Source organism: Primulina tabacum, chromosome 3 (genome assembly GCF_025594145.1).
Source record: "Primulina tabacum isolate GXHZ01 chromosome 3, ASM2559414v2, whole genome shotgun sequence".
In the NCBI taxonomy this organism is placed as follows: domain Eukaryota; kingdom Viridiplantae; phylum Streptophyta; class Magnoliopsida; order Lamiales; family Gesneriaceae; genus Primulina; species Primulina tabacum.
In genome coordinates, this window is record NC_134552.1 from 470,006 (window position 1) to 530,953 (window position 60,948).

At 35.6% G+C, this 60,948-nt stretch overlaps 4 protein-coding genes and 1 long non-coding RNA gene across 5 annotated transcripts; 2 read left to right on the top strand and 3 right to left on the bottom strand.

Annotated features, from left to right (window-relative positions):
- Positions 1–6,382: 6,382 nt before the first annotated feature.
- On the bottom strand, positions 6,383–9,344 carry LOC142539192 (high affinity nitrate transporter 2.4-like). The gene is made up of 3 exons (XM_075644470.1): positions 8,483–9,344; positions 7,653–7,768; positions 6,383–7,230 (listed from the first exon to the last, which is right to left on the bottom strand). The coding sequence occupies exons 1-3, from the start codon at positions 9,251–9,253 to the stop codon at positions 6,558–6,560; spliced, it is 1,560 nt and encodes a 519-aa protein (XP_075500585.1). The 5' UTR covers positions 9,254–9,344; the 3' UTR covers positions 6,383–6,557.
- Positions 9,345–30,283: 20,939 nt separating this feature from the next.
- Positions 30,284–44,181, bottom strand: LOC142538786 (uncharacterized). The gene is made up of 3 exons (XR_012818735.1): positions 44,027–44,181; positions 30,422–30,717; positions 30,284–30,337 (listed from the first exon to the last, which is right to left on the bottom strand). It is a non-coding gene; the product is annotated as an uncharacterized LOC142538786 (long non-coding RNA).
- A 4,301-nt stretch (positions 44,182–48,482) lies between these two features.
- On the top strand, positions 48,483–53,942 carry LOC142539193 (dolichol kinase EVAN). Its single transcript, XM_075644471.1, is given in 15 exon segments — positions 48,483–48,705; positions 48,707–48,834; positions 49,147–49,259; positions 49,755–49,946; positions 50,092–50,196; positions 50,301–50,371; positions 50,482–50,535; positions 50,658–50,872; positions 51,235–51,424; positions 51,509–51,574; positions 52,355–52,443; positions 52,545–52,659; positions 53,213–53,264; positions 53,347–53,447; positions 53,512–53,942. Coding segments are annotated over 15 exon segments (1,671 nt in total). The 5' UTR covers positions 48,483–48,639; the 3' UTR covers positions 53,626–53,942.
- A 1,152-nt stretch (positions 53,943–55,094) lies between these two features.
- Positions 55,095–58,880, bottom strand: LOC142539194 (ABC transporter F family member 1-like). Its single transcript, XM_075644472.1, has 6 exons — positions 58,742–58,880; positions 58,441–58,659; positions 57,520–57,593; positions 57,219–57,429; positions 56,899–57,133; positions 55,095–56,490 (listed from the first exon to the last, which is right to left on the bottom strand). The coding sequence occupies exons 2-6, from the start codon at positions 58,657–58,659 to the stop codon at positions 55,433–55,435; spliced, it is 1,797 nt and encodes a 598-aa protein (XP_075500587.1). The 5' UTR covers positions 58,742–58,880; the 3' UTR covers positions 55,095–55,432.
- Positions 58,881–59,003: 123 nt separating this feature from the next.
- On the top strand, positions 59,004–60,722 carry LOC142539195 (uncharacterized). The gene has a single exon (XM_075644473.1). It carries the CDS (start codon positions 59,849–59,851, stop codon positions 60,275–60,277), a length of 429 nt encoding a protein of 142 aa, XP_075500588.1. The 5' UTR covers positions 59,004–59,848; the 3' UTR covers positions 60,278–60,722.
- Positions 60,723–60,948: the final 226 nt, after the last annotated feature.

Here is a 60,948-nt window from a genome sequence, read left to right on the forward strand (position 1 = left end):
CTGGGCCTTTCTCCCATAGACGGGCTCTCTCTAGGGCATTCTCCCGTAAATGGGCTCCTTCTGGGGCTTTTTCCCTCGCGATATCCCCAATCACATCATCATAACATCATAATAGTCACAATTATTTCACCTCCTCCAACGTTTCATATTTTTATCACTTAAAAATCATGCATATAAATATCAATTTTCTTTTTAAATCAAGCATGCAACATATCTTTTAGCCTTAATATTTTATCAAAAAATTCCTTAAACATTCAAAATAAGCATTTTATCATATGTTACAGCATCCGCGGCACTGCCATGACGTCTACCCATTTTTCAGTGTAAAATGACTACTTTACCCCTAGACGTAAAATTTCTCGATTTTGACATTTTCTTGCTTTCATTGACTCTAGACCATCCTAAATAATTATTTAATCTTAAATAAATTTTTTGATATTTTTATTTAGCTTAACTTCGAGGCTTTCGATTTAATTTCGTAATTATTAATTCGTGAAACATTTTAATTCCGAATTAATTCAAACTTTAATGTTTTCCTCCCAAATTTTAAACATAGACTTTTATTACCTAGACTACCCTCATGAATCACGGTTTGACCCCCATGGACCATGGTTCGACCCTTTAGCCCTTAAATCCTAAAACCGAACCCTCACCCATTTCCCCTCGAGCCAACTCTCTTTTCCCTCGAGACGCACCCGAGCCAGCCCCTGACCAGCCTTCCTAGGAACCTACTAGACCCACATTGACCCCAAGGACTCAGCCCTAGCTTACGTCAAAGCCACCTGCACAAGACAGAAGATGCGCTAGTTATCTACAACTCGCCTATACACTCCTAGTTCAGCAAGGACCCCTCGCCCGAGCCACTACCCTCACCCTCACCCTCTGGACCAACCATGGACCTCTCTGAGACCTAGCCTAGACCATCCCTGACCACCGTGATCGAGCCACAAACCCCTGCGCATAGCTGTACTCTCGGGCGGCCTTGAGAAGTGTCCTAGCTCGCTTGGACTCTTCCCTAGCCGTCGAGCTTGAGTCTTACACTCACCCAACCACGTCTAGGCCAGCCCTGGTCAAGCCCTGGCCGAGCCATGCAATGGTTTTCCCTTATAACCGAACCTTTGTGCTATCAAGCGATAATTTTTGTTCTAGATTATTCTAGTTTGTGTGCTGCCTTGTCCGCGCATTGTGTAGCCCTTAAACTCAAGTAAAAACATCCCTCTGTGATCCTTTAACATGGCATCCCCTTCACGCAAATATATGTCAAGTTTTGGAACAAGAATCATGAATTAAACACATGTCTATGTATAAAAACGAAAATAAAAGCAAGGCCATCATCTTTTCCATGCAACACAATTCAAACAAGTATTATAGTGTAATAGATGAGAAAAAGGAGATTTATGATGTGTCTTTGCCTAATTTACGCACGACAAATACGTTGAGATACGAAGAATGACGACGAACGGAGGACCCTTGGTTGATTTGCCTTCAAAACCGTGGACTTTCTTAATGATTTCTCGTGTGTGCGTGTGTTTAAGGGGGAGGGGAAAGTCCTTGTAAAATCTAGGGGAAGGGGACGTGAGTTTGAGGGTTTGGGGGGTGGGGGGTGGGGGTGGTTTAGGCTTTTATTTTGATAAATACATAAGTGTGCAAGTTTAGGCCCATTAGTATAATATACTAGACCCATTAACCCAATTAGTGCATATTTAAAATATTTCGTTTAGGAAAGTTCGTGAAAATATTATTCGAGTTTCAAAAAATTCATATTTTCGTTGAAAATCGAATATCGTTAAAAGTTACGACTCGACGTATAAAATCACCTTAAAACACTTTATTTTCAAAAATACCATTTAGTATCAGTCTTATTTTAAATAATTGAAAACAATTATTTAATAAAAATATTTTCCTTTTTTTAGTCATAGGTCTCCATTCCTCGATCGCATCTCGAATAACCTATAAAAATACAGTTTTATGCATTCAAATAATAAAATCATATTTTAACATGTAATCATGCATATTTCAATTAACTCATGTCATTAAGATCATTTAATTGATCATTTTTCATTTTCCTAGATTTGCATGCAGTTGAATTACGTTTTCTTATTTTTGGACCTTATAGATTTATACATAGTTATTAGATAAAATCTGATTTCGAGTATGAATATCCACAGGTGATACTCTTAGTATTAAAAATCGAAAATAATCCAACTTTGAACTGGGTCGAAAATTTACATTATCATACACGTTATTTATTTCAGAAAAAGTTATTATACGCATTATTTATTTTAGAAAAGGTACATTCTTATGCACATTATCTACATAAATAAACCAACTAAAAGTTATTTATTACCCGTTTCCTTTGCTTGATAATAAAAAAATTCTAAGAAATTCGCTTTTGAGTTTTGGTTACAGTAATCGCATATTACATGTTTTAGTATAATAATAAAAATATGTTACAAAATACATGTCCAAATTAAAAAATCGAAACAAAATTTGTATGTCATCTTCATTATTGCATAAAATTGAATCTAAAAATAAAATATTATTCTCAAATTGATTTTTATTAATATAAATAGGCTTTAAATGAGAATTTTTTAAACAGATAATCTTCATTATTGCATAAACCTGAATTTAAAAATAAAATATTATTCTCAAATCGATTTTTATTCATATAAATAGGCTTTAAATGTGAATTTTTGTAAATAGATAAGTGAATTTTGATTTAACATTAATAATAGACAACAATGGCCATATTATATTTTATATTAGGGCTTGAAGAGTATTTTATTACTTTTCTTTTTAAAAAAAAAATTCTAAGGATTTTTTGGGTATAATACCAAATCATCCTCACTTAATCATATTCTTAAAAATCTGTGAGAACCCGAATTTCCAGCAATAGCTAATATTTTGCAGCAGCTAGCAATATTCAGTAGCAATGCAAAAGTTTCAGCAAAAGCTAACAATTGCAGCAGCAACTAATATTTCAGAAGCTGATATTTTTTCACCAGATAGAATCCAGCAGCAGAAGAGTTCAGTAGCATGAGATTGCAACAGACAGCTACTGATTATGCCCATGACTTGTAACTGAATCATTTAACATGGAATAAAGGTTGTTAATGACACATAATGGCAGATTATGGTCATTAATTGAGAGGTTAACAGTCAGAATTTTTGTCTATAAATAACACCCTCAAATTTCTGAATTGGTGTTACACAAATCTTGAGTTATCACTTGAAATTCGAGCTAAGAGAGTGTCTTTTTCGAGCAAAAAAATCCAAGTAGCGAGAGCAAGCGGATTCCAGACTTCAACCGAAACTTTCTAGCAAATTACAGTAAGTGGGCTTATGTATAAATGTCTTGAAACCAGTTTGATAATTTCTGTTTTGAAGCAAAGTATATGTATTTTTTATCTCTGATTTTTGAAGCACTGAAACCTAGTAAACTAATGGTAGGAATATATATTTTGAAACATTCCTGATTACTGAAATTTTGTTTACTGATTACTGGTCGTATCCCTTAGAGGAGAGAACATATAGGGGACTGATATTAGTATAGCCATGAAATTCACAAACGTGCTCAATGCTTGCTTGCTAAATTTAAGTTCTGATTTTTGAAACTTGTTATTCATAAATACCGATTCATGTTCTGAAAGTAAGCGTTTCTGTATATTATTTGTATTACTGTTTATGTTGAAAATGATTTTGAAAACTGTGAGTTACGCCTGTCCCCGCTTATTGAGTGACGACCATATCACTCACCCACCAAACTCATCCCAAATAAGAACAAGGAAGAAATGTTAGAAGAAGAAGAGCAGAATCATTTTTGGGGCTGGTGAAGAAGACTGTTGTCTCTCAGTTCTAATTTATGTTTTTTCGCTGCATCTGTTAAGCATTGTTATGTCTGGTTTTACATTTTCGCTGTAAAACATTAGTTATTTGAGTTTGTATCAGACAATGAAATATTCAATATTATGAATAAAAAGACTGGTTTCTGAATTTTATACTTCTGAGGCTCGTTGCTTTTGAATGTAAATTTGAGAGCAACGCCGGTGTCGACCAACCCCGTCCCTGGGGCAGTGACAAAATCAATCCGGACATTACATATTTTATCACCACATATTACAAATCTTCATATCATTCGAACCAAACATTAGATTTCCCCATGTACAAGTTGGACTATGATGTTGTACCCTCTCGTGTGAAAGTAATTCACATATTATTATTTAGAATTAATTTACAACCATGCAATCAATTTTAACCTAACTTCAAAATATATTTGTACTTATTAATGACCATATTTATGCTAATTATGTGAGAATATTTAGACATGTTGCAAAGGGTGTTCTTCATGTCCATTAAAATTTGTTCCCTACATTTTTTATTTAAAAAAAAAAACAATTTTTAATTTATCCCTATGATTTTTTTTTTGACTCAGCCAAGAACTGAATATTGAAATTATCTTTGTTTGATAATATATTGAACTATGATCAGATAAGTGGGTCGGATATCTATACAAATTTTTGTAATTTGTCTTTCTGCTTATTTTCGGTTGCATGGAGAATATGAGTCAGAGCAAGGAAAATATTTTTTCCGCAAGACAAATTTTCCCATATGTATGTATTATACGGAATGACAATCGTTTCCAAGATACAACAACTCTGATCCAGAAATGAAGCACTACAAGTTCTAGATGTCAGCGAACAATAATATGTCTGAACTTTTAAGATTTGGAGGAAAATAATGCAACGAAATGTACGTAAAAAGTATCTGATGAATGCCTGCAGATGGACTATTTAAAGAGTGAGTCACCTGCTGTGATAAGACAGGGGACACTCCCTTCTGTGATAAGCCATGGGACGTGCGGTTCTGCGCTAAAGGGACAGTCACACGAGATGCACTGGTTCGGACCGAAGGTTGCAAACTTTTGGACTCACTGATACGGAAGGGACACAAAGTTTTCGAAATAAAAATTATTTTTCAAATAAATTTTGTCCAAAAAGATTAATACGATCAAGAAACCTGACCTTAGCGGCCCGGCCCCACGCGTGTGTGTTTCATCGAGACACAATCTATCAGCGTCTTCCCCCTTCCAAAAACTTCTGATGTTCATTGGGGTCCAAACTCTTAGCTAAAACTTGGAGCTAATAAGGAAGAATATTCTCGGCACATATTTCAATTTGAAACAATTCTCACTTCCTTTCTTTCACTGCTTACCATTTATCCAACAATTTTAGTTAAAATTGATCCTTCGAAAATTTTCTACTGATCTACTCAAATATTCGAACCCAAATTTATAAATACTCAAATACGTATAGTTTCATTTTCAACTTTGCAGTATCGATTAAATTACGGGTCCAATAAATTTAATAAAAAGATTATGTTTACAATATGTAATATTGAAACACGAATATGGTGTTTTACGGTTTTCAAAGATATATGTGCGTGCATTTCAAAAAAAAAAAAAAAGATATATGTGTGTGTTGGAATATTTTATCAAGGAATTGAAGAGTTTTCGACGCATAATTTATTTTGAAGGCAAATTCAGTTGTTCAGTAAATAATCGAGTCGAGTTCAATTTTGGATTAAAATCGCTCTTTGTGATTTTCGTCTGTCTTAACTAAATATATTCATTTTTTCGTAATATTTATTAAATAAGCATTTATAATTTTCATCGATTTCTTAGAGTTTATTTTCCCGGAAAGCCAGGGTATTTAATCAAAATTTTAACAACACTGAATTAATTAGAATCGCTATACGAAAATTATTAATTGAGTTATTTGAGTTTTCATATTTTGTGTTTTAATCTTTTCATTTTTTGTTTTGTATTTAGTCACGTTTATCGGAGTGTTGACTTGGTACCGGACATATCAGTAATTTTTCGCCGTCATCATGTGAGCACTTTACAGAAATAAAACTAAAACTACCAAAAAAATAAATATAGAGAACAAAGACCTTACTTTCACAAGCTAGAAGACAAAAATAGAATGGAGAAAAAATGACGACTCATTGGACTAGCAAAAAATATGCTAAACGATGAGCAGATTTATCAAAATAATCGACTCCTATTCTATAATAATAGATTTGTTTTGGTGCAATTCATATCAAGCTGCTTAATAATTTGATCTGACAATTACTTTGAACGAAAATGTTAAGATCATATACTTGGCTCTAATTTCACCACACAAGCTAAAGGAAGATTATTTAAGTTCATATTTATAATTTTCAATAACTTAATTCAGTCGATGTGAATTATACTCAATTTCATAATCTTAATGGTATTTGTTATGTGTTGCATTTGTCTTGTGAAACACCCGCTAACGTCTTGTAAACTTCACGTTAAAAAAAAAAGTATTTGGAGCAACTTAATTCGTTCATTTCGAGCTCGTGCGTGAAACCAAATATTCACTCATTTAGTGCAACTAAATCATTTTCTGTTTGTGATAATTTAATTACATTAATGAATCACATGATTCCATTTTCATTTTCATCCTCCTTTTCTTGAACTTCATAACTACTTCAAAGATTATTCATTCCCCAGATTTCTAGCTAGTCGCATGGAATTAAACACAGTTCCGCGTAGAATTTCCAGGCGGGTCAGCTGCCAATGAAATCTCCTTCCTCTTCCCCCGTTCCGACGCACTATTTTCTGCAAATCTAAGGCTTCCATGATGCAAACCCTTCTCTTTTTCATCCTCATTCCACTCCGACGAATAGTAATACTCCTCGGTGTATTTCCCATTTCTTGAAGATGGAAATAACATACTTCCCCATTGTGGAAAATGGATGAAAGCTATAGGAATAGTGCAAATAACAGCCATGATTCCCATTAAAGAAATACCTTCTGCTGTGGAGAATCTTGTGGTCGAGAAGAAGATCAACTGGTTTAATCCACCCCCGAAGTTCCCTCCAGCTCCAGTGAGGCCCGAGATTAATCCTAGAGATCTTCTTGAAACGAATGGGATGATGCCGTATGTTGCGCCACACGCGGCTTGAGCTCCGATAGACAAGAGAATCATAGATGTTATGGCTATAGGAAGTGAGTCTGCATTTCCAAGACAGATGCAGAAAACTCCTCCTAATGTTTGGACAGTCCATAAGACCCATAGCCTTCCTCTCATGCCGAATTTTACAGCTGCAAGGTCGGAGGCATACCCACCCAACGGGCGGGATGCGAAGTTGGCCATACCGAAGGTGGCGGCTATGATTCCAGCTCTGTGGAGTGAGAGGTTGAATCTGAAAAATTTAGAATGTTCATATATATATGAGAGAATTAAGTTTATGTTTGAAGAAAATTTGTAGCGTGCCTTGTCGATTCCATGACATGACAAATTATGGAGTGACTGACTAGCTAGATTGAAAGACATTTTCATCTTGGAAGGTAGTATTTTAGTTTGGACTCTCAACTCAGGCTTATAGCATGATATAGTTCCTCTCGTCGAGGATCATTGTAGCGAGAGTGACGATCTAAAAAAGGCAGGAGACCATCGAATCAGTGTCGATATGACTCGCTCCAACGAGGAATTTGGAAGAAGTATTGTATTTGATGCCCATTCCAATATGTGGAGCTTGTTATAAATATTAGTTGGAGTCAAAAAATTAAATTATATACACCACAACTAGCTAGTTAGTTAGAAGCAAATTTGATCAATGCATACCTGTCATAGAAATATTCTGCAATGATATTATTCATACATAGCTCAACCCCCATGGAAAAACCGTAGACGAAGAAGAAAACCCATGTCATATAGTTTGCGAGTGCATACTTCAATACCTACAATTGAAATATATATATATATGTACAAGAAATTAAACTAGTTTATTTGCACAAAAAACCAAAGAGTAAACACATCAAACGATGTGGAGACAGTGATACTGGGAAAATGTTTTTTTTATTCATTAACTTGTTCAATTTTGGGTTTTGCTCTTTTAATTTGTCAAAGTTTGATTTTAGTATAAACGTTTAATTTTCGGTTATGTTGATTCAATCGCTGACATGACATCTGACAAGCCAGCAATTTTCGATATCACGTCACTAATTTTCGATTTCATGTCAGTAATTTTCGGTGTTACCTCAGTATTTTCCAATGTCACAACAATAATTTAGACCAAATTAAAAATTAGTGCATCAAAACCAAACTTTAGAAAATTTAGTATACCAAAAAATGAACAAGTCAGTAGACAAAAAAATTATTTTCTCTAGTGATATATAGAAAATTTCTTTCAAAAAAGAGAATATAGAAAAGTCCATTGCTTGCATATTGCTCAATTTTGTCTATCTTCTAAAGACATATATATACGGTTTTAATATATTGCATGTTTACATTGTACACTTATGCGAGCACCGATGATGTGACACTCACTTATTGGATCTCAAGAAACATATCAACATTATACATTCAATAAGTGAATGACACTCAATTGGTACTCAGTGTATACGGTAGATATGCAACATATCAAAATTATATATATATATATATAGGCACACCTTTGAAAACTTGTCCCTGTGCACAGCTCCTCTCTTTTGTAGCTCACTAAGATTCCCATCTGGCAAATCTTGTCCCAAAGTTAAAACCAGAACTCCTACAATAAAATGGAGAAATCCGGGCACCATAAACGCAATCCTCCATGCAGTAAAAGGGGTTACACCAGAAACCTCAATAAAACGGTAAAGAAAAGGCATGACCAATTGAGTCACCCCACCCCCCATATCTCCCCACCCTGCTGCGATCCCGTTCACCAGCCCGATAATCGAGCTATTGAACATGACGCTTGTCCAATGCTGGCACGAAATGAATGTGGCAAGTGAGAATCCGATCATGAATCGGATAATAAGGAAGCCATGAGCTGATGATATGAACACAATAGAGAAAACGATTGGCGCTGTCAACAGGTTCAAGAACGCGCAGCCATATCGTGGGCCTACTAAGTCACAGATTACGCCCATCACGAGCCTGGAGAAGATGCTCCCCGAAACTGAGGCGACTCCTGCATTTCCTATGTCGGAGCGGGTAAGATTTAAGTTGTCGCGTATGATGGGCACGAGAGGTGCGGCGGCGAAGGTGGAAATGAAGCAGGTGAAGAAAGAGATCCATGCTAAGTGGAAAGATCTCATGTGAGGTTGCTCGAACGAGAAGATTCTCAGGGTTTTTGCTTTGTGTTCGGAATCAACTGGTAAAGAGAATTTTAGGGTGTCATCAGACTGGATTGTCGTGGAAACCATAGAGCTTTTGAAAGCACTGCCATTGACATCTGCCATTAATTTCTTCTTGCTTGATCGGAAACAACCACGAGTAGAACTGAAAAATGGGGAAGAAAATTGAACAGTAAACGGTAGACGTGTAATTGGAAGGGGTGTATATGGCGTGCTATTAATAAGGAATATGCAAGTAATTTGACATGAAATTTGTCTGCTTTGTTACTTTTTTTTTAACCCGCGGCCGCAATTATTTAGTGTGTAATTGATAAATTCTCGGATTAACGTAATAATCTGAAAATAAATCAATAAGATAAATTGCACTGGACAACATGCTCGTCCGATAAGGTGTTGACAGAAGGAATTGAACTCCTACCACTAATCAAGCGCTCACATACTTCATCAACTCGAACACTCTATTAAAGATTGGTTTGTTACTTGATTAATTAGTGATGTGAGATGTAATTTAATTTATTTATAAAGGATTATTATGAACTCTTATATTATAAATTATAAATTGAGTTTACCATAGAACGAAAACGAATATAAAATATAAATAGTAGTGACTATTGCGATCAAACTCGCCTGCATGAGCCTTGGACTTGATACAATTACACAAACAAACATAACCATATTATTGTATAAAATTTCCTAGAAAAATAATATAGTTCACCTCATTTTCACATACCATCATATTTTATATTTAATTTTTCCATATCTACAAAATTATTTCTATTATTATGTTATATTATAACATGCTACAACTTGTTTTATAAAAGTAAATGATAAAATTATAATTTTAAAAAATAATTAAACTGACACATTACATTCAATAGATGAGTGTCAACTCATCGATATATATAAATAGTTTTGAAAAGTTGCACTCTCACTATGCACAGTTATGTAAACATCGATTAAGGTGACACTCATCTATTGGATGTAATGAAACATATCAAATTTGTACATCCAATAGTTGAGTGACACTTTATCGGTGTTCACATAAGTATGCATAGTGGTTGTATATCATATCAAAACTATATATATATATATATATATATATATATATATATATATATATATATATATACCCCATTTCATCTCTCATAAATACATTTCTTAAAAGTTATTTTGGAAATGCAAGAAACGTGACCAAGCATACTCCGAATTTTAATGTAAATCATAATATGATTTCGAAAATAAGTAAATTTTACTAAATCAGACAAATCGACAAAAAGAAACAATGTGATTTCTACTATGAATATGAACTTAACATGATATTGTTTTTCCCGGCCGAAAGAAAGAAAATCCAAGAAAACACAACCTCTCCTACTTTACTCCTTATAGATTTCCCCACATACAAGTTGGATATGATGTTGTAGCCTCTCGTGTGAAACTAATTCACATATAATATAAGAATTAATTTATAACCATGCAATCGATTTTAACCTAACTTCCAAATATGTATGTACTTATTAATGACCGCATATATGATAATTATGTGAGAATTTTTAGACATGTTGCAAAGGGTTTTCTTCATGTCCACTAAAATTTTGTTACTTGAATTTTAAAAAAAAAATGAAATTTTAACTTATCGCTATTGTTTTTTTTTTTTTACTCTGCAAAAAACTGAATATTGAAATTATCTTTGTTTGACAATATACTGGATTATCAGATAAGTGGGTTGGATTTATATAAAAAAAAAAATTTAGTTGAAATTTTTCCTTCAAAAACTTTTCTTTATGATCTACTCAAATATTGGAATCCAATCCAAAATTATGAAATTAAGGGAGTGTGATTATTCAATTTTCAATTAAACAAATCAATTTTTAAGGTTTTTTGTGTTTCTTAACCTCAATTTTTGTTTCTGATTCTGTTTAATTAAATTGAAATCCAAAAATTGGTCTAATGAAGATTATTCTTCAAAGAGACTATGTTATTTTGGTAAATCAATGGAATTTTTTATGAACACTCTTCTACCTAAGATTTTTGTCTAATCCAAAATTATCATTCGACACATTTACACCATCAAACCCTGTATTTTGCAAACACTTCATTGAAGTTTGGTATTTTATTTTTAGAATCACTTATTCACCGATCAAAGACTCTATCTTTCTTGGAATAACTGGTGACGACCTTGCTCAAGTCAATAGTGTGAGAACCCGAAATTTGCGAATTCAATCAAAGGGATTGGATAAATTCATTATGCATGAAATGTCCCTTGAATATACCCAAGTGACTCTTGGTATGCTTGGATGAATTTATTATGAAAGAGATGATCCTTGATATATCAAAGTGACTCTTGGTGTGCTTGGATGAATGAATGAATACAATTAATGCTTGCTTGGAATGCAAATGGTTGGCTATGAGGAAGTTCAAAGGGAAAAATATAATATCACCTATAAATACACCTATTGTATGTTGAACAGACCACAGCCAAAATCATCACAAAAATTTGTCCCTCTCCTCTCTTATCCTCTCCATTTCGGCGTCTAAGGCAAGAAGAAAAGGGAGAAGGCTTCGTGCAATCCTGAGTGATCAGAAGATACGTCGAAGTGCTGCTAGATTTGCTTCATAAATCTAGGCAAAATACTGCAAGGTTTCGGTCACCGTCTGACTGAGATTCAACGGGAATTAAACATCCGGACTTGGAAATTTCGAAAACTACACCTTCAAACTCTGTAAGTGGGTTTTTGCTATGTATTTCTTTATAACCTAAAATTTGTATAGGTATGACATGCTTGTATGTGTGTCAAATCATTTTCGAAAAATGCTATATTATGTATTATAAAAATCTCGATCGATGTACGATATGTTCTTCTGGTCTCGACGTTCTTTGAATCTTTTGAGTCCTCTCATAATTGTGATAAGTACTGTTTGATGAATCTGATTTTGTAATACACTGTTATGATTCGAGTTGGATATGAAACGACGATTGTAAATTCTGTTATGGCCCCCAACAGTGGGTATAAAACTGTGTTATGGCCTCCATCAGTGGGTATAAAACTGGGTTTTAGCCTCACCCCTTAGAGGACTAACATATGGGAGACAATTTGACCATGGAGGACAAGATGAATACAGTGTTCCGTTTGTTCCGATCTGTTCTGTTCTGATAAGTTTTGTTTCACCTTTTGAGTCTGATTCGGTTAATGTTTGATATGATAAGTTTTGAAAGTCTGTTAAAAGATGTTTTAAAATTATTTTTTTATGTATTTGTGGTAATCGATCAGCCCCCACTTGCTGAGTGTTTTCCAAAGCACTCACTCCTTACATCTCTCCCCAGATAAGAATGAAGAACAATTGAACGAGGAGGAACATGAGACGTTCTGGGGCTAGTGATCGCACCAATAGATCTAGACTCAAGACTTTGTATTTATTTCGCTTCCGCAATTCTGATGTAATTTTCATTTTTTTGTCATTGTAAAGACAATAATTATTTATGAAAAGACTGGTGTTTGGCTATTTCCTACGAGGCTTAATTGTTTTCATGTAAATTGATAAACAATGTCGGATGTCACCGACGCCTCGGTCACGGGGCGTGACATTTAAGTGGTATCAGAGCCGCCAGTTTCATAATCCGGCTGGGAGTTTGATAGACAAAATTTTGGCAAAAGCTCATGCCTTCCTATCCAAATCATTCTGGTACATCACACTCATCTCTGTTTGTTTCAAGTTCAAGCTATCGCCGTAATTGGATGGCTTATGCTTTCGCATGGAATCTCGAAACTCAATCTCGTTAACTTCTTTCAATCTATGCGAAATTACCCTTCTTTCCACTTGTGAAAAATCCAACGAAAGATTTTGTTCGATCCAATTATTTTACTTGTCTGATGCGGTAATTTTTATTTTTGCCATTACTTTGATTCTAAACCTTTTTCGTTCGATTTCTCTAAGAAATGACTGCATCTCGTACTCGTGCTCAAGCCGTCCTTCGCATACATCAACTTATTATTGAAACCAAACAAAAAATATTCAACTAGCTGGAAAAAAAAAAGGAAGAAAAAAGAAACAAGAACTCTTGGAGATTAGAAACCTGCTTCAAACTGTTGTACAATGTCTCACCCATTATCTTGATCGAGCAGAGAGCCAGCTCTCCCTAACCTTAAGTAATCCATCTCACGTGGTACGAATAGTTTCCCCTAACCGAAAGTTGATAGTAAGGATTGAAACTGAGAAGGATCTTGCTAACCGCTCTCGTCATCAACATGAAGACCTTGATAGAAAGCAAGAACATTATATCGCCAAGTTTCATGGCGCTATTGATAGACTGCAAGAATAAAATAATTATATGCACCTTGTCGTGGAAAATGTGAAAGAAGTAGTACCTATAGATGTAGTGGAAAAAGAGCAGTAGGCTAGACTGGTATTATGGTTATATGATATGAAAAGAAAGAAGTGTCATTTCTTTGGGAATGTACAGAGATAAGTTAAATTATATTTTTGGGAATATACTTATCAGAGATAAGTTGACTTGTAATTTTGGGAATACACCTATCTGATATAAGTTGACTTACATTTTTGGGAATTTACCTATCGAAGATAAGCTTTCGACTTAAGACAAAATGTTTGACTCGGGGATAATAATTTGTTTATGGAAATATGATATAAGAATTATATAAGCTTTGATATTCAGATGTAGAATTAACGGTATGGACATTAAATTTGGGATGTTAAACGATAAATTTAAATATGTAGGATTTTGGAATATTTAATGAAGGTAAGAAACAATAACTTAAGTTAAAAATTAAGGTCATTACCTTAGATAAATAAAGAGAGTTATGAGATATTGTCGGAAATCGAGGAAAGTGTAACATGCATAATAAGTTTTGACTCTCCTTATAGTACAAAAAAAGTAGGGAGAAGATTTGAGGAGAAAGACATCCAACGAAACTTGTTTGTGTTAAAGCATGCTAGGCTCATAGTCTTGCAAAAAAAAAAAACAAAGATTTAGTAATAGAAGAATTGTTTGAGGAATTAGTTTCTTCCGTACAAGGTTGAAAGAAATTTTAATTAGGTTATAATTCTTGGGACTTGGGTGAATAGGCTGATAAAGATTTATGTTGGTTTTAAGTTTTGGGATAGTAATCGTGATAAAATAAGTATGTATACGCATATAATCAGTGCCGATTTTATTCTGTGTACTATGGGAATTGATTTGTTGGACAAGAATCATGCAATGGTAGATTGTCGGGGTAAGAATGTCAAACTCCAATCCAAGAATAAATTGTATTTCATGGCAAGGATAAGGAACATAAATCCTTCCTTTTTTCTTCTCAGACCTAGAACGCCATGGAGTATGGCTAAGAAGTCTAACTAGCAATAATGAGATAAGCAAAAGAAGGAATTGAGCTTAAGATATAAAATATTCATGTGGTACGAGAGCTCCGGAAGCGTTACTTTGAATTATCTCAGACCGTGAAGTAGAATTCGAAAGTAACTCGATAGCTCGTGCTGCACCAATATCTAAGGAACCCTAGCGAATGACTTATTCAGTTGAACTCAAGGAGCTAAAAGATCAATTCCAAGACTTGTTAGACAAAAACGAATCAGACCAAGTGCCTCTCCTTGGGGAGCTTCAATCTTATTGGTACAGAAGAATGGTGAAGGTACAAAATAGTGTGTCGATCTACAAAGAACTCAATAAGATCAAGAACAAATGTCATCTTTTAAGAATAGATGACCTTTTCAATCAGTTAAAAGGAGCTATGATCTTTTCGAAGCTCAATCTAAGGTCAGGCTACGACAACTAAAGTTGAAAACAGAGGATATTCCTAAAACAGCCTTCAAAACACGGTATGGAGACTATGAGTTCACGATATTACCTTTTGGTCTGACCAATGCTCCAGCAGCATTCATAGACCTCATGAATAAAGTGTTCAAGAAATTCCTCGACAAGTTTGTGGTAATGACATTCTTGCATATTCAACAAGTGAGGAAGACTGCAAGGAAGATCTTCGTCTTAATCTGCAGATGCTCAGAGAAAAATAACTATATACTAAATGTAAGAAATGTGAATTTTGACTAAAAAGCGTCACATTCCTGAGTCATATAATCTCTGAAATGAGCATATTAGTGGGTCACAAGAAGGTGGAGACAATCATGGACTGGCCTTGACCGAAAAATGGAATAGAAATTCGAAGCTTTCTGGGATTAGTTGGCTATTAAGAAAATGTGTTGAAGAATTTTCTTTCGCTCACCAAGCTCACTCAGAAGAACTCTAAATTCAATTAGATTGAAGAATGTGAGAAGAGTTTTAGATCTTGAAAATGAAACTCGCTTCTACGCCATTATTAGTACTTGCCGAATAAGACAGGAATTTCACAATTTACAATTATGCATCAAAAGAGGATTGTGATGTTTCTCATTCAATAAGGGACAAGTAATTGCCTATGCATCAAGAAAATTAAAACCATGTGAGCATAATTATCCAACACATGATGGTGAATTAGCCACAACTGTATTGATGCCAAAGATCCATTGAATTAAATTCATTGGTACCAAATGTGAGATATTTGTCGATCATCAAAGCCTCAAATATCGTTCACACAAAAGGAATTAAACATGAGGATAAGACAATGGATCGAACTATTGAATGATTATGACATAAGGCTAACAAGATAGCAGATGCGCTAAGCCAAAAGGACTACATAGTGTTACGACAAGAATTTTGTCCACTAGAAACCCAAAGTTCTTTCCGATTTTGGAAATTGTTTTCAGGAAGCCATGTGTACCAAGATCACTCTCAGCACGGATAGTCAATCCCAAAGTGGTGGACAAACTGAGAATAAAAATACATGCTCTTGAAGATATTCTTAGGGCATGTGTCATAGACTTCGGAGGAAATTTAATTAAACATCCCCCCTCCCCTTTTAATTGAATTTGCCGATAACAATAATTATCGTGGAAGTATTGAAATCGGAGAGAAAACTATCATGGTACCTAAACTGTTCAAGTAACTGTTGATAAAGTAGCTATTATCAAGGAAAAACTCAAGGCAGCTCAAGATCGACAAATGAGCTGGACTGATTTAAAGCGAAGACCGTTGGAGTTTGAAATCGGTGAGAAATCTTATGTTAATGTTTTCCGTATGAAAGGAGTGATTCGATTCAGCAAATATAGAAAGCTACATCCAAGGTATGTCGGACCCTTTGAAATACTGGGCAAAGTGGGAAACCTAGCCTATCGTTGGCTTTACCACCAGGCATGTCAAGGATTCACAACGTCTTCCACGTCTCATAGCTAAGGAAGAATGTCTCGGATCCAAGTCACATTCTTAAAGTTGCATCGCTACTAATCGAAGGAAATCTGAACGAGGAGCTGAAGTTTGAAGAAGTCCATATTCGAATAATGGACACAAAAGATCAAGTGTTGAGACACCGGACCATTCCATATGTCAAAATAGAGTGGTCGAATCATACTGAACGGGAAGCAACCTGGGAACTAGAAGAGAAGATGTGCACACAATATCCTCATCTCTTCAAACGGTCGAGTTGAACCAAGTTTCGAGGACGAAACTTTCAATAAGGAGGGTGGGATGTGAGAACCCGAAATTTGCGAATTCGATCAAAGGGATTGGACAAATTCATTATGCATGAAATGTTCCTTTAATATACCCAAGTGACTCTTGGTATGCTTGGATTAATTTATTATGAAAGAAATGACCCTTGATATACAAAAGTGACTCTTGGTGTGCTTGGATGAATGAATGAATACAATTAATGCTTGCTTGGAATGCAAGGGTTGGCCATGAGGAAGTTCAAAGGGCAAATCTCACCTGTAAATACACCATTGTCTGTTGAAGAGACCACACCCAAAATCATCACAAAAATTTGTCCCTCTCCTCTCTTCTCCTCTCCATTTCGGCGTCGTCTAAGGCAAGAATTAAAGGGGGAAGGCTTCGTGCAGTCCGAGTGATCAGAAGATACATCGAAGTGCTGCTAGATTTGCTTCATAAATCTAGGCAAAATACTGCAAGGTTTCGGTCACCGTCTGACCGAGATTCAACGGGAGTTGTACGTCCGGACTTCGAAATTTCGAAAACTACACCTTCGAACTCTGTAAGTGGACTTTTGCTATGTATTTCTTTGTAACTTAAAATTTGTATAAATATGACATGCTTGTATGTGTGTCAAATCATTTTCGAAAAATGCTATATTATGTATTATAAAAATCTCGATCGATGTACGATATGTTCTTCTGGTCTCGACGTTCTTTGAATCTGCAGAGTCCTCTTATAATTCTGATAAGTACTGTTTGATGAATCTGATTTTGTAATACATTGTTATGATTCAAGTTGGATATGGAACGACGATTGTAAATTTTGTTATGGCCCCCATCAGTGGGTTTAAAACTGTGTTTTGACCTCACCCCTTAGAGGACTAATACATGGGGGACAATTTGACCATGGAGGACAAGATGAATAACAGTGTTCCGTTTGTTCCGATCTGTTCTGTTCTGATATGTTTTGTTTCACATTTTGAGTCTGATTCGGTTAATGTTTGATATGATAAGTTTTGAAAGTCTGTTAAAAGATATTTTAAAATTATTTTTATATGTATTTAAGGTAATCGATCAGCCCCCACTTGCTGAGCGTTTTTCAAAGCACTCACCCCTTACATCTCTCTCCAGATAAGAATGAAGAACAATTGAACGAGGAGGAACATGAGACGTTCTGGGGCTGGTGATCGCACCAAAAGATCTAGACTCAAGACTTTGTATTATTTCGCTTCAGCAATTCTGATGTAATTTTCATTTTGTTGTCATTGTAAAGACAATATTTATTTATGAAAAGACTGGTGTTTGGCTATTTGCTACGAGGCTTAATTGTTTTCATGTAAATTGATAAATAATTCTGGATGTCACCGACGCCTCGGTCTCGGGACGTGACAAATTGTATTATAACAAATTCAAATGGGATAAGTCCAGATTTAGTCTCTTATGTTTGAATCTCCGGTTCAGTTCTAAATGTTTATCTTGAGCTAAAATATTCACGAGCCCTGATGTCATTTTTTGGGCATCTCATCTTCTCCACACTGCTCCCATATTCGAAAAATTTGAGCCCTCTTTCCAGATTCCGATCGAGGTTAGACAATGGATGCAGGTTGGTTTGGACGATATTTTTTGTAGTTATATGGTAGTTGAGTGCGTTTCTTCTCCCCCGTTCAGTGCATTACTTCGTTCCGGTTTTGGTGAGTTTTTTTTACTTTGTTTTCATTGCTTGGCAGATGCAAAATACGCATATTATTTTTTGGTTTTGAATGGTTGAATCGTGAGATGATTATTTTATGTGGAAAGTTGCACAGATGATTTTCGTGTTAAATTCAGTCGAATCATGAGGAAAATATTCTTGTCTACCGATGTTCTCATTTGCATCCAACAAAAACCGTATGTTTTTCCCTATTTTAGACCAAAAATTTAAAATATAATACAAGCAACGAGGGTCACCATTTATGCAGATAGATGTTGATTGAAGTTCTGTTTGAACAATTTGAAACGAAAAAAGGGAAATTGATAGTATATATGAACTTGAAAGAGAGACAATTTCCTTGATGTTGTTTTAACGTTCAGTATCTAACCCACTCTTCTAAACTCTTGCACTCCCGACTTTCCACAAGTTTAATTTTTATCTCCCTAAATCCAGAAAGAAAAAAGAAAAGAAAAATAAGCACACCTTCTCTCTCTACAAACACATACAACGAAAAAAGAGCATGGAGAAATCCCTACATTATGCCTTCCTCGAGTGGTTTGCAACTCCATTTTTTCTCCTTACATTTCTCCTGTCAATCATGTTAACCAATAATTGTAGTTCTCCAAAGAGAAATAAAGTACTGTAAACTTTAAAAAGATACAAAAATCCAAACAGAAACCAATGAAGAATGTCATTAGGCTTTGAAGATCAAGTTGGACGAATGTTTCTCACGATACAATGGAACAACCAGCAGTAACCTAACACGGAGGTACTATGACAGTGAATTGAACAAGTACCTAAATTTTATCACAATTTGGAGCAGAGTAACAGGAGGCAGAGACAAGACGAGAGTTGAAAGCAATACGAGGGTGAGAGATGCTTGAAGGACTCGAGGCTGCTTCTATATATAGGCACTTGAGTTCCATATGAGTAGTCACAAACTGGCCATCCTAAATTCAAAAGTTTGCTCAACTAGAGTACCAACAGTCAGCTATATGGAGCACCAACAATCAGATATGTGGAATGTCATATCCAACAATCAGCCATATGAAGCACCAACAAGTCAAGCATTTTCCAGTGCAAATCGGGCCATTGATTTGCACCATCTGCATAAGCGCGCACGAGAGATGACCTCTTGACCAATCATTCTTACACATTCAAAAAGTGTAACTCAATACAAGTTCATCTATGCTAATATTATTTTCTTATATGGGATATTATTCATTCTACACTAATTACCATCCATTTATCAAGGTCACAAGATGCTTATCCAATTTCAATTCATATTGGAAAAAGCCCAATCCAACAAATCAAAGGCAGCTTTAGGTGGAGAATCAACGAAGAATGTATATTTTGTGTTTATTTTATATATGCAATGAGCTGGATTTGTTTATGGAAAAGTATTTCTTGTGGCACAACATAACGTAAACAAATGTGATGTTTTTTTATCCCAATTTTTTGAAAGTAAAAATTGGAGAAATTTTTGAAACATGAAAGTAATAGAGCTTACTTCAAATAAAAGCCACCACAACAAGAAAATTTACATTTGAACATTGCAAAACACACTGCTGAATAATTGGAGATGCAAGAACTCGTCATCGAGCTGGCAAATGTCAATCAACCCTTTGGCGACATGGTAAAGGACACGTCGCCAACGGTGTACATATTTCGCGACGTTGAACGCATACGTCGCCAAAAGGTATTATCATGTGGCGGCGTCTCTTGCGTCGCAAAATATATTTTTTGATTTGATTTTTGTATATTATTGTAACTGACGACGCGAAAGACTCATCACCAAAGTTATTAAACATTTGGCGATGCTCTTCAAGCATTACAAATTTTCTATTTTTTATTCATCCTCATTTACCGACACTTTAAAAGTGGCGCCAAAATGTGTCATCAATGTTGTTTTTGTCTATTAAATATGAATATCAAATAAAATAATTATATATAATAAAATTTAATTGATGTGCAATTTACTATTCAATAATCAAATATTTTTAAAAAAGATAAAAAAAAAACTAGTAAAATTATGTCCAAAACAAAATTACTCAAACACTAATTAGATAATATTGCAAAATTAAAAAAAAACTACATAGTTGTTGCCGAAGGCGAGGGAAATGGTGGAGGAGATCAAGTCGAAGAGCCTGTCGGTGGAGGCGCGAAAGAGAAACCAGGAATGACTTGTTGCAAGTGTTGCAATAATGGATCAAAATTTGGTTCCTGCTCACCTATAGTATATTGTTGCTCATCAATCATTTGTTGCATAGTCATAATTTTTCACCATCATCGTTATTCTTTAAGCTGATGTTTGTGGCCTTAGGACTACCCACTATAGATAGTTTAGATAATGGACCTAAACCCTTGACATAGCGAGATATGGAGCCTAAAACTTGCATCATAATATCGATATCTTTAGGGTGATGTACATTATCGATAGTAGAAACGGACACTTCACCTTCTGGCTGAGTCGGTCGAACTTCCACCATTTCAATCTTAAAAGAAATTAAATTATTATTATTTAGAAAAATCACCTCCTTTTGTAAATTTTTATATGTTCATTAATCCATGTCCACCTTATTTCTTAATATTTGCAACATAAATGCTACATAAACTCTTCTGTTACTTAGTCTCTATATGCTAATTACTTTATACATCAATCTACACTAAAATTCATTAAAATCGCATATGAAGACAATTATAATCATAAACAATAATTATGATCATCACCATTGTTACTAAAAATATAATGGACGAAAAGAAAATATGCTCTAAAACTAAAAAACAAAGCATTTGACGTCTAAAATCCACTATTCGCCAAAATCGGCAATTATTCGCTACAATTTTCAATCCATTATTCTCTATGATCCAAGCAAAGAAGGTTGACCGTACCAAAAAAGCCAAGAGCATAAAATACACAAACTATTCGAAGACACTCAAAAACACCAAAAAATTTCAACACCAATAACAAACCAAAAAATATATACACCGGTGAACATAGAAAAACCAAAACATGTATACATTGAGAGGGAAAATTGGTATTTCACTAACAAAACAATTAGTATTCATGGCCCCCCTAAATAATAGTAAAAGATACTTGCATATTTTTGTGTAGTCCAATCATTATTATATTCTCCTCCTTTGTGAAACAATTACTCAAAAGGTGTCAAACACGCTCGGAAGCTCTCCCATCACAAGATCGGCCTTGAAAAATAAAACATTTATTATCATATAAAATGTAAAAATAAATAATATTTTAAATAAAACTTACAACAGCGTGATAATGTTGAACCAAAGTCTTCGATCCATAAGCGCATTCAAGTGGTCTACAAAACTGATTATTTGTAATCTTCTGATTTTTCCTACAAAAATAAAGAAATATATTAGTGAAAGTAATACTAAAATATTTATCAAATAATCTAATTATTACTGATCATTTGTTCATTCTTTCCAAAATAATCACAAAGATAATCTCAATCATCTTGGCTTACTCCCTTGTGTGGTTTTCTCTTTGGTGCATCTTCATTTTACAACCCATCGAGTTGCTTCCAGCGCCTCCTCACCTTACATCTTCATTCTCAAATTTTTCTCATAGCGAGCCTGTGAGACCCTGAAATTCCAGCAGTAGCAGCAGCAGCTGTCACGCCCCGAAACTCGGGATTTGACACCGGCGTCGTTTAACAATCACACAATTGAAACAACCAGCCTCGTAGCATAGTATAAACCGAAATACCTGTTTATTAATCATAATCTCAAAAACCAAAGTCTTTACAACTGAAATAACTAATGAAATAAATGCGGAAATGTTTTTACATAAAACTTGAGTACCAAAATTCAGAAACCTCTTTACTAGCAACTCTCGAGATTAAAACAATTCACCAGCCCCAAAATTGTTCCGATTCTTCTTCTTCAATCTGCTCTTCGGATTTATCTGGGAAGGTTGTAAGGGGTGAGTATTTTGGGAAATACTCAGCAAGTGGGGGCCGTTCGAGTACAACAAAACAACATGCAATTTCGAAATATACATACCATGCAAACATAATTCTTATCACGTGCGCATCATTAACCCGACACTGAGATTCATCTACTTTCAATGGTTTACTGATATCAGTCCCTAATTTTTACTCCTCTAAGGGGACGAGGCCGTATAGCGGTTATCTCCCCCACCGCGTAAGGGTACGTATGGTTGGGATTCCCACCCATATCAAGTTGAATTCTCACAGTGTCAAAACATTTATTCATGCAAAATATCGTAACCAGAAGGGTGTAGAAGAAGAATTGTACTCGCCCGAATTTTTATAAAACCGAAAATATATGCATCGAAATTCAATAATTTAAAACAAGCCCACTTACCTTAAATTCTTGATAAAAACGTAAAAAGACTAGGGTTCTTCGAAATTCCTACTTCACTGGTTGGACGGTGGCAGGGCTTCGCTGCGCTCGAAAATTCCTAAGGAGACTAGAGCACAAATTTTCGAAAATTTGGTGTGATATGTGGTGTGATTTTCGAGTCTACAGGGCCCTCCTATTTATAGGGGTTGGCTGCTATCGTGATCGAGTGATATCGCGTTTGAATCTGAATCAAATCTTTATCGAGAATCGTGATCTATCCGTGATATAAATTCGAACTCTAAATCTTTTATCTCTCAATTTTCGAAATTCTCAAATATATACACTGTAAATTTCGAATTCTAGGGATTTTATTATCCTTTGCCTGATTTGTATCCCGGTATCTCCATATCAACTCAAATCTTAGGCATTTATCTGCGAAATTTCAAATAATAATATACACGATATTATTATTCACTCAATCTTGGTAAAATCTTACAAATCTCACATCCTCAAATGAGATAAATCCTGGTATCCAAAATATACTATCGTGATAAAACTTAAATGATAAAACTTAAAATTCTTGGATTTTACATCCCTCCCTCCTTATGGGAAGTTTCGTCCTCGAAACTTCGGTTGGCTTGGTCTCCGAAGAGGTACGGGTATTGGTCCCTCATCCTTTCTTCTAGCTCCTACGTGGCTTCTCTTTCGGTGTGGTTCGACCATTGTACCTTGACGTAGGGAATAATTCGTCGTCTTAGCACTTGGTCCTTGGTGTCCACAATAATGGGAACTTCTTCGTACTTCAACTCTTCTCCCAAGTTACTTTCGATCATGAGCGGTTCTGCTTCTAACACGTGGCTTGGGTCCGAGATGTATTTCCGTAGTTGTGACACGTGGAAAACGTTGTGAATTCTAGACATGCTTGGTGGCAGGGCCAATCTGTATGCTAGTGTGCCCACCTTTTCCAAAATCTCAAAGGGTCCTACGTAACGAGGGTTCAGCTTCCCGGCTTTACTGAATCGGACCACTCTTTTCATAGGCGAGACTTTTACGTAGGCTTTCTCGCCGATATTGAATTCCACTGGCCTTCTTTTCAGATCTGCCCAACTCTTTTGTCGATCTCGAGCTGCCTTGTGTTTCTCTCGGACTACTGTAACCTTGCCTATTGTTATCTGTACGAGTTCGGGTCCTACTATTGCTTTTTCTCCCACTTCATCCCAATATAAGGGTGATCGGCATTTTCTCCCATACAGGGCTTCGTATGGAGCCATCCCAATACTGCTGTGATAGCTGTTATTATAAGCAAACTCGATCAATGGTAGATGATTGCTCCAATTGCTACTGAATTCTAGAGCGCAGGCTCGCAGCATGTCTTCCAGGGTTTGAATTGTTCTCTCGGTTTGGCCATCGGTTTGTGGGTGATAGGTCGTACTAAGAGTCACTTTAGTTCCCATGGCCCCCTGAAAGCTCTTCCAAAAACGTGAGACGAATCTTGGGTCTCTGTCAGACAGGATGCTCACTGGTACTCCATGAATTCGTACAATATTATCCATATACAGTGTAGCCAACTTGTCCAGATTATAGTTCATACGGACGGGTAGGAAGTGTGCAGATTTTGTAAGTCTATCTACAATTACCCATATTCCGTCTTGACCTTGCCTCGACTTTGGTAACCCCACCACAAAGTCCATGGAGATGTGTTCCCACTTCCACTCAGGTATCTCCAACGGTTGCAATAATTCTCCAGGTTGTTGGTGCTCTACTTTGACCTGTTGACACACTTGGCATTTAGAGACAAATTCTGCCACGTCTCTTTTCATTCAATTCCACCAAAAATTGCTTTTAAGATCTCTGTACATCTTCGTACTCCCTGGATGGACTGAAAACTTGGATTTGTGTGCTTCTGACAGTATTTCTTGGCGAAGGTTATCGCATTTTGGTACACACAGTCTCACTTTCATCCACATGACTCCTTTGTCGTCAGTTTGTAGATCTTGAGACTTCCCGCTTTCGACTTGTCCCCTAAGTTTCTTTAGCTCAGGGTCTCGATCCTAGTTTAACTTGACGGTCTCTTGCAGACATGGTCTCGCGGAGAGTGAAGCCAGAGTAATTTTTCTCTCATTCTTCCGACTCAGAGCATCGCCCACCTTGTTCGCTTTACCCGGGTGGTAACTGATTGTCAGGTCGTAATCCTTTAGGAGTTCGATCCACCGTCTTTGCCTCATGTTAAGTTCCTTTTGGGTGAACAGGTATTTGAGGCTCTGGTGATCTGTGAAAATTTCGCACTTGGCGCCATAGAGATAGTGCCTCCAAATTTTTAAGGCAAATACAACTGCTGCTAGCTCCAGATCATGCGTATGGTAGTTCTGCTCGTGCGGTTTCAACTGCCTTGATGCGTAGGCTATTACTCTTCCCTCTTGCATGAGTACGCATCTCAAACCTTCCTTAGATGTGTCGCTGTAGATGGTGAATTCCTTATCTTCAGTGGGTAAGATTAGTACTGGCGTGGATGGGAGCTTTTCTTTAACATCTGAAAACTTTTCTCGCAACCTTCGTCCAGACGAACTTGGAATTCTTCTGAATGAGTTTAGACAGTGGTATGGCGATTGAGGAAAAACCTTCGACAAACTTTCTGTAATAACCTGCCAGTCCAAGAAAGCTCCTGATGTCTGTGGCGTTCTTAGGTTTTGGCCACTCTGTAATTGCCTCGACTTTCTTGGGATCCACTGATACTCCTGCTTCAATGATTACGTGTCCTAAAAAGGATATACTCTTTAACCAGAACTCACATTTCTTAAACTTAGCGTAGAGTTCCTTCTCTCTCAAGGTCTGAAGTGCAATGCGGAGATGCTCTTCGTGATCATGTTCGTTGGAAGAATAGACGAGGATGTCGTCAATAAATACTACTATGAACTGATCCAAGAATGGCTTGAAAACTCTGTTCATTAGGTCCATGAAGGCTGCAGGCGCGTTGGTCACTCCAAAAGGCATCACTATGAACTCATAATGCCCATATCTTGTCCGAAAAGCTGTTTTGAGAATATCTTCAGCCCTGACCTTCCATTGGTAGTAGCATCTTCTCAGGTCAAGCTTGGAAAATGTTGTAACTTCTTTAAGTTGATCGAAAAGAATCGTCTATCATTGGAAGAAGATATTTATTCTCGATTGTGATCTTATTGAGTTCTCTATAATCTATACACAGTCTCATACTTCTGTCTTCCTTATTCACAATCAGTACTGGAGTTCCTTATGGAGACGTACCCAGTTGAAATTGCTTCTTGTCTGGCAATTCTTGGAGTTGTTCCTTTGGCTCTTGGAGTTCAGTTGGCGTCATTCGGTAAGGTGCTTTCGAAATTGGTGCTGCACCAGGGACCAGATTAATTTCGAACTCAACTTCGCGGTCCGGGACTATCCCTGGGAGTTCTTCTAGAAAAACGTTCGGAAATTCTCGCATTAATAGGGTATCTTTTAGCTTGAGCTCAATTTTTTTCCTGCACTTCGTTCACCATTGCTAGGTAAAATTTTTTTTTTTTGCCCGATTTAATGGCTTTCCAAGTCCGGGAAGCAGAAAGAATGTATTTCTGTCTCTTGGCATTGCCATGATACCTTATTTCTTCTTGGTTCGCGTTTTGGAGTTTGAAATTTTTTTTTTCTCCGGCAATCTGCTATTGCACTGCTATTAGATAACCAATCCATCCATATGATGACGTCGAAATCTTACCAAAGTGCTTTGAATCAAGTCGGCACTGAATATATACGAATAGATGATGATTTTATTCTATCTTGAAATTATCACGATTACTATCTCAAAACTAAAAACCCATATAAAATCTTGGAACTTAATTCAATATCAATCTATACCCTATTGATTTAAATCCCAAAAATTATAACTCAGTCGTCAGAAAATAAAATCTTATTCAACCTTGTATAAATGAAATTAATCATCAATTAATGCTTTTGTTAAATCTTACTTGCACTAAACCTTACTTTCCTCAATATCCAGCAATAATCTCACAATTATTTATTCATATAAGATCGTAATCTACAAGTTATCCCAAAATAATATAAATTAATTAAACCTTAAGATATTGTTTCCCAACTTCCTTTTAGACAAGGTAACCCAAAATTATACATATTTAAAGTTAACGCTTAGCGTTCTTTAAGAACCCAAATTAATGTTTACACATTTAACTATTGCCTAAAATCAACTTCCATATTGGAATATCCAAAACTTATTATAACTCATATCTCAGATTTTCACATACTAGTTTTTTTTTTCTTCCCATAAATAATTTATTGTCCCCAAATCAAATATTTCACCTTAAATCAGAAGCTTAAGTCAACTTATCTCAGATAAGTACAATCCCAACAATATAGGTCAATATTAATTGTTTCCTTAATAAAATTCCATAAAAATCCGATAAGCACTACAAGAAACGCGTTTAACGAGATTTTTCGAGATATTTTCCAAAAATGGAAAGTCTAGAGATAAACAAATGGATTGAAAGAATTCGTCGAGAGGGTTTCAGAACAGTTGACAGAACCGAATTCGGAGTTTCCTACAAAAAAAATCGAAGGACGTATGCTGGCGGGTTGACTCGCTGACTCGGCCGGGTTGACTCGTCGGAGTATGGTCGGAGCAAATGCTTATGACGGCGAAGGGGTCAGGATCACAGAACCGGTGGTGGCACGGCAGGAATCGGTAGGAAAACTACCTAATTTGGCGGGGAACTCGCGCAACTCGGTTAACTCAATGAAATTGGGCGTTTTCGATTGGGTGATCCGAACTCAAAATTGATTGTTGGTAAAAGTTACTCATGGATCATAGATTGGTTGGCTATAAGGAATTGAAAATCGGAGTAGGATTGGTAGGGTAATTGGACAAAATAATTTTCGGGTTAGGGTTCATACGCCAAATTCGTAGATCTGAAATTCCCGTTTCATCCGAACGCGAAATAGGAAATTGTTTGAGGGCTTTTGTTCGTCTCATCGAGACGGTTCTAGATCTGGTATCCGATCAAAGAAGCACTACCGGAAGCGGCCGGAATCGGCGAAAAAGCGGCGGCGCGCGTAGGGGCTATTTGGCCGAATTTTTTATTTTTTTTTCGAAATTTGATTTTTTTTTTTTTTGAAACTCGATTTTTCCCACTCGGATTATGAACCTGGCAACTCTGATACCACTAAAATATCGTGCCCCGAAACTCGGGATTTGACACCGGCGTCGTTTAACAATCACACAATTGAAACAACAAACCTCGTAGCATAGTATAAACCGAAATACCAGTTTATTAATCATAATCTCAAAAACCAAAGTCTTTACAACTGAAATAACTAATGAAATAAATGCGGAAACGTTTTTACATAAAACTTGAGTACCAAAATTCAAAAATCTCTTTACTAGCAACTCTTCCGATTCTTCTTCTTCAATCTGCTCTTCGGATTTATCTGAGAAGGTTGTAAGGGGTGAGTATTTTGGGAAATACTCAGCAAGTGGGGGCCGTTCGAGTACAACAAAACAAAATGCAATTTCGAAATATACATACCATGCAAACATAATTCTTATCACGTGCGCATCATTAACCCGACACTGAGATTCATCTACTTTCAATGGTTTACTGATATCAGTCCCTAATTTTTACTCCTCTAAGGGGACGAGGCCGTATAGCGGTTATCTCCCCCACCGCGTAAGGGTACGTATGGTTGGGATTCCCACCCATATCAAGTTGAATTCTCACAGTGTCAAAAAATTTATTCATGCAAAATATCGTAACCAGAAGGGTGTAGAAGAAGAATTGTACTCGCCCGAATTTTTATAAAACCGAAAATATATGCATCGAAATTCAATAATTTAAAACAAGCCCACTTACCTTAAATTCTTGATGAAAAACGTAAAAAGAATAGGGTTCTTCGAAATTCCCACTTCACTGGTTGGACGGTGGCAGGGCTTCGCTGCGCTCGAAAATTCCTAAGGAGACTAGAGCACAAATTTTCGAAAATTTGGTGTGATATGTGGTGTGATTTTCGAGTCTACAGGGCCCTCCTATTTATAGGGGTTGGCTGCTATCGTGATCGAGTGATATCGCGTTTGAATCTGAATCAAATCTTTATCGAGAATCGTGATCTATCCGTGATATAAATTCGAATTCTAAATCTTTTATCTCTCAATTTTCGAAATTCTCAAATATATACACTGTAAATTTCGAATTCTAGGGATTTTATTATCCTTTGCCTGATTTTTATCCCGGTATCTCCATATCAACTCAAATCTTAGGCATTTATCTGTGAAATTTCAAATAATAATATACACGATATTATTATTCACTCAATCTTGGTAAAATCTTACAAATCTCACATCCTCAAATGAGATAAATCCTGGTATCCAAAATATACTATCGTGATAAAACTTAAATGATAAAATTTAAAATTCTTGGATTTTACAGCAGCAGCTAGCAGATTTCAGTAGAAGCTATCAATTCCAGCAGCAACTCATATTTCAGAAGATGGTATTTTCCATCAGACAAAATCCAGCAGCAGAAGAGTTCAGTAGCGAGATTCCAGCAGATAGCTACTGGTTCTGCTCAGGACTGGTAACTGAAGCATTTAACATGGAATAAAGGCTGTTAATGGCAGATTATGGTCATTAATTGGAAGGCTAACAGTCAGATTTTGGCCTATAAATAGTACCCTCAATCCCTGAAATTGATGTTACCAAAACCTTGAGTTATCACTTGAAATTAGAGCTAAGAGAGTGCATATTTCGAAGCTTTAAAATCCAGTAGCGAGGCAACCAGATTCCAAAAGACTGCAACCGAAATCCTTCAAGCAAAATACGGTAAGTGGGCTTATGTATAAATATCTTGAAACCCGTTTGATGATTTCTGTTTTAAAGCAAAGTATATTCTTGATTTCTGATATCTGATTTTGAAGCACTGAAACTTAGTGAACTAATGGTAGGAATATACATTCTGAACATTACTGATTACTAATTACTGGCCTCACCCCTTAGAGGAGAGAACATACAGGGGACTGATATCAGTTTAGCCATGAAATTCACGAACGTGCTCAGTGCTTACTTGTTAAATTCTGATTACTGAATACCGAATACTGATTTCCGATTACTGATTTCTGAATACTGATTTCCGTTCTGAAATAAAGAGTTTCTGTATATTATTGTATTACTGTTTCTGTTGAAAACGATTTCAAAATTGGGAGTTATTCCCGCCCCTGCTTACTGAGTGACAACCATATCACTCACCCACCAAACCCATCTCAGATAAGAACGAGGAAGAAAAGTTAGAAGAAGAAGAGCAGATTCAATTCTGGGGCTGGTGAAGAAGACCGTTGTTTATCAGCTCTGATTTATATTTTATATTCCGCTGCATATATTCAGACATTGTATTTCTGGTTTTACATTTCCGCTGTAAAACTTATTAGTTGAGTTGTATCAGACATTGAATATTCAGTAGTTACGAATAAAAGACTGGTTTCTGAATTCTGTACTTCTGAGACTTGATGTTTTCGAATGTAAATTTGAGAGCAACGCCGGTGTCAACCAACCCCCGTCCCGGGGCGTGACAGAGCCGCTCTACCTCCACCTTCACCACACTCATATTTGGATATATAAATTCGTTCTTCCAAAAAAAACACAAATAATTAATACACAGATTCTTATAATTATACCATTAAAAGAACATAACGTAAATTTCAAAACTTACATCAAGACGATCAAATATGAGTTGTTTTTCAACCAAAATGACATCCTCCCAAGCCGTAATAGAGGAGATATTGTATCTCGAATTATTTGATTTATCAAGTTATTAAATCATTTCCAGTTTCTCCAATATTACCCCATGTATACTCTTCAAACTCAACCTCCAATTTATCATTTTTTCGCTTTCTCAATGCTTTCTCGAGAACTTTACTACAAGATTGTCGTCTCCATGTTATATGTATGCCTCCTCCATCCCCTCTTGATCCACCCTCTCTAGTAACAGAACCACTAGCATTCAAACTAGACATCATGTAAAAAATTATTAGAAAATCAATAATACGAATAAATGAATGACATCAAAAATCATTGAATAAATGGACAATAACACGAAGATTAGATAAACATTTTTCGTACTTCTTCTGAAGTAGTGTCATTATTTTCATTTTCAATACCATCATCCTCGTCAATTTCAACAGTTCCACCATCTTATTCATCATATTCTTCTAATGTGTCGCCTTCAAAATCATCATCATCAACTACAAAAACACCTAAATTGTGCAACAAATGATCGATATTCATAGCCTCGATTGATTCAACATCATCAGGATGGAAGATGGCATTATCTAACTCTGGTAATTCTACCAACAATTGCTATTTTTGTGAATTAATTTATTGCATTACATGAGAATCAAAACTAGTTGTGTCAAATCATTTCAACTTCAATATTTGGATAGTCTCACTGATTACGTGAGGTATAAGCATGCACCTTTCCACATTGGGTCATTCTTGATATCAATCAAGTAACATACTAATTTCGTCTGCGATGCAAGTATGAATGGATCATTCTTGTGCCATTTTTCCCCAATATAGATACTCGTGAATATATTTTTTACTTGAATTCTTCTCTTCCTAGGATAAGTGTCAAATCATTTACACTTGAATATCAACACACTGCAATCTTTTAAATAACACAACTCTATAACTTCTTAAAGAACACCATAAAAGTTTTGCCCTTCTACATTGGGTACAAGAATACCGTTATTTTGTGTGGTTCGTCTCACATCTCTTTGTTTCATAAGAAACTTAATGCCATTGGTAATAGCACCGAAGTTCGAGCACACGCTGAAATTGGATCTATTAGCTAATGCATACAATTCATACGTGGCCTCATATGACACAGCTTCTCGCATTTCATTGACCTAAAAATTGTTTAAAGAAGTATGATACATAGATATAATTTGATTTGAAATGACTCAATTCAAATGCAGCCTAATATTATTTAGGGTTTAATAATTTATCGTATTGACTTGAATACGTTATTTTACTTACGTTATCCCTAAACTACATTGAAAATTCAATTTTTTGTTCCACATTCAGCACTCCCCTAGCTAGTAGAACATTTCAATGCTCCTTGCATGATATTTAAAATATTATTATTATCTACATGATATTTAAAATAATAATATTAAACAACAATTTAGATAAAGTCAATAATTGAAAAAGTTATATATGACTTACTCGAGGTATTTTTCAATTTCTAGGTAATTATTTAGAGCATACCACTCTGCCTTACTTCATAAAGATAGTTGAAGAACGTTGACCTCTTTATTGCCTAAGAGTCGACCAACATGCTTAAATACAGAAGAACTCGAGATGAGCATGTGTTCACTCTTTCATCATTTCTTTCTGGACGTGTTCTATTGTTAACATATTGTTTGTAAATACTCATATGTAATGCCCGAGATTTTGATTCTGTTAATATGAGATTATTGATTATGAATTGATATAATTATAGACGGGCTATTACGAGACCAGATTGGCCAAAACATATGAAGGGTGCAATTTTGAGACAGAATTATTGGCGCCCGAGCGGTAGAAAATAACCGCCCGAGCGCCAATGTGCAACGGGAGCACGCTTCGGGCAGAAGATGTGGCGCCCGGGCGGTAGTTTGTGACCGCCCGAGCGCCAATGTGTAATCCGAAGGAGCTCGGACAGAGAATGCCGCGCCCGAGCGGTAGTTTAGCACCGCCCGAGCGCCGACCGAGATTCAAGAAAAAGAGACACGTTGCCTTAACATGCAATTGGGATATATATATAACGTTTATCCCTTCGAAATCATTCAGCCAAAAATCGAGAAAGGGTCTGAGGAATTGTGTTGAAAATCCTTACGCCTTTTGAGAGAAATCCGTCCGTCTGATTTTGAATCCGACTTCGGTATTGAGTTTCTAGCAACGTAGGCTACAACTGGACGTAAGTTTTACTACATTTTGACATGTTTTAGAATTATGATATTGTCAGAATTGAATGGAACTCATATATGTTGTTCTTGACATGTTAGACATCATAGAATCGAAGTCAGATTAAGAAACAGACTGATTATGGAATTATTGTGATTTTCTGAAGTTAATTGATTGAGATATGATATCAGATTGTGTTAGTATCGATTATGAATTGAGAGAATTGTTATCTGGTGACGTGATATTGACGGAGATACTGAGTTTGTACCGTTGTACCGTTGATTTTGAATTAAATCAAGATTGATCAGATTGTTATTGATTTGAAAGGTATATTGATATGAAATTATTGGTATTGTCATTGCCAGACGAGGCTGTGAGTTCAGAACTTCGACTGAGCCAGAAACCGACGAACGAAAGGTATAAGTCAATGTGGTATTGGGACATCGACTCAAGTAGGATGTACTTGAGTTTCCCTAAATCACATACTTTACTTTATTGCATTGATATTGCATTGATTTGATTGATATACTTGTTCTCTTGATTTATAGATAGCAGGTATCAGACGGAGAAATCTTGTGACAGAAGTGCCTGATAGTGGTGGGATCGCCACGGGCACATTGCACGATGTTACAGGATAGTGTAGACATCTTGGGACGGAAGTGCCTGACAGTGGCGGGATCGCCACGGGCACATTGCACGATGTCTCAAGATGGGATATTAGCGATAGAGCTACAGTCCATGACGGTTAGGTCAGGACACCGGATGTTGGTTATATCGAGTAATAGGATTGGAATTCTTCTATTACGGAATTCGATATAGGAACACCATATTTGGTTATATCGAGTAATAGGAACAGAGTTCCTTCTATTACGGAATTCGATATAGGAATACCACATTTGGAGACCGAGATCCCTAGACTAGGATGGAGTCTAGTCTGAAACGTGGAGTCACGTATATGTTTGACAGTCTACGATTGTTTATGTTTCAGATTTTGATACATATATCTATTACCTGATTACATGCTTTATATTTGTTTATATAATTGCATGTTTCGTTGATTTATACTGGGATTTATTCTCACCGGAATTATCCAGCTGTTGTCTTGTCTGTATGTGTACATGACAACAGGTGGGACAGGATCAGGGTCCAGGAGATGAGGAGAGATCGTGATAGAGTGGAGACTTCGGACTTGGATGTATATAGGGTTTTGACACTTGATATTTAGATGTTGAACCTTAGTTTCACTGATTTGTAGACCGTACAGGACATGTACTTTATTTTATACTGAGTTGTATATTAGTTGATTTCACTACGTTCCGCATTTTAAAAAGAAAAAAATTTTAGACCCTGTTTTATAATTGATTAATTAGTCTCAATGATGATTAAGAACTTGATTAGCGTCCGGGTCCCCACATCATAGCTCTCTCAATTCAATACATTCATCTAAAATACACAGGACCACCCATTATCGCCTCTTGTGGTAAATGAAGTATCAAGTGGACCATAATATCAAATAACGCTGGAGGGATATTCTTTCCAACTTGCACAAAATAAGAACAACATTTGTCTCCGACAATTTAAGATCACTGATGTTCAAAGTCTTGGCACATATTTGTTGGAAGAAATTACACGACTTAACTATAGTTTCAGGAACTTCTTTCTTCAAGCATGACCTGTTTCATGTTGGCAATAAACGCTGGAGCAAAACATGATAGTCATGATATATAAGTCCCGATATTTTACCAATTGCCTCATTGACATTTTTTGATAAGGTGGCTACAAAACCATCCAGAAACCTCACCGATTTGATAAATTGACAAAATATGTGTCTCTATTAGCACTTAATATATATGTTGTTGGTGGCTTCTTCCAATTAATTTCCATCTTTGTAGATATGCAACTATTTCCTGATCCCCGTGTCTTGAAGATCTAGTCTTTCTTTTTCTGTGTGTGTTGATTTTCTTTCTATGTTCAACAAGGTGCCGAGAACACTATACCTCCATAATGCTTATACTTCACAGAAATACCAACATGCACATGTTCTAACTGAGCTAATATATCTGTAGCGGGTAAGTCTTGGAGGAGATCTTGGTTCCACATTAACATCAAATTGTTTGCTTCGCCTCATTGGATCACTTAAAGGAAGAAAACACATATGCCCAATGTAAGCTATCTTACTTCTTATGCCTTTTGAAGGAGTTTCTTCATTACAAATTGGACATGCTTTATTCTTTTGTACTTCATCCAGACATTAAAGCATGCGCAAGGTAATCATTGATGGTCCACAAAAGTGTTGCACGCATTAAGAAAGTATCATTAGTCGCTGCATCTCTAGTATTCATGCCTCCTCACAATTTTTAAATTCTTCAATTAGTAGCTGAAGAAAAGCATCTATGTCTTTTCCACGAGATGTCAGTGCATGTATTAATAAAGACAACATCATGTTTTCAGATTTCATACACTTCCAAGGTGTTGTGTTATACGGAACAACCATAACAGGTCACATATTATAAGTCGGGGTCATGCTACCAAATGGATTAAAATCGCCTGTTGCCAAACCAAGTTAAGCCGCACATTTCTAGGATCCATTGCAAATGCTGGAAATTTCTCATCAAACATCTTCCAAGCAGAACCATCCACGGGGTGCCTTAAAACACCGTCATCTTTTAGACGCTCAGCGTCATGCCATCTCATATCTCTTGAAGTACGCCTAGAACTATACAAACGCTTTAATCTAGGAGTTAAGGGAAAGCATCGCGTCTTTTTTTTTTTTTTGTATTTTTTTCTTTCGTATTTTTTCAAGCCATCTACTAACTACACATACAGGACAATTTTGAAACCCGACATTCTTTTTCCATAAAAGAACAAAATCATGTTCGCATACATGGATTGACTCATTCCCCAATCCCAATTCACTTAGCTTTCTCTTTCTCTTATAATCTGAGCCAGTTAATTGTGCTTGAGGAAATGTCTGCTTCAATAACTTAAGCAACATATCAAAAGATTTGTTACTTCATTTGTTCAGTACTTTCACATGAATTAATTTTACCAAGAAATTAAGCGCCGAGAAATGTACACATCCCGGATACAATTCTTTCTCAATTTCTTTCAACATATCATCGAAATTCTCGATTTTCAAACCTTGATGTCGAATAGACTCACTGGATTCTCTTATCTCTATTGTTTCAGTTAAATCAATCAAAACGTCTGTAATTTCACCTTGAGCATCACTATCAAATAAAACTCCATGCTCTGTCGGTGGATGTTCATATCGCTCACCATGGTAGTCTGACACTTTGTATAATTTTTGTATCCCATATTTTATTAGGTGGACTCTAATAAGCGCAATGGCTGATACAAATTAATTAAACAAGTATTATGTTGGCAACTTATTTTCCTCTATTAATTGACGTACTCGATAGCTCGTGTTACAAACATTTGAACACCATTTTTATATTCGAGAGATATTCAATTGTTATTTTCTCAAGAATGTAACTAGAGTTGCATCATTTTTAACAAGAAGATCTGAAAGTATAGTGATAGGCTCGTAATAGTTAGTATTTTTATTTTCATATTTCCCATTATTTCAACCTCCGATATGTTTAATTGATACATTTTTGTGTAATTTTATTGTAAGAGAAACTTTTACGGTCTTGGAGCAAATTTGAGAGAAAAAGGTGATGTTTATCACATTTGAAGTTTCCAAGATATATTTTGAAAGAGAATGGCCAAACCAAAAGAGGTCCTGGAACAAGGCGTGGCCACGCCTTGTGATTATGTTTCAGCTGCCTAAAATTTCAAGAAAGGAAAAATCTGATTTTGTGAAGATTATGCAAGATTTGAAAGAATTAATGAAACTCTAGATAAGATATTATCTATTATTTTATATTTTAAGATTTAAGGCTAATTAAGAAATTAGTGGACTTTTTTAGCTTAATTAAAAAAGAACCCAAACCTACCACTCCAAGTACAAAAGCAGCCGCAGCACAAGATTGAAGAATTAGATTGGAAAAAGAACTCTCCAACCACTCCATCCTCACGTATGAAAAAAAGACGCAGGACTCCCATTTTTTCTCCCAACAAAATAGTTTGCATTTCTTTATGTTTTCTTATTTATTTTTCATGGATATTGTAGATCAAACTATGCTTGGCTAATTTTCTAAGACTGATTCAAGGGATGGTCTACTATTTTAATTTTATCACTGTGAGATTTTTGCACTTTAATTTATTATTCTTGTTTGCCCAAGTATTCGTTGATTTATGATTTAATTATATGAATGTTATACTGTCAATTAATCTGACAATTTAATTTGATGTATGATTTTTTAATGCTAACCATGAATTCAGTGATCCATAATTGTCATGAAGGATTGTTACGTGAGTAGCAATAGGTTAGATGTGTTGTGCTATCATAACATGTATAATCTAAATAAATCGACGGAACTAGATCTTCCAATTGCAGCTATCTCGGTTTTAGATTTTAGGATTAACTGTTTTCACGAAACTAAAATGCTATCTTTAATTAATATGGAACGCTATCGTGCCTAGTTGATTGTAGGTAAGTTTTGACTGGATGGTGAGTTTGGTCAATTAATTTAGGAAAACACAAGAATCTTAAGCGGCAATCCCTATTATTCTAAGGTTAATTGCTTGGAATAACATGAATAAATGATTGGTTAACAGATGAACAGTGAGATAATTAAATAGTAGAATCCCCTTGAATCAGTATTTTCTCATAATAAATTCTTCACTTTATTCTCGTCAATTAATTTTCATTTCTAGATTCAATATTTTTCCTTGCTTGGTAATTTTTGCTTTGGTTATTTTATTTAGTAATTATCAAAACAAATTCCCCCTTTTTATTTTTATTATCAAAAGAAATAAATCTACCGTTCCCTGTGGATTCGACCCTACTCACTATTACACTCGTTTTTATTTAAAAGGGTAGGAATTAATTTGGTGGTCAACGACAGAACACCAAATTTTGGCGTTGTTGCCGGGGAACGGTGTAAGGATAATTTCTTTTGATTTTTCTTATTTTTTATGCCTCGTTCTTCTCGTACATGTGAACTCGAATACAATCCGAAAATCGAGAAGACAGCTAAGAGATTGAGAAAAGAAGCAAGATTAAGGCGCGAAAAGCAACCATCATCATCATCTCCTGATTTGAACGCATCATTGGACTCCAACGATACAGAAAGCGAATCGGACATTGATCTTGAAATTGAAAGAAGTAAAAGTGACCAAGAAGAAATGGCAGGACAAGCTCAAAGAACACTCAGGGAGTTAGCTAATCCTAATGTTATTCAACAACCATTATGCATTCAATTCCCTACTATTGATGCTACTTTTGAATTAAAATCTGGCTTGATTCATTTATTGCCTACTTTTCGTGGTCTTGCAGGTGAAGATCCCCATAAACATCTGAAAGAGTTTCATATTTTTTGCACAGCCATGAAACCGCAAGGGATCACAGAGGAACAAATTTCACTGTGAGCTTTTTCATTCTCTTTAGCCGACAAGGCTAAGGATTGGCTATACTACTTGCCTTCTGGATCCATAACAACTTGGGACAATATGAAACAACAATTTTTGGAGAAGTTCTTCCCAGCTTCACGAGCAGCAAATATTAGAAAAGACATTTGTGGGATTAGACAGCTACACGAGGAAACTTTGTATGAGTATTGGGAGAGATTCAAGCAGTTATGTGCCAGTTGTCCACAACACCAGATTCCAGAACAACTACTAGTTCAATATTTTTATGAGGGACTCTCGCTTTTTGATAGGAACATGATTGATGCTGCAAGTGGAGGTGCATTGGTGAACAAAACGCCTCAAGAGGCACGAGCTCTAATCTCCAACATGGATGCCAATGCACAGCAGTTTGGAACTAGGCAAGATAACCCCTCACGACAAGTTAATTAGGTAAGCACTAGTCATATCAATCAAAAGTTAGATTCTTTGACATCTATTTTGGAAAAGTTGGTTGTAGGACAGGTACAACAGGTCAAAGCTTGTGGGGTATGCATGGTGGTTGGACATTCGACGGACATGTGCCCTATACTACAGGAAGATCCCCAACAACAAGTTAATGCAATCGACGGATTTCCTGGACAACCTCAATGCCAATATGATCCATATTCTAATAGCTTCAATCCAGGATAGAAAGATTACCCGAATTTCAGCTATAGGAATCAAGGAGGTCAACAGGGATATCCACAACAAAATTATCACAAACATTCGTCACTTGCGCAAGCCTCTAACTCAGGTATGTCCCTAGATGAAATTGTGAAGGCCTAGCTAAGAACACTCAAAAATTTCAACAGAAAACGAAGGCTAGCATTCAGAATTTGAGCACTCAAGTGGGACAGTTGGCGACCTCAATTCACAAGTTGGAAGCACAAAATTTAAGTAATATACCTTCTCAGACAGTGGTGAATCCAAGAGAGAATGTGAGTGCAATTACTTTGAGAAATTGTAAAGAATTGGATGTTCAAGAAATTGGGGTACAAGCATCAGCCAAGCAAAAGGAAGAGAATGAGATTACAGTTGAGGATAAAATAATCAATCAAGATGACGCTCCGAATGGTAAGTTTTCTCCTCTATTTGAGTATAAACCTATTCCCCCATTCCCTCTTACATTGAAAAGGAAATGTGAAAGTATTAAGGAGTTGAATGACACTCTTTGTAGAGGCGAGGTAAATATTCCTTCATTAGATTCTATTAAACCAGTACCTCGTTGTGCTAAAATTTTAAAAGAATTGTGTACTACAAAAAAGAGACATAAGTTAAAGGGGTGTAAAAGGGAAAAGGTAGGAGAACATGTTTCTGCAGTCATTAAAAAAACTATTCCTATCAAATGCAGTGATCCAGGTATGTTTTCTATCCCTTGTACTATTGGCGATACTAGACTTGAAAAGGGTATGTTGGATTTAGGTGCTTCTATCAATGTCATGCCTAATTCTGTTTATAATTATTTGGAACTTGGACCTCTGACTGAAACCGACGTTGTGATCCAGTTGGCTGATAGGTCCACTGTTTATCCTAAAGGTGTAATTGAAGATGTTCTTGTGAAAGTTGAAAATTTGGTTTTTCATGCGGACTTTTATGTGTTTAACATGGAAAATGATGATTTAAACAGTCAAATTTTGCTAGGAAGACCATTTTTGAAAACTTCAAATCTGTCATAGATGTTAATAGTGGTACCCTTACTATGGAATTTGATGGTGAGATTGTTAAATTTAATATTTATGATACCATGAAATATCCTGTTAGTGAAAGCACTATTAATACTCTTGATATCGCTAATCACTTGTCATAAGAAAATTCAAACATTGTTGATAAAAATGATTTAGAGGAGATTATTGAAAGACCTGTTGAAAATTATAATATTATATTTTCTCTCTCTGATTCGCAGACATCTAAAATTGCGCGAAAACTTCCTCCAGATCGACCCAAGCATGTACTCATAAAAAAAGGAGGAAATATTCCAGGGATATGGATTTCCAAGAAATTCAAAGAAAACAGTCACATGCTGAAATTTGGTATGAAAATACTCAAGTGGAATAAAGGGGAAAAAGTGACCATATTTGAACCACCATGAGCAACAAGAAAGAATGAAGTCGAGCCAACGACAATAAAAAGAGGCGCTGATTGGGAGGCAACTCAAATTTTAGTTCTTGTTATTTTTTATTTTGTTCCAGTAGAGGTTTTCGAAGAAAGCGTGGCCACGCCTTGTTGAAACACCTCTACTGATTTTTTTTTTAATTTTAGTTCTTGTTATTTTTTATTTTGTTCCAGTAGAGGTTTTCGAAGAAAGCGTGGCCACGCCTTGTTGAAACACCTCTACTGATTTTTTTTTAAAAAAAAAAATTGGTCCAGTAGATGTTTTCGCACAAGGCGTGGCCACGCCTTGTTGAAATACCTCTACTGCGGAACATATTTTTTTCCTTTTTTTAAAAAAAAACAAATTTTCTTAACCTACTTTTTTTTTTCTCTCTCTCTCAGCAGTCTCAATCGCCTATCTCCAAATCCCCTCTCCCATCTCGCGCCACCTTCTCCAGCATCGTCGCGACCCACCAGCCACTCGTCGCTCTTCTGCTCTAACTTCCATAACCGAGCCGCGCTCTCACTTCTCCACCGCCGCAGTAGATGATGTTTCTTTACGATGCTCAACATTTTTCAGGGGAGTTCTCTAACTTTCCCTACTATTTTATCGTTTTCTTTGAGCATCTATTTTTTGTCATTGAGGACAATGTAAAGTTTAGGTGTGAGAGTTTTTGATTTGATTATGAGAAGTTTGACTTGACTGTGGGATTTTTTAATTTTTTTATTTTATTTGTTTTTTAGTATTTTGATTTAATTTTTCACCATTTTGGGTTTAAAAAAAATAACGACGTTGTTAGTTCCAAGCATCTAGTTCATTTGTTATCTCTTTATTCTGAATCCTGATTGCCTCCGATGCGAAAAAAAAATGATGATGTTTTCTTTGCGTGCAAATGTTTTTGCATTCTCACGTTTGCATTATGAATAAGTTGCTCTTGATGATAGTTAGAGAGGACAAGTATGTGGGATTTAACACAATTCCTATATAGACCCCTAGTGAACCAAGTTTGAGCCTCAGCCTTTTTCTTTGAATAAAAATAACCACATTAAAAGCCGTGATAAATCCTTTTTGTTGGTTATCCCCCTTTTTGAACCTTGAATTTGAGAATCATGTAAACTTTTCATAAATAGCATCACTCAATCCAAAATAGTGTGAATTGTTGGGATTTAGTTAATCTCGAACCCTTATAGTCCCCGTCTAGAAAAACAAAAAAACAAACAAACAAACAAAAAGTAAAAAAAGAAAAAAGAGAGAAGATAAATAGACGAAGTGACAAAGAAAAGAAGAGCAGTAATAAAAAAAATGCTCTTGATTGTTTTAATGAGATATAAGAGTTTTTGGATACATTTTTTTTTGTGAAAAAAGTTTGTTATGGTTTCTCCAATTCCATAGCTCATTGTTTCCTTTTATCCTACCTTACCCCCTAGCCACGTTACAACCCATTTATAGCCCTTTTTGTTTGTGTATTTTAATTTATTCATTTAGTGGAAGGATGTGATATATTTGCAAGCCTATGGTAAAAATTTTCAATGCATTTGACATGAGAGTTTGTTGATATATATCCTAGACACTAATGAGCGGAATGAGCGAATCTTGTGAGGAGTTGTTAAATCTCATGCATTTTAATCTCTACACATTCTGATTGCAGTGATTGTTCATGATGTTATTTTGTGAGATGCTCTGAAATTAAAATGTCTTGTTGCATGAAAAATGTTTTGGATAAGTAGAGGAAGCGGAAGGAGGACGAAAAATTGAGATAATGAGTTGATTTTTTTTATGCTTGAGGACAAGCATCGTTTAGGTGTGAGAGATTTTGATAGGCTCGTAATAGTTAGTATTTTTATTTTCATATTTCTCATTATTCCAACCTCCGATATGTTTAATTGATACATTTTTGTGTAATTTTATTGTAAGAGGAACTTTTACGGTCTTGGATCAAATTTGAGAGAAAAATGTTATATTTATCACATTTGAAGTTTTCAAGATAGATTTTGAAATAGAATGGCCAAACCAAAAGAGGTCCTGGAACAAGGCGTGGCCACGCCTTGTGATTATGTTTCAGCGGCCTAAAATTGCAAGAAATGAAAAATCTGATTTTGTGAAGATTATGCAAGATTTGAAAGAATTAATGAAACTCTAGATAAGATATTATCTATTATTTTATATTTTAAGATTTAGGGTTAATTAAGAAATTAGTGGGCTTTTTTAGCTTAATTAAAAAAGAATCCAAACCTACCACTCCAATTACAAAAGCAGCCGCAGCACAAGATTGAAGAATTAGATTGGAGAAAGAACTCTCCAACCACTCCATCCTCACGTACGAAAAAAAGGCGCAGGACTCCCATTTTTTCTCCCAACAAAATAGTTTGCATTTCTTTATGTTTTCTTATTTATTTTTCATGGATATTGTAGATCAAACTATGCTTGGCTAATTTTCTAAGACTGATTCAAGGGATGGTCTACTATTTTAATTTTATCACTGTGAGGTTTTTGCACTTTAATTTATTATTCTTGTTTGCCCAAGTATTCGTTGATTTATGATTTAATTATATGAATGTTATACGTCAATTAATCTGACAATTTAATTTGATGTATGATTTTCTAATGTTAACCATGAATTCAGTGATCTGTAATTGTCATGAACGATTGGTACTTGAGTAGCAATAGGTTAGATGTGTTGTGCTATCATAACATGTGTAATCTAAATAAATCGACGGAACTAGATCTTCCAATTGCAGCTACCTCGGTTTTTAGATTTTAGGATTAACTGTTTTCACGAAACTAAAATGCTATCTTTAATTAATATGGAACGCTATCGTGCCTAGTTGATTGTTGGTAAGTTTTGACTGGATGCTGGGTTTGGTCAATTAATTTAGGAAAACACAATAATGTTAGCGGCTATCCATATTATTCTAGGGTTAATTGCTTGGATAACATGAATAAACGATTGGTTAACCGATGAACAATGAGATAATTAAATAATAGAATCCCCTTGAATCAGTATTTTCTCATAATAAATTCTTAACTTTATTCTCGTCAATTAATTTTCATTTCTAGATTCAGTATTTTTTCTTGCTTGGTAATTTTTGCTTTGGTTATTTTATTTAGTAATTATCAAAACAAATTCCCTCTTTTTATTTTTATTATCAAAAGAAATAAATCTACCGTTCCTTGTGGATTCGACCCTACTCATCATTACACTCGTTTTTATTTAAAAGAGTAGAAATTAATTTGGTGGTCAACGACAGCACACCATATAGTATATTATGTAGCCAATAAATATGTTATAGTATAATAGGTAGCCAATAATGTCATATTTAATTGTGCAATAATTAAACATTGTGAGATGTGAGACATATTTGACTAATTTTAATTTCATAATCACAAAAGAACCAAATATGGACTGATCATATAAAAACTTCTGGTAATGGTTACGGAAGAATTTCATGAATACACACACAAAGCAATAGTAAATATATTCTCTCTTAAAATATTGCTATATTTTCCTAGTAGCCAAATCAAAACACTCGACAGAAACCTAATATATAATTCATTCAGCCGGAAACTTCAACAGAAGTTCGTATCCAAGCATGGATTTGTTTCAATTTATTTATACATTGAAGGTTGTTGTCTTCAAGAAGAAGCCAAAGTTAAAAGTATATAATTATACTAGAAGAATACTCCTGGTAGTTGCATCTACTCAACCAAAATGTTTAAAATTGACCATCAAAGACTGGGTAACTAGATTTAAGCAGCTTTTTTCACCTCAATAGACTTGATGTAGATGAACTCCAGCCCTGCCTCTTCCGATTAACAGCAGCTCTCTGAAAATCTTTCGTGAAGCCACTTCCCGATAGGGAAAAAAAAAAGAGAGAGGAAGGATTGGCGATGATTGGGGATTCTATGAGGCGGGGAAAAATCGGGGAGAGATTGGTGGGAGAATGATAATACTTAAAATAAATAATATAAACATAATAAAAAAAATTATAATTTCGTATATAACTACACATATATATAATTATAAACATATGAAAAAAGAAATTTTTAAGTTATAAAATGATAAACTTTAGCTAACAAAAACTAAATATAAATCAAAAAAATAATGAAATAAAATTTTTTAAAATTCGTGGAAAAAAATTTCGTTATAACTTTAAAAAACTTAAATGTTTAAAAGTAATTGGCACAAAATGTTTAATATAAAAACTCTACTTAGATAGTCTAACAAATCAATTTTGTAAAAAATCTATCTTTTTCGATCCGACACATGAAAAAAATATTATTTTATATCAAAAAATATTATTTTTTATTGTAAATATGAGTTGAGTCGATTGTCCCACGGAAATAGATCTCTGAGATCGTCTCACAGGAGATCAGAGTGTTCATCGGTTGGTTCGGTTCAATTCATTTCAATTTTACTCAATTTGATTTCAGTTTTAGATTTTAGAAACAGAAAACTTCGGTTCGATTTAAGTTTTTTTCGAGCTGGTTCAAAAAGCTAGTGAATAGGCTCAGCTCGTTTACATTTCTTGAAACTGGTTTAAAAAATAAAAGTTATTCGGCACGCACAAAGGCCAATGAGTCGTGTTGCGAAAGGACACTCCAAGTGTTAGCAACATTGAGTGTACTTTGCTGGGCCTAAGCTTGCACACATGATTTAATTAACAAATAAAAAAGCCTTAAACCCTACCCATTCACACCCCATAACTCACATCCCACCCCTTCACAAAAACACTAGGACTCTCCCCTCCACCAAAAAAACACACACACCACGCTAGATTTTGAAGGGAAAGCCACGAAAAGCTTGAGGAAAAATTCAGCAAGGTTCCCTCCGTCGAGGTCCCTCGAATCGCCAAAACGTTTTCATACGTAAAATAAGCAAAGACACGCTTTAATACATTTTTCTCATCCTTCACACCATAACATTTGCTTGATAGATGTTTGCATGCAAAAACATGATAAACTTGATGTATTTTTCGTTTTTATGGATACCCATGCATATAACTCATGATTTTGTGATTCCAAACTTGTTTTAATGATGAATAAAGGGGCTTCCATGGTATGATATCTTGGAGGGATGTTTTTATAACATATTAAGGGTCCATAGATGCTAAGACAAAGGTTGCACACGTAGGGGAGAAGGCTTGAACGAAAACTTCATGTTTTGTGCACTAGGGTTTCGGCTAGGGGGAAGCAATCGTGCAGCTCGACTAGGGCTTGACCAAGGCTCTGGATGGACGTGGTCAGGTGTGAGGAAGTGTTAGGACTCATGCGCAGCTGCTAGGGAAGAGTCCATGCAAGATAGGACTCTTCCCATGCGACCCGAGAGCAGCGGCTGTGCGGAGGGAGTCACGGCTTGGTCAAGGGGTTCAAGCTAGGTCTGAGGGTGGTCCAGTGAGGGTCATGAGGGTTCGGGCTTGGGTGGTGGCTCGGGTGAAGAGTCCTCATTGAGTTAGGGGTCCTAGTTGTATGTCTCGACCGTGGCTCATGCTCGAACTGGTGGCATGGGCTGGGATCTGGTTAAGTGGGTCAGGGCTGGTCTGTATGGTCCTTAGGTGGTATGGTCAGGGGTTGATCGAGGTTGATCGGTTGTGGTTCAAGTAAAACGTGAGATGGCTCGAGAGGGGACTAGCTAGGGTTCGTGATCTTGAAGTTTAATGGTTAAAAGATCTAACCATGGTTCACGGGGGTCAATTCATGGCTCACGTAGGGTAATTTAGGTATGAAAAGTTCATGATAAAAGTTTGGGATTAAAATATTAAAAATTGAATTGATCCAGGAATTAAACCCTTTAGGAATTAGTAAATAGGAAATTAAATCGAAATCCTCAAAGTTAAGCTAAATAAAAACGTTAGAAATTAAATTTAAGTTTAAATAGTTATTTGAGATGGTCTAGAGTCAATGAAAGTAAGAAAAAGTCAAAATCGAGAAATTCTAAATCCAAGGGTAAAACGGTCATTTTACACCTGAAAATGTTAAACGTTCTGGTAGTGCCCCTAATGCTGTAAATAATGTTAGTATGTTTATTTTAAATGTTTATGAAATTATATGTTGATATGTTAATGCTAAAAGACATGTTGTATGCTTGGTTTAAAAGAACAATGATTTATATGTGCATGAATTTTTAGATTCCAACAACTAGGTTTAATGGGACAATATAATCGCACTGATTTGGTATATCACTGTGGGGGTTATCCCTAGTCCATTTCTATTATGAAACAGTGAATGTTGAGGATAAATTAATGATGAAAATATGAAAAGTTGAAGGAGGTGAAGTGATTGTGACTAATATGATGATACGATGATTATGATGATACGATGATATATAAGGCCAAGGCTCAGTTAACGGATGAGAGTGTCGCTGATGTCCCCGCCGCCCAGTACTATGGTTACACGTAGATGGATCTATCGACCTTCAGTTGATACGAAAGTCATAATTAACGATCCGAATTCAAATAAAAGGAAAACGTATACGTATATGATGAAAGGAAATATGATATGATGAAAGGAAAATGATATGATACGATGAAAGGAAAAATTTTTAAGTTTATGCATGTTCATGAAAAACTATTTTAAGTAAAACTATTTTCACTGTTGCATGTGAATGTATATGTATTACTTGTTATCATGGTTAAGGTTTGCTGAGTCAATAGACTCAATAGGTGTGATCGATGCAGATAAGCATGATATTGATGTTAATGGAGGGCTTGATGGTTGAACTAGCTGGACTGAAGGTGCACATAACCCGAGGATCGTCGCTAGTTTTCCGCGCTTATGTTTATGACTTATGCTAATGATTTAAGTTACTTTTAAGATTTTATGATTCATTATGCTTTTGAGAGGTTTTGAGAGGATGTTAGAGTTAAGTTTATTTTTGAAATAATGTTAAATTTAGGTTTAGTTGACGATTTACGATTTTATATTTTGAATTACGTTCTTTTGGATTTTCAAATAATAGTTGGTTGGTTTATTGTTAAATGGTGCAAAAATATTTAAAAATATATTTATATATATGTGCATGGATTCGGCCAAATGGATGAAAAAAATTCTAATATATTTTGAAGAAAAATGGGTAGTAGACGTTTCACAAATGAGTATTTAAAAGGGTAAAATCAAGTATTGTAGACTCGAATTATGTTTTATTTGTATTAATTTAGGTACCACATTTTTACTTTACGAATATCATCATCAGTGTCACTCAATATTAACTTCAAACTATATTTTGACATCTCCAAATAATTAGATATGAGTATTTAGGGAATAAAATCACGTATTTGTAGACTTTAATTAAATATTCTTTCTACCAATTTATGTATCACATTTTAACTTCACAAATGACATCATCAAAAGTCACTTAATATTACATGAAACTCAAGTATTTTCTTATGCATTTGAAGTATTCAAATAATCAAATCAAAGATTTGGAACCCCAAAATAGGTATTTTATCGGTCAAAATAAGTACTTTTCTAATTCAATGATGAGTGAGAAAATGTGTTTTTTTAAAAAATTAGATGACATGAATAAGTCATCTTAACGCATTTTCAATTAAAATCCCAACAATTACTGAATTTATGGTGATCGCTCGAAGATCCAGTATTTTCTTACACATTTGGAGCATTCAAATAGTCAAATCATGCATATGGAACTCCAAAATAGGTACTTTGTATGTCAAAATAAATAATTAATCTTATTTCATGATGACTGATGAACAATGTTTTTTAAAATAAAATGACATGAATAAATCATCCTAATGCATTTTTCATGAAAAGACCAACAATGGCTGAATTTGTGGTGATCACTCGAAAATATATTATTTTCTATATATTTGGAGTATTTAAAGAGCAAAATCAAGTATTTGAAACCCCAAAATAGATATTTTGTATATTAAAATAATTATTTACTCTTATTCCATGATAATTGAGAAGTAATATTTTTTAAAAAATTATATTTTAGATAAAGAAAATATTTGTAATTTTTATGGATAAAATAATATATTTATTTAAATAATAAAATGACAAAAATATAAATTTGATTTTTTAGAAAGTTAAAAATAAAATAATAATATTGTCATATACTAATTCTTAAAAAATTATTGTTAAGTAATGAATCATAATTCAAATATCAATTGACAGATTTTTCACAAATTTAACATAATAAATAAAAAAAATTATTAAAAATATATATAGTGAAAATGGAAAAGCAACCTTAAAAGACTTGATCGTGTTTGACGGCACACATTTCCGCGGAAGGAGTCTCCTATAAAAGCCGCGTCTCATTGCACGCGCCAAATCCTTCCATGGGGCGAGAAAATCTTTACTCGTTTCTGCGAATTTGTCAACGATGAATCCGTAATCGAAGAAGAAATCGGCGGGAAGAATCCATGGCTCCGCCGCTTATGCAGCTCAACGGCGAGAGAGCGGTGGTGTTGCTTTATGTTATTCGAATGCCTTACTTCCTCACCTTTGTCTCTCATGCCTCAAGCATTTTCCCTCTCTCTACTCTCCCTTTTCGCCCTCTGCGTAGAGATCTTTGCTGACCATGCCTCCAATCCTCTGGCGCACTACTTTAAAACCAGGTTGCTTTTCGTTCACTCGTGAAGACGGATGTGATTTTATGTCATTTTGTGATTTTACTTAGATATATGAATTGTTTCCTTCAGTTCGATTTTTTGGTTGGTCTAGTTAGTTTTCTTCTCGTCTATTAATTTCTGTTTTCTGGGAGGATTCGGGGAATGTGAGGGTGACCGTGATTTAGCTGAAATTTTTGTTGGAGTTCCCTTAATATTTTGGATCTTGATTTGCAGTCTTAGGTTTATCCTTCTTTTGATTAATGAGCAGCTCACTCAGTTTTTTTAGGAATTTTGATTTGGGGTGTTTTTTTCCAATAGACCAGGAGCGTCATCTGGAATTTTGCTGGGTGCAGTGACACTGCCGGGCCTCATGTTTTCACGTTTGATTCAGATTTTAAGAGCGGTATCAATTCATGAAGTTGGAATCGAAGGTATGCTGGAATTACTGTAACCCTGCCATGTTAGACTTGTATCTTTTAGAATCTGCAAACCGAATGGGACCTAAAATATTGTTTTTACAAGTGTTCTTGTTTTCGATTACCTTTTCCATCCAAGGTAAAAACAATGATAGGAAAGCATCAATATTTGTTAGTTGCCACCTAGTTTTTTCTCAATGATTGGTAGGCTAGGTTGTCTTGCGCATAGATCATGCCTTATTTTTAGATTACATGGCTAGTAATAGATCGATTTCCCGTGTTTCTTCTTAGGTGAGAAAAATCAGGATGGTTATGGCTGTATTTCTTGATTTATGTGTACCTTATCTTGTCTTTATCGATGTAATTCGTACATGCTGCCAGTTACATCTATATTAATTTCAACAATATAATAATTTTCTAATTTCTTCCACTTTTAATGCGAATTGATTACCTTCCTTTTGAACCACATGAATCTGACAGATTTTGCAATTTGTTTTTTGTCTATTTCAGAGCTTGAATATCTGAAGTTGCAATTTTGGGCTGTGTCAGCCAGTTGCTTCACTGTGCTAGTTTTTCTTTGCATCATTTGTCGACATCAGGCAAAGAACGCTGATTTCATCTCGTCTAAAATCAATTTGAATGCAAAGCATAGTTTTATTTGCGTAGCCATACTAGGGTTCTGTTTTTCATCATTATTTGGGGGTAAGTGAATTTTTCAGTGTCCATTTTTTTGTTATTATTTGGAACTCATGAATATATCTTCTGATGACAGTATATATCTAGTTTATAGTTAACTGCTAGACATATTGACCTTCACCTTTTGTCTTCCAATTTACTGCTGTTGCAGGATGTCATGCGTCCTTGATGCTACTATGGGTGCTCTGTCATGGACTGACAGCAGTTATGTTACTTCAAAAAATGTTACGCACATTTCCTGCATGTGCTTCGATTGGTAAGTTTTACTTTTTAGCCCTATTACATGTTGAATCAGAGCTATGAAATGAAGGTGATAAAGAGGTTTGTAGTATCAGTAATTGATTATGCTTATCGTGGCAGGCGAATCCCTTTTGGTGACATCTGGACTTGTAATCTATTTCGGGGACATGTTGACATGTACAGCTGCAAAGGCTAGTTTCACCATCTTTTAGTTTTCCATATCTCACAGAAAGTAATTATTCAGTTTTTAGTTAAAACATATCTTTTCTAACAGATACCTTGTTATCTGATATAATCCCAGGTATTCTCTGTGCAATATGGGATCAAGAGAAGCGAGATAAGCACCATTATTCAGGTAATATTTACCAAATTTTAACAACAATAGGGATGTCATTTCTGTGCTATTAGAAAATCATTTTCATTGAACAGTGTGTGGAGAATTATTATTATTATTGTTGAATTATCTATTTCATGCAGGGAATGATTTTTGGTCTTCTTCTCCTTCCAATGTTTTACAAATATGTGATTCAAATGTGGGAATGTTGTGCCATCTTCTGGAGCAATGGAGCTCGGGAAAACCATGATATCCAAAGATCCTTTGTTTTCTACGTTTTGCTCACATCTATGTTGGTTGTGGTGGTTCCATCATGGATGCAATTTGTGCACGATTTCCACATGCATCCTTTGTTGTGGTATAACTTTTTGCAGATTCTTTTGTCAGTTTCCGTAGTGCTTCCCTAGCTGTTAAATTTTTGCTATGTTTCTCATTTTGATGCGAATTTCTGAACAAAATATTATTTTAACTAAATGTTTTTAAGAAGTTTAAACTTTTAGTTGATGTTTTCTGGATTTTCTCTCTTCCCCCTGCCCCCCCACCTTTTTTTTGGTTTACCAAAAGGATTGGCTCTGAAACTGCTCCTTCATGCCACCTTGCCTTTATGCAAGTGCTCAATGGAATTGGTGTCATGACCCAAATTGTTGAAGTTTCATGCCTTTGTTTGTTTCTTCTATCTTAGCTTTGATTTGATACAGTTGTACGTTTTCGGATTATCAGGGCACTCCATTTTGTCTTCTCGGAACCACTCAAGAGACTCACACTATGCATCTATTGGCTAGTTGTCATATCTGTGGCAGTTATACAATTTTACAATATATCAAAGAATAGTAAGACTGAGAGGATACTTCTTCGCAAATACTATCATCTGTTAGCTGTTTCAATTTTTGTTCCTGCCCTTGTATTCCAGGTGCGAAGATTGAAGCATAAACTAGGTTTTTACTTGGTATTTTGTTAATCTTTCTGAATGGTAATGTTTTATGTTCATTTATAGGCGAAGTTTCTTGATCTGGCTTTTGGTGCTGCATTGGCAGTTTTTCTCATGTTGGAAATTATTCGTGTAAGTCATTAAACATACTTTGTCGCAGGTACTCAGATGAAAATATGGTTCTTTTCACATTCTTTTCCTCAACATTGATAAGTGTAGAATATTTTTTTTTTGGTTCTCCATTAAAAGGAAATCTCTACCAATAGGGATTCAAAGTTCACAATCCATTTTCTTTAAGTTTTCATCTATATGCTTCAGGAGACTTGTACCTGAAAAGGTTTAACTGAAAGTAAACTATATTTAATTTTCAAAAACCCAATAAATTTCATCAGTCATCATAAAGATTATGACCTTCATTTCTCAAATTTGGTTTAAATCAAGTGTGGTTACTGTGTATAGATTCATGATATGACAAAGGAAGTAGTATGGATCTTTGCATTTTATAACTTTGGGCGCTTGAAAATATTTTGTTTATTTGATATCTATTATTATCGAAATATTCTGTTTTTTATTCTTGATCAAGATTATGATGAGATGTACTAAAACAATTTGATATATTACTTAAGGAACAATGTTTTAATTCTGAAGGCTCAACTGGATTTTTAGTAAACTTAAGAATATACCAATTATATGTACTTGAGATCATATCACAGTGAAAATGCTTGGCTATATTCATATATGGTGTACAACAAAGAGCCAACCTGTAGAGGTTTTGCTTTATTAAGTTAGAGTTTTTATGAATGTGTCTAGCTTGTGTGCTTCAGTTGTTTCTTTTACTTTATAATATGGTGATAGTATTATTTATTGTATCTTTTGGGTACACTGATCTAGCTATATGTTCTTACTGTGTAGATATGGAAAATTTGGCCTTTGGGTCAGCACGTCCATAAATTCATGAATGCTTTTACAGACCATCGTGATTCTGATCTTCTTATTATCAGGTGTGTAGTTTCTGCTCTTGTTACACATCATTGTGCACCACATAATTCCCACTGATAGTCCAATTAGTTTCACCTTTTTTTTCTTTTTTGTCATTCTTCAGCCATTTTTCGTTGTTGTTGGGATGTGCTATACCAATCTGGATGTCATCTGATTTTAGTGATCGACCACTGGCCCCATTTGCTGGAATTTTGAGTCTGGGCATTGGAGATACAATGGTAAAGTACCTATCTTTGATTTTATTGTTCATAATCTCTTGTATTGAATATCTTGTGAAGTTATTGAAAATTTTATCTCTCGACATTATTTTAAGCACTATGAAACCTTAGAGCATTTCTCCTGCAAAATTAGACTATATTCTTTCTGGTTTCATTTTTTTTTTTGTGTCAGGCAGTAATCATGATTAATTCCTATATAGTGGTTCCAGTGTAAGGTCAATACTAACTGGGTTTATGCATGTTTATCATTCATGGACAATTTGCCATGTATGAAATGTATTTTTTGGTTTTCGTCGTCTGCACTAAACTGATCCAACCGAATGTTTCGTAGATAATTATTATCAGATACTTTTACTTGCTCAGTTTTGAGGGTCCCTATACATGATCTTATATAATTACTGATGTGAGAAGTAAGATTCATGGATTTGGCAGAACTATAGCTCTTTTTTACCAAAAGAAGCAATCCATATGTTCCAAATGTTGTACAACTTGCAGGTATTTTTCCAGTAATCGTTCGCTTTTGATAAATTTTCGTCTCATGTTTCAATTTCAGGCCTCAATGGTTGGCCACAAATATGGAGTCCTTCGATGGAGTAAAACTGGCAGTACATTTTTCACCCTTTCTTTGATTTTCCCTTATTTCAATAAATAAGTTCCTTGTGCTGAAATGTTATTTACTCTTTCTAGAGAAAACAATTGAAGGCACTGCTGCTGGCATTACCTCTGTTCTTGCAGCATGTTTTGTTCTTCTTCCACTTCTAGCTGCAACTGGATTCATTTTCACAATGGTATCCCCCCTTATCTCATGTGCAATCCTTAATTTGTGACGTCTAAGCCAATATGTTTTTGCAGCACTGGTTCTCCTTGGTTGTAGCAGTAACCATCAGCGGACTCTTAGAAGCATACACAGCACAGCTCGATAATGCTTTCATACCTCTGGTTTTCTACAGTCTTCTCTGTTTGTGAAAATGCTACAAATATCAGGTTTAACTGGTTCAAGTTGCTAGTGCCTCGTCCTGTGTCCCCGGTACCTTTTGTAAATATAGCTGACATACACCAAAGTCATAACAAAGAATATAGTTAGTTGTATTCCCCAAAAAAACTTCGGGTTCTGCAGCCTCAGTTTGGGCCTTTTTCCATGATGTACCCCCAAAACATGATGTGCTACCATGCTTGGTTATCGAGAAATTTAATTGTATATCTATTTACTCTTTTTTATTATTTTTTTTATTGTAATTAGACATAATGAGCTTTACAGAGTAAGAGCAATTTTCTAACGTAGAGCCATTTTTGTAGTGTTTCATGAGAATGGACTGTACCATGGCATCTAACAGTGCAAAATAAAGGTTAAAAACAGTTGAAACATGTTCAACCTGGTCGAACAATGGTGATGTTAATGACAAAATGAAATCATTCTTGCAGCGCATGCCAGAAATATGAAAAAAATGTCAGAAATTAGCTTGAGAATCTATCAAGTACATTACCCACATATTCAGCGTAATGAAGTCAAAAAGAGAAAACAGTCTGAATTCAGGGATAACGCACAAGAGTGAACTTTAAAAAGTAGTCTATCTAGATCCTAGGCAGGGGTGCTACCGAAACGAACTGAATATTAATAAAAATTTAAAGTATATTTGAGTTCAAACTCGATTCGAAGTTCGAAAATTTTTTCAATTAAAAATCTTCGAATTTATTCGCGAGCTATTCGAAATATTATTCGGATAATAAAATTCGACAATGAAAAGTTCGAAAGCTCGATATTTATATATATTTAATTATATTATATCAAAAAAATAATAAGGCTCAATTGGGCTCGTAAATTATCAAACAAAATAATTTTGGCTCGAGTTTATCTCGAAAAAAGTTCTAACATGTTCGAATTCGATAAATTTGAATACAAATCAAATATTTATGGAGTCATTATGAACCTATGAACCAGCTCGATGACGCCCTAATCCTAAGCAAGGCTTAAGAATCAATATCATGTCCTAAATCAGTAAGGAAAGATCGATGCTAGCTGCTGGGTACTGCCACTTACTACATCTAAAAGACCATGGTTTGCCACATGAAACTCATCAACAATGATTAAAAAAAATATTCATTAAACTCGATTTGTGAGAATTTGAAATTCCTCAGCATCGGTCACATAATGATTTGGGAAAATAATGGATTTCATATCCATTAATTCCAAGAGCATTCAAACAAATAAAATAGTGAAATCCTTAGCTTCATATCCATTAATCCAAATTGAACCTAACATAACATAATTCAATAATAACAATAGTAATAAAGAAACAAGAACCATGTGTCATGGGGATATATTAAACAAACAAAAGCCTCTATCAACATCGCATCAAATTTCCCACAAGGTATTTTCTTGATATTTGCATTCACAACAGTCTGCGGCACGAGAATTATATTAAAGAACACAAACATCACAAAGTAGTCATATCATAATAATCGAGAGTACTGCATAAATATTCATAGAAATACGCAAATATATGTGGGGCATACACTGGGTTTCAAAAAAGAATATCAGTGGAGAGGCCTGTCAACTCCCGCCCCTGACCAAGATCAAGAATTGTAGGCAAAACTATAAATAGTATGATCAAATACAAATTATGATATAATAGCTAACTCAACTTATAGTAGCACAAGGAACTTGAGGCACCATGCTTGAGGCAAGACCAGTCATCTGAGAACACGATACCCCGCTATCAAAAACGCAAATCTCTTCGCGCACTAGGAGGGGAACCATGACTGCAAATCCTGTTTAATCGGACAACCCTGCCTTTTTCTTCAAGTGCTCCTTAAATTGTATGATGTCACCCTCCCACCGAGTCACGGTCTGGTTCTCACACACCCATATCTCATGAGCCACCTGGTTTATAAGCCTAAAATCATGGCTTACAAGAACCATACCACCGTCCCATTCATTTAAAGCCTCAGCTAGTGAATCAATAGTCTCGATATCTAAGTGGTTAGTTGGCTCATCCAACAATAACAGATGTGGTTGTCTCCAAGCCAGCCACGCAAAGATGACACGACTTCTTTGTCCATCAGACAAATTTTTCATAGGCATAACTTGAGCTTTACCTGTAAGACCAAATCTCCCCACTGCAGCCCTCATCTTCTCTTCCTCGTTTCCAGGGTACTCTTTTATCATGAACTGTAGAGCAGACAGTTCCATGTCAAGCTTCTCAGCTAAATGTTGATGGAATTGGGCAATTTTCAAATGATTGTGTCGCCGAACCATGCCATCCAGAGGAAATAGATCCCCAGTCATCAACTTCAGCAGGGTACTCTTCCCTGCCCCATTGGGTCCCACCAGTGCTATTCTTGAATCAAGGTCTACGCCGAAATCTATGTTCTTGTAGATAAGATTATCAGGGCTGTAGCCAAATGTAACTTCCACGAATTGTAGAACAGGAGGAGGTAGCTTTCCCACATCAGTAAATCTAAAAACAAGAACTTTGTCCCTGGCCACCTTCTCGGTGAGTCCACCTCGCTCCATCTTTGCCAGAGTTTTCTCCTTGCTCTGAGCCTGACGTGCAAGTTTAGCTGAGCCATGTCCAAAGCGTGCGATGTATTCCTTCATAGAAGATATCTGCTCCTGCTCCCACTTATACTGTTTCATCTGGTTCTCTTCAAGTTCAGCACGGGTCTGAACATATTGATCAAAGTTACCAGTGTAGAGCTTCAATTTCTTACTCTGCATATGGATGATATTGGTGCAGACTCCATTCAGAAAATCCTGGGAATGTGAGACCACAACCAGAATTCGATCAAAATTCTTCAATGTCTCCTCCAACCAAACACAAGCCTCTAGGTCTGCAATTGAAAAATTTGGTCAATGCTATGATAATGATAAGCAAGCAACAGAGATCAACAAACTCCCTATGATTTAGGTGAAATCAACCTCTTCTGACAAAATAAAAATTAGCAGCATTTTAGAACCTTCATAAATAATATGCAGTTGCAAAGCAATAGGTTTTCCATAGAACATAAGCAGCCACAAACATGCAGAATGAACTCTTTCTCCTTTCTACATCTGTGCTTTAAATAAAATGAACTACACAAAAATATCAGGAAGGTCTGCAAATACATGATATATGATGTCTCAATAAGCCTCCTTCGGTATTTATTTCAAATAAGCAAAGTGGACCATAACATTAGAGTTCATAGAAGATTAGAAATCATATCAAGTATGTTGCAAACAACAATGAAGTCTAATCTCACCAAGATGATTTGTCGGTTCATCAAGCAATAGTATGGTGGGCATCATGAAAAGAGCTCGTGCTAGAGCAATCCTCATCCTCCAACCGCCAGAGAAGTCACATGTTTTCTTTTCTTGCATCTTCTTGTTGAAACCAAGACCGAACAAAATCTCAGCAGCACGCTTCTCAGCAGTTGCTGCATCGAGCGCTTCCAAACGTTCATAAATGTGATCAAGTTGTTCTCCACCACCATCCTCCTACAATCAAATCAAACACATGAGAAATTTATTGGATGGTCCATTCTACAAGATACATTTGCTCTTGAATCTAACCATCTTATACCTGACCAGCCAACGCTTCAGCCTCTTTCTCCAATTTTAACCTCTCCTCATCGCAGTTTATAACAGCCTCGAGCGCAGACATATCAGAAGCTTCAATCTCTCTGCTAAGGTGAAAAATATCCATGTGTTCTGGAATGGGAAGCTCTCGACAACCTATTGAAGAAAGAAGGGTAGACTTTCCACATCCATTTAGCCCAAGGAGACCGTAACGTCTGGACAAAAAAGTAGAAGAGATGGTATACTTAATGACATCAGAAATTAATTGCAATAAAATTCATAGAGGTTGAGAAGTCATCACATACCTTCCATAATTCAGTTCCAATTCAGAATCAACTATGAGATCATGCCCGTGGAAAGTGAGTGAGAGAGATTCTATCTACAAAACAAAATTCAATTGAGGATGATTACAAAAATGTGTCACGGGCGATTTGAAATTTTTGGACAGTAACCAAGTACTTCCATAATAACATACTTTTAGTCATAATAAACAGAAAGGAGGAATGTTTCTTTCAAACTCCACAAATATTTTCTTAGTCAGAAATTAGACATGCCGGTATTACGAAATCTTATAAGTTCATTGGGCTAGTAAAGGATGGCCGGTAAGGAACTCCTTATTGTAGTCACTGTCTAACACAAAATATCATCATAATAATGCCATCATCAATGAAATGGACTACAGGAGTACTTTCCTGGTAACAAAAATTATTGCTAAAACTTTAGGGGTCAGGTTTTCAATATTCATGAAACTGATACAAACAATTTTAAGAGAGATATAGATCAAAACGTATAAAAATACATCAATCTACCGATAACCATAAAACAATAGATCAGTTCGCAATTTTCCAGATACGAAAACCAGAAAAGTCTCATTAAAGCTCATTACATTTAAATGAGGAGACCAGACAAATAAATTAACAAGAACACGTTTTCAATTTTAATGGTTACCATATTTAATCCATTAATTTGTAGAACGCTTCCAAGTATCATCTTCATGATATACACTTGCATAGCAACAATTCACAATCATAAACTAATAATGAAATTTCATTCTCTTTCAAAAACCTAAGATAAATCTGCTTTCACTTAAGCATACAAATGAATAGATACCACACTTTTTATCAATTAATTCAACTCTGTAAATCACAACACAAACTTAAAAAATATGAATCACCACAAACCAACTGTTCTATATTATATAAGAACTATACTAATGGATAGCTCACCCGAATATCTCTGGACAACGGATGCGAGCAAAGAACTCCGGTACACGTCCGATCTGATATTAGAAGCGCGTCTACACCATTCGCCAAACTGTCGCCGTTGCTTCCATTCTCAACCGAACTTGTCGCCTTGGATGAGGCGGCCGCTGCCTTTCCTCCTCTCTTGGCGGCCGCCGCAGCTTTCTTCTGAGCCGCCTTCTTCTTGCTCGCATCAGACACCATCTATACAGACATCATTCACCAAATAACAATCATAAGTTCCAGCAAAAAGAATTCAGATAAAAAAATTGAGATTCACGCATACCTTGAAGGATTGGAATTCGGTGTTCAGGACAAGGATAAAGTACGGGGAGATCTAGGGCTAACGTGTCTCCGAGATAAGCTGGAACGTATGATACGAGAATCCGAGAACGAGGGTTCGGGGAGAAAGCGGACTCCGAGTATTTATAGCAAGTGGTAGGAGTTCAAACACGTGGCGAATTACGAATGGCATTGGGCCAAATATATCGGAGTTGGGCCATCTGTAGATAAAAGCCCAATAAGCCCCGCTCTCCATCTTCGGATTCCACTCTCTCTAAAACCCACCGCTACCAGCTGCGAATTTTCTTTCCAGCCTAAACTTCTGATCGGTGAATCAAATTCTTGGGAACAGATTCTTTTATGAATTTTTTTTGTCATTAACATTTCTGATTATGCTTGGGAAGTTTCTTTTCTCCGCTGTTTGTTTGATTAATGGGGTTTTTGTCCTTTTTTGGGTGGTTGTAATTGGGTCTTCTGCTAAATGTGATTTCGTTAAAAATTTCCTGAAATTGCAGGCTTTGAGGAATGATTGGTGAATTGTTTGTTTAAAAGTGCCAGTCTTTTTGGGTTTTTTCAGATATCAGGGATTCATTCTTTGCACTTCATGATTCATTTGAGTTCTATTTTCATATTGATGCCTCAAATTGATAGTCTCTGTCTTTAATTTGCTCAGTTATTAAGCAACAAACTTCCATTAATAAGCTCACCAACCAATTTAGTTAACGGACAAGATTTTAAAATTCTGACATGTACTGCAATATTATTTTAGAAGTCATTTGTCCTAAACCTTGAGCTTTAGGATGTTGTCAACAATGGTATTGTACTTAAAAGCATACCTTACATTTTTTTCATTTGTTATGGGAAAAAGGTAGACTATGTATGTGTTCGCTGGTCTGCCCCTGTTATAAACTCTCAGCATCGGTGCTATAAATGAATTTTTGTTGGTTCTCATTCTTGTAAAATTGATGCATTTGTCTATTGCTTTGAACTTTAAGAGTTGTCACGGAGATTTCTTGAATTAGCCTTGACTATCTGTTGTATCAGAATGATTGTTGCTTGTGAGCTGAGATATTAATCACGTCGTTTCTAATGCAGATCTAACGTTCAAAGTATGACTGTGCTGAAGAGATATGTGCTGAGACTGTTCATATCATTAAAGTACATAACTGCTAATGTTGTGGACAGGAACAACGGGCGAATAGTTGCAACAGCATCAACAGTTGAACACGCTCTAAAAAATACTCTCGAATGTGGCCGGTCTTGCAATGCAAAGGCAGCAACAGTTGTGGGAGAAGTGTTAGCTATGAGACTTAGAGTAGAGGGCCTTGAACATGGCCAAGGGCGAGGAATCCATGTCGCTGTGAAGAAGGAGGTCGAAAAGAAAGGGTTCAAGAACAGCACGAAAATCTGGGCACTAGTAAATGCCTTAAAGAATAATGGAGTCAAAGTAATTCTTGAAGATGATAATATCGGTACTAGTAATCTTGCTTCTGGATATGGATATGATGCTGAAAATGAGTTTATGGATGACAGAAGGTGAGGTTTTTACAGTCTTTGAAAGCGTTTTGCCTTGTCTTACTGTATTCTTAATGGATGATCTTGTGTAAACTGGAAACTCCTATTGCCACTTTAATGTACAAAATTGGAATATGAGGAAACCGGACGTTTTGAATTGGACTGAGGAGCCACGGTTGTCTGTGGATTCATTTTAACAAGAGGATAGGTATGTGATTTCAATTCGGCAGCATGGATAAATTTAGACAGAAGTTTCATTTCTCCACCTTAATTTGCTGATGTTCTTAGAGAATTTTCTGTGAAATTGTAACGCATATTGATGTCACGGTCTTCTTGACTGAATCTGATTAGCATTAGTAATGATAGTTGTTACAGTTAGTACCTGAAGAATGGTTAAAATCAAGTCTTGTAAAAAAATTTGTTGTTTTATGAATGGTTGGGATTAAATTGTATACAGATCCCAAGTTTTACGTCTCTTAGACCACATAGAATGCCACTCTCCAACGATGAAATGGAGGAGAATTTACCCATAAAAACCATTTTGTCTCCGCCTTCTCTAAACTCTCTTTATTCGAATTCTCCCAAAAATTTGGACATCGACCCGTCAGGAGTGGTTCAAAGATTTTGCCAAATATTTCATATTTGATTTTGTTGTTTTTATAAGTTAGAATTTTAGGACAAGAGGTTTCAACATAT

What these genes read in the sequence shown, in the direction of transcription:
- LOC142539192 (XM_075644470.1), bottom strand. Translation starts at nt 9,253, where the DNA reads ATGGCAGATGTCAATGGCAGTGCTTTCAAAAGCTCTATGGTTTCCACG. An exon ending in ACAGGGACAAGTTTTCAAAG is followed by an intron (nt 7,769 to 8,482) that starts GTGTGCCTATAT and finishes TTTCAATTGTAG; the next exon opens with GTATTGAAGTATGCACTCGC. An exon ending in GCAGAATATTTCTATGACAG is followed by an intron (nt 7,231 to 7,652) that starts GTATGCATTGAT and finishes TAAATTTTTCAG; the next exon opens with ATTCAACCTCTCACTCCACA.
- LOC142539194 (XM_075644472.1), bottom strand. Translation starts at nt 58,659, where the DNA reads ATGGTGTCTGATGCGAGCAAGAAGAAGGCGGCTCAGAAGAAAGCTGCG. An exon ending in CGTTGTCCAGAGATATTCGG is followed by an intron (nt 57,594 to 58,440) that starts GTGAGCTATCCA and finishes TTTGTTTTGTAG; the next exon opens with ATAGAATCTCTCTCACTCAC. An exon ending in TTGGAACTGAATTATGGAAG is followed by an intron (nt 57,430 to 57,519) that starts GTATGTGATGAC and finishes TTTTTTGTCCAG; the next exon opens with ACGTTACGGTCTCCTTGGGC.
- LOC142539195 (XM_075644473.1), top strand. Translation starts at nt 59,849, where the DNA reads ATGACTGTGCTGAAGAGATATGTGCTGAGACTGTTCATATCATTAAAG.